The sequence below is a fragment of the Nyctereutes procyonoides genome, unplaced genomic scaffold (assembly GCF_905146905.1).
Source record: "Nyctereutes procyonoides isolate TBG_1078 unplaced genomic scaffold, NYPRO_anot_genome, whole genome shotgun sequence".
Taxonomy (NCBI): domain Eukaryota; kingdom Metazoa; phylum Chordata; class Mammalia; order Carnivora; family Canidae; genus Nyctereutes; species Nyctereutes procyonoides.
This window is the reverse complement of record NW_026575126.1, coordinates 69978125-70039072: the sequence shown is the minus strand read 5'-3', so window position 1 is coordinate 70039072 and position 60948 is coordinate 69978125. Positions and strand designations below refer to the sequence as shown.

General features: G+C 52.5%; 2 long non-coding RNA genes across 3 annotated transcripts; both read left to right on the top strand.

Moving 5' to 3' along the window:
* Positions 1 to 2746: 2746 nt before the first annotated feature.
* On the top strand, positions 2747 to 39072 carry LOC129520165 (uncharacterized). Of its 2 annotated transcripts, none has more exons than XR_008666497.1 (4): positions 2747 to 2959; positions 6346 to 6503; positions 11199 to 11258; positions 38772 to 39072. It is a non-coding gene; the product is annotated as an uncharacterized LOC129520165 (long non-coding RNA). The 2 variants fall into 2 exon arrangements; XR_008666496.1 differs by having other exon boundaries at positions 6343 to 6503.
* Positions 39073 to 42070: 2998 nt separating this feature from the next.
* LOC129520164 (uncharacterized) lies at positions 42071 to 47075 on the top strand. Its single transcript, XR_008666495.1, has 3 exons — positions 42071 to 44124; positions 44558 to 44681; positions 45815 to 47075. It is a non-coding gene; the product is annotated as an uncharacterized LOC129520164 (long non-coding RNA).
* The last annotated feature ends 13873 nt before the right edge of the window (positions 47076 to 60948 follow it).

Sequence of the window (60948 nt, the reverse complement as noted above, 5' to 3'; positions counted from 1 at the left end):
GGCAACAGCACCTGCTCACCCATCCGTCCTCCATTCTGTCCCTTGGCCTTCTGGGATTCACCTCTAGGTACCTGCTGCCCCCCAACACCTCCTCCGGGTCCCCGGAATGGGCCCGACTCTCCACATCCCCAACTCAGACTCTGACTGTCCTCTTTAGAAACACTGCCACCATCCACCCTGCCAGGAACTTGGAAATTATTCTGACTCATCCCTCCTTCTCACCCTCGGCTCCTGATCAGACATCCCAGGGTGGGGATGCCAGCTCCCAGGTGCACCCCCCATGAGGCTACTACTCACCATCTTGTGGCCACCACCCCAGTCTCCTGGTCTCAGCTGCCATGGCCCACAATCTGGACACCCGTAGTGGCCACAGCATTGGCCCCACCTTCCATCCGTTCTCTGCAGCACAGCAGCCAGAGCAACCGAAATGCCCATCAGGTCATATCTCTCCTTGCTGACAATGTGATAATGGCTTTCAATAAGATTTAAGATAAAATCTGAATTCTGGGGGCAGCCCGGGGGTGGGGGGTGGGGGGTGCACTCAGTGGTTTAGCGCCACCTTCAGTCCAGGGCCTGATCCTGGAGACCCAGGATTGAGTCCTGCATTGGGCTCCCTGCATGGAGCCTGCTTCTCCCTCTGCCTGTGTCTCTGCCTCCACCCCTGCCGTCTCTCATGAGTAAATAAATAAAATCTTTAAAAAAAATCTGAATTCTGTGCCATGGCCCCCAAGGCCTCCAAGAAAAATCTTGCACCCCTGTAGACTGGAGGCTCCATGAGGGGCGGACAGGGCCGTCTCTACTTGCTTCGAAATTCATAATGCCTGGCACAATCATGGGCACTCGGTAAGTATTTGTGGATCTAACCCATTTACTGACATGCTCACTCGTGCGTGCGCTCTGTCCACAGCTGTTCACCCAGGCCCTCCTCTGCCATGTCCCGCACTGGTTTGGGGAAACAGTGGTGGCAGGGGTGAATCACAGGCCTCTCCTTGGCCTGCTGGTGTGCCCAGGCTGGTAAGTGGGTGACACAGAGTACCAAGTCCAGGTGATGCTGCTCTATCCACCAGAATTGCCCTTTCTCACCAGGCTGCAGCCATCTGGCCCTCCGTGAGTCAGGCCAGTACGAGGTTAGGGTCAGGAATCAGAAAGAATCAAGAGCTCGCCAGGGTTTCCAGGACCTCTGCTAGAGCTTCCCCATACCCTTTTCATAGGACCCTGGAATAACCACCTTGCTGGGTGCCATCACCATGGCCATGATATTGGTGAAGAAGCCAAAGTTCATACAGGGCAGGTGACTTGTTTAAGGTCACATGGTAATAGCTGCAGGAGCCAGAAGGTATCAGGCATTTTCTGCATGCCATGCCTGGTTCTCAGCATTATTACATGTACTTTTTTTTAAAAAAGATTTTATTTATTTATTCATGAGAGACACACACACAGAGAGGCAGAGACACAGGCAAAGGGAGAAGCAGGCTCCAAGCAGGGAGCCTGACGTGGGACTCCATCCCGGGTCTCCAGGATCAGGCCCTGGGCTGAAGGTGGCGCTAAACTGCTGAGCCACCTGGACTTCCCAACTTTTTTTTTTTTTAAGATTTTATTTATTTATTCATGAGAAACACAGAGAAAGAGGCAGAGGGAGAAACAGGCTCCCTGTAGGAAGCCCAATGCGGAACTCGATCCCAGGACCCTGGGATCACAACCTGAGCCAAAGGCAGGCACTCAACCAATGAGCCACCCCGAGCCCCCTTATATGTATTTTAATATGGAATGCTCACATACTAACCCTGGGAGGTACATAGGGTTATTTCTGGGTGGGTGGCTGGAAGCCTGATTTCACACAAGGTTGAACATGGCATGTCATGCAGTCCTTTCTGATGAAAACTCCATTGATACGTCTGGTTTTCATTGCAAGCTTCCGGGAGCCACTGGTGACATCTGAGGGCCTTCTCTGAGGCCCGTTCTGTGACAGGAGATGACCTGGTGCCAGAGAGAAAGAACTGGACTGGGAGTCACCAAGCCTGAGTTCTAGGGAGGCCAAGACACAGGCTAGAGCCCTGGCAAACCAACTTCTTAGTCCCAGCCCTGGCCCCGGCCGGCGGGGTGGCCTTTGTCTCCATGGCCCTGTCCTTAACATGGAGACAGTAGCAATACTCACCCACCTGTGTTGTTGGATAATGATGACATACATGTTGTTGGGGGTTGGGGTAGGCCAATGAGCACAACTTCTTCCCCTTCCAAGCTCAGGACCCGATTGACACAGACACTCACAGGAGTTGGAGCCTCTCTGTAGGTGGCCCATTGAAAAGGAACATGCCCACAAGGGACTAGCTGGACCGGTCACTTCCTTCTCCAAACTCCACCAATCCGGCAAGTCCATTCTCCTCCCCAGGAGGGGGAGTACAGAAATGGGATGGGGAGCAGGAAGGGAATGTGGGCACCTCACTCCCAATGGAAACTTTAGGAGTGGGGGAGTAAGTGCTCCCCTGATATTTAGAGAGTGTCCAGCACTCAAGAAATAGTAGCTGTGATTATGATAATCCTATTTCCAGCTTTTCAGAGCTTCTTTGACCACCTGACTGAGTGGACGATATCATTCCTAAAACCCTTCCTACCTGAACATGCACTGGTCCAAGGTAGTGATCCAAATGGGAGGAGAGGGGTGTCCCAGTACTTGCTCTTTCTTCTTGCCCTCTGCTGAGGTCTGAATGTCTGTATGCCCCCTAAATTTGTGTGTTACATTGTAACCCCCTGTTTGTGGGCCTTTGGGAGGTGATTAGGTTATGAGTGTGGAGTGCTCATGAATGGGATGAGTGCGCTCATAAAAGAGGCCCCAGAGATCCTTCGCCGCTTCCGCCCCGTGAGGACACATCAGGAAGAGAGCTATGAATCAAGAAGAGAGCTCTCACAGGACACCAAATCTGTCGGAGCCTTGATCTTGGACTTCCCAGCTTCCAGAACTGTGAGAAATAAGTTTCTGGTCTTTCTTTCTTTCTTTTTTTTTTTTTTTTTTTTTTTTTTAGTTTCTGGTGTTTCTTTTTTTTTTCTTTTTCTTTTTTTTTGTTTTTTTTTTGTTTCTGGTGTTTCTAAGCCATTCGGTCTCTGGTATTTTTTGTAATAGTAGCCTGCGTGGCCTAAGACACCTTCCTTTCCAGAGCTGATAGGAGCAGCAAACTAAATCAGATCCGTGGGTGGTGAACACCTGTTAGACTGTCCTGCACTATTTCCTTGATTCTTCTAATGGACCCAATTCTCTGGCCATCACAAATGGGTCAAGGGGTGGTCGTGTGACACTGTTGAGGCCTATCACAGTCCTTCCCTGGGGCTTTAAAATCTAGGGTGAGGAGAACAAAACTTCTTTTGTGTTCTGGTGGTGGAGCTGGTAGGAGTGAGTCTGAAGCTGCCAGTGGGAGAGAGGGGTCTGCAGTGAGAGCAAACCAGGCTGGCCCATGGAGACAGGCAGGGATAAGCAGCAGATCCAGAGGCATGCTGGGTCCTGCCTCTAAAGGGTTGAAAGGCCAGTGCCTCCCCTGCCTGACCTACATTTAGGTCACTGGAGTTGATAAATTTTCCTTTATTTTTTTAATCCAAAAATTTTTTTAAAAAAGATTTCATGTATTTATTTGAAAGAGAGAGAGAGAGACAGAGAGTGCAAGGGAGAGCAAGCATGAGTGGGGGGGGGCAAAGGGAGAGGGAGAAGCAGACTCCTCACTGAGCAGGGATCCCCACACAGGGCTTGATCCCATGACGCTGGGATCATAACCTGAGCCATAGGCAGGTGCTTAACAGACTGAGCCACCCTGGCACCCCGATTTTCCATTTTTTTAAAAAGATTTTATTTACCTATTTATTTATGAGAGACACACAGAGAGAGAAGCAGAGACACAGGCGAGGGAGAAGCAGGTTCCATGCAAGGAGCCCGATGTGGGACACGATCCCGGGTCTCCAGGACCATGCTCTGGGCCAAAGACAGGTGCTAAGCTGCTGAGCCACCCAGGGATACCCACCCACCCCCCCCGCTTTTTTTTTTTAAGATTTTATTTATTGATTTTCCATTTTTGATTAAGCTTGTTCCATTCGGGTTCTGTCACTTGCATCCAAACATCCTACCTGCTCTCCCCTTGGGAAGTTCTGGAATTAAGTGTCATGAGAACAGAAACTTTGCATTGTTCTCTGGTGTCACTTCAGTGTCTGTAACGATGCTGAGCTTATGGTAGGTGCTCAAATAAACATTTGCTGAATGGATGGTTCCCTTTGCTATGGTGGCCCCATCAGGGCAGGGTCGTAGGTCCTGAGTGATGCCACCTGCCATGTTTAATCTCCTACCTCCTCTCCTCTCCCTGAGTTCTTTCCTCCTGTGGCCTGGCCCTGAGCTAGCATTCTGGCATGCAAAAATTAGTCCCAGCCCAAGCCTTGCCTTCCCAGAACTCGGATTCTGGGTGGGCCAGTGGGATGGAATTCATATGCCCACACGAGAAGTCAGATTATAAATGTACCCTTGAGGCACAGACCTAACATGTTGGGGCTTGGAGAGGGAGAGAATTTAAGGTGAGCTTCCAGACAAGTCTCCTCTGCTCTGTGGGCCAAAATCCCTGCCTCATGGACTTGGGCTTATAGTGAAAAGAGGCAAGATGAAGCTCGATCAGCTGGGAATACACTTCAGAGGAGTGAGGTCTCTGGAGGAGGCTTTGAGGGGAGGAGGTATCCAGTGGTGGAGATCCCGAGGCTGATCTGTATGTCCAGAAGTCCTGACACCCCATCCCTTCCTGGGGCTATCCCACATTCTAGGTCTTTCTGGAAGAGCAAGTTCTCCAATTCAGAAGGTTCAGGAAGCTGGAGATAAGGAAGATAAGCTACCTTCTGGCCCCTTGGTAGCTCCATGTGGATCTGGTCCCAGTTCTGTTTTGGCCATGCCCGCCCTGGCCACCCTCTTTGATTTGTTAGCTATGAGATTGTCAGAGGGTAAAATGAGGATCCCAGCATGTAAGTTTTCAGGAATTCATTACACACTTGACTATTTTTTTCTAACATCTACTAAATGTCCTTCATATTGGGCCCAAAGTTCTGGAGTGCTGTCTTCTTACAAAATATTCAGGGATGGGGCTGAGGAAGGGAATGTCCTGGGATTCCTGTTGCAGTTGGCACAGGCCTGCAGGCAGGTGGGGAAGACCCAGGCTGGATCTGTGCAGGGTGGGAGGTGGGGAGCGGTGGAATGGAAATGGGTGATGGGGGTGGATGATGAGGGTGGGCTAGGGAGGTTGGGGTTCACATGTCCCTGAAAACAGCCCTGGGCTAGAAGGCCGAGCTCCTGACTCTTTTACACAAGTTACTGCCTTTCTTGGAGGCATTTCTGTTCCATCATCCGTAAAATGGGCATGATTAGTGCTCTGCCAAGGATGGTGGCGAGGACAAAATGCATCACGGTGTGCGTGCTGGCATCTGGGATGGCGGTGGGCCCTAACGAGGGCTGGATCCGAGCAGCCGAATCTGTCTGACTCCCCCTGCGGAACCTGGAACAGAAGGCTGTTTTCCTGGCCAGGATTTCTCTGCCCACTTGGCCAGTGTTTCCTTCCCTGGTGTTTCTGGTGAAATTTTACAATTCACAACGATTTCTACTGCCTCCCTACTCGTGAAGCAGGACTTTGTTTGGTCCCTTCTGAGGACAGGGCCCTGATCCTGCCTCTCCTCCACATGGCCATGGGAGTGTGGGGGTCAGAGGCATAGGAGGTGCTCCCCACTGGAGTCTGACCAGCTGGCTCCCCATTGGCTATAACTTTGCCCTGGTTTACTCATCCAAAAAATGCGGAGAAGTCGGCCTCCCTGACATGAGAGTAAGATATGTGTAGATCAGGGCGATGGGAATGCCGGCGCAGAAAACAAATAGGAAGAACACTTGGAGGCTTTCTTGCTTTGCTCTGGCCCCTGAGCCCCATCAGCAGCAACTGCCACAGGCCCCCTAGGCAGCCCCACAACTAGAGAGGTTTGAGGGAAGGATCTAGAATTCCCATGCTTGGGAATCCCTGGGTGGCTCAGCGGTTTAGCACCGCCTTCAGCCCAGGGCCTGATCCTGGAGACCTGGGATTGAGTCCCATGTTGGGCTCCTTGCATGGAGCCTGCTTCTCCCTCTGCCTGTGTCTCTGCCTCTCTCTCTCTGTCTCTCATGAATAAATAAATAAAGTCTTTAAAAAAAAATAGAATTCCCATGCTTATCTCAGAGGAGGCCAGTAGATCTGAAGTGAATGCCATAGCCCTTCTAGAGCCCCAATCCAGAAAGCCTGTCACATCAAGAGCTGCTTGAATTCCTGCAGTGTGACTGGGTGACTGAGCCCTGACTTCCCTCCCCAGCAGGAAATGACTGACCTGCCTGGCCATGTCGAGTGACATATAATCCATGCCTGTAGCAGGGAACCCCTAAGGGGTGAACATGAGGTTTTAGCCTCTTCCTACACCTGACAGAGAGGAGAATGAACGGTGGACATCATCCCACAGAGCCGTGGCATGCCAAGGTTGGTGAGCTACGTGAGTGGTCTGTGGTTCTTCTGGCTTTCGGGCAGTGGGGGGGGGGATTTAATGACAATAATAAAATTGATCTGGAGTTTGCTTTGCTCTTTATTATCACTGCATGCTGGCAGTTGTGCATGATGTCAGTGGTAGAGCACTCCTCTGTATGGGGTAGGGCCAGTGCCCTCTCCCACCCCTTGCTGTGCTCTGGGGACAGGGCCCCGGGAGGCTGGCAGGTGGCGGTTCTTCAGCTCATGCTTGCTGTCCAGGGCTGGCCCCCCTTCCTGATTGGTTTGGCCCCACACAATGTGGAGATGGGAATGCACTTGGAGAGGTCAAGGGACACAAAGAGGTCAAAGTGACAGTTCTGAAGGCCAAGCATTTCTCTGCTTAGAACTCTTCAGGACTTCCCCTAGTGATGTATGAGGGGGGTGGAGGGTTGAGGCCCTGCAGGTCCTTGCAGACTGAGGCAAGGGCTTTGGATTTTAATACAATCACAGTGGGAAGCTCTTGGAAGGTTCTAGGCAGAGGAGGGCCATGATCTGATTTATGTTTGGGGAGAATGGAATAATTGAGGAGGCTGAATGCAGGAAGGGCTCCAATAGACTTCGGGACAGCATTCTTTTTTTTCCTATCTACAAGGCTTTCCGAACGTCTGCTGTGTGCCAGGCTCTAGGCCAGCCACAGGGGTGGGGGTGTCAGCGCGAGTAAAGCAGAGAGGCCCCAGGGTTCAGAGAGTACACAGCCTGGCAGGGGAGACAGACATTAGTTCAATCCTCATACCAACATCGACAATGCTGACCAGTGCTGGAAAGAGGTTCAAGAGTCCTGGGGCATCAGGGAAGATCAAGAGGGGTTTTAACAGAGATCTCAGGACGCTGTGAGCTAATCAACTAGGTGTGAGAAAAGCAAGGTGGGAAGGTTGTCCAGGGGCCGGAGGCCAGTGGGGACAAGGGAACTTGGGGAAGCTGAGATAGAGCCCATGTGGTTGGGAGTGAATGGACCAGGATGGCCATGTGCTGGCAGGGCCTTGGTGGAGCAGGTCCCTCCTGCCCCCCAGAAGTCACAGCAGACCAACTTTGGGAGCTCCTTCTTTATACTGGGAAGTTATCAAAGTACTTTAAACCAAAGGAAGGGGCCCTGATTGAAGTTGGTTTTCTTTTTCTGATCTTTTTTTTATACACATAATTGACATGTACCATACAACATAACGATTCAATATTTTTATATATTGTGAACTGATCGCCACAGTAAGTCTAGTTAATATTCAGCACCATATTTAATAACAATTTTTTTTAGATGAAAGTCTTTTTTTTTTTTTTAGATTTTATTTATTCATGAGAGACATACAGAGAGAGGTAGAGACATAGCAGAGGAAGAAGCAGGCTCCCTGTGGGAAGCCTGATTCAGGACTCGATCGCAGGACTCTGGAATCACAAACTGAGCTGAAGGCAGATGCTCAGCCACTGAGCCACTCAAACAACTCCCAATTTTTTTTCCTTGTAATGAAAACATGTAAAATCTACTCTCTCAGCATCTTTCAAATATACAATACAGTGTGGTTAACTGTGGTCCCCGTGCTGTACACTGCATCTCCAGGATTTATTTATTTTATGGCTGAGAGCTTATACGTTTAACTCCCCTGTCCCACTTCACCATCCCCCATATAGTCGTGTCTTACATCGTCATGTCAAGGAGAGCAAGGAAGCCAAAGCCAGGGTACCCAGCATGGGCCTGGCTGGGTCTAGCTAACCCACCAGAGTCACTGAAGCAGCAAATGGGGACTCAGACTGCTAGGCTCCAAATGGCACAACCGTGACGGCTGTGGGAAAGGTATGCCCCAGGGTGGTGTGTGGTTAGTCCAATAGGATCCATGGGCACGGCTCCCCATTGGGCACCAGGGTGCGGCCCAGCCCTCTGGCATGAAGGCGCCAAGAAATATGAGTTGTTTCTTCTGCAGGCACAGTGACCGCAGCCTTTGGTCTTGATAAGTAGATTATGTTGATTCATGGACTTGAGCCTCAAGTCACAAAACCACAGTCTGGCTCAGGATATTTCACTGGGGAGTAAAGAGATAGCTGGTCAGGACGTAGCCGTGAATCTTCCTAGTCTTAATCACGGGCAACTCTGTTGAGTTGGCGCTGGGTTTGCCTGGCCTGAGAGACGGTCGTTTTTCTGCTTGGCGTGTTGGGCGTGTGGAGGGCAGCTGGAAGCTGGGCTGGGTGGGGATGTGGAGAAGCTCCCAAGGAGCTCTGAGATATAATTGAGATATATTGAGAGGCGCCTGGGTGGCTCAGTGGTTGAGTGTCTGCCTTTGGCTCAGGGCACGATCCCGGGGTCCTGGGATCGAGTCCCGCATCAGGCTCCCCATAGGGAGCCTGCTTCTTTCTCGGCCTACATCTCTGCTTCTCTCTGTGTGTTTCTCATGAATAAATAAATAAAATCTTTAAAAAATAATTGAGATATAATTCACATACCATGCAACCCACCCATTTGAGCTGTACAATTTAACGTTTTTTAGTATATGGGGTTGTGTGACCATCACCAGAATTTTAGAACATTTTTAGCAGCCCCCCCAAAAAAACCCCAACGCATTAGCAGTCACGCCCCCTTCCCTCCTCTGCCCCAGCCTGTAGCAACCAGTAATCTACCTTCTGTCTGTAAATTTGCTTATTCTGGACATTTCATAAATGGGATCACAGCATATGTGGTTCTTTGTGGCTGGCTTCTTTTACTCAGCATCATGTTGTCAAGGTTCACCCGTGTTGTAGCGTGTATCCATACATCATTTCTTTGTACTGCTGGATAATAGCACGTCGTGTGGATAGGCCACATCTTATGCATTTATCACTGAACTGGCATTGGATTCTTGCCACTTTTTGGCGCAAATGATGCTGCTCTGAACATTTACGTGCACGTTCTCATGTGAACGGAGGCTTTCATTTCTCTTGGGTATCCACCTGGTTATGGAAGAGCTAGGTCACATGGTGACCCTATATTTCACTTTTTGGGGAGAGGCTGGATTGTTTTCCAAAGTAGCTGCACCGCTTTTCATTCCTACCAGAGGCAAGGGAGGGGTTCAGTCTCCACAGCCTTACCAGTACTCTTTAGTGTTGTTTCTTTATTACAGCCAGCCTAGTGGTTGTGAAGTGACATCTCACAGTGGTTCTGATTTGCATTCCCCTAATCATTACATCGAACATCTTTTCATGTGCTTATTGGTCATTTGTATTTTTTTAGAGAAACTTAGATTCCGATCCCTTGCCCATTTATTTAACTGGCTCATTTGTCTTTTTATTATTGAGCTGTGAGGGTCTTTCATATACTCCAGATAAAGTTCCTTATCAGGTATATGGTTTGCCATATGTCAGGTGAGCTGCTATGGTTCCTGGAGACCGTCCTCTGTTGGGTGGATCCCGCTTTTCTTGTCCTGACAGTGGAATTCCAATGAGTACATGTAGAAGGAGTGGCGGGCTTGAGAATCACCATTTGGCAGATGCCCGGGTAGAGACTGTTTCTGGTGAGAATGCTAAATGGACGTTAAAATTGGTGGGCAGGTTGTATATGAGAAATGGGACATTTCCAGTGTTAAAGTAACCTCCCCAGGGCATCCTTACTAAGGAGATAATAACAACTTTACACTGGAGGAACTTGGCACGCAGCATCTCAATCAAACAGTCAAAATTAGTATCAACCATATTGGGACGAGCTGACGTCATGTGCCACCTGCTCTGACGCACTGAGAATGATACAACCCGTCTTCTGTGGCATTTTTACCCAAAATGCATACCCTGGATTAAATGGTAGGAGACATCAGAAAATACCCAGGAGAGGGGCATTCTAGAAAACAAGGGGCCAGTACAGACACAAAGGTATGGAGGTTGCGAAAGACAAAGGTGAGGAACTGTTCCAGATGGAAGGAGACCAGACATTTGTGACTGCTGAAGGCAGGGTGACCCAAGGTTGAATCCCAGACCAGAAAATAAAGACATTAGGGCAACTATCTGAGAAATGCAAATAAGGTGTGTGGGCTAGGTAGTAGTATTTCTTGATTTTATCCTTGTACCGTGTCCTCCGTTGACATTTAGAGATTCTGGATAGAGTAGATGGGGATTCTTTGTGCCATTTTTGCAACTTCTTGGAAAGCCTGAAATTATTTCGAAATAAGAAGTTAACAAGAAGGGCAATAAAATCTTGCTTTCAAAACTCCTTTAGGTTCCTGTTGCCTAAGGGAAGAGGCCCAGTTTTCTAAGCTAGGCTGTCACCAACCTTGCTGGTTTTGCTCCAACCCACCTGGAGGGGATCTGTAGCTCTGGAGCATGCAGGGTGGGTCTGCCTGTTACCCTGAAGACAGTGGGGGTTAGGGGTGGTGGTCCTGGAAGGGTTTTGGCTGGGAAGGGCCATGGGTCAAGTCAATGGCATCTGGACGGGTGGATTCGACTGGACATGGAGAAGCCAGGGGAGGAGAGAATTTGCAAAAGTCCAAAAAAGAGAGAATGAAGACAGAGAGGCTGGATTCCAGAAACATTTGGGAGGTGATGTGGGTAGGGTAGGACTTGGTGATGGGAATATGGCAGTGGGGGAGAACAAACAGGGGAAGCAAGGGTGACTTTAAATCCCTTAGATAACTGGAAGCCCGAGGGTAGAGTCCATCTGGGTGGCTGTCCCGTGCTCATGGTGTTTCATATTCATTTCTACAGATGCTCTGTGCCTGGAAAGCTGACCACTGTGGATTGCAGCACTTGGACTCTAACTTCCAGGTATGTTCAGCCAATGAGAGAGCAGCGGGAGATTACAGGCCAGGCAGAGAGAGGTTGGGGTGTCTCCCCAGTGCCTGCTCTTCCAAGTGTGGCAGTGGCTGCATTCACACCAAAAGGCAGCCATTAGCCACCTCCCCATCTCCCTTGGGCCCCTCTGGTACCCTGCACCCAAGGGCTGCAGGCGATACCCCAAATCCTTCCATTGACTATGCTAGTTCAAGTTGGTTTCCCGTCACGGAGAGCCTAAAGCATATGACTAATGCAGCTGTTCAGCAGGATGGCAGGGTCCTGGTGCAGATGGAGCTGCGTACTGTATGTACTGTCCCCGGGGGCTTGTGTTTTGGAGCTGAAAGTCTCTCTGGGCTGGACGCCGAGATTCAGGAGTCATCTGATGCCGTGGGGACCTGAAAGCTGTTGGAATGGGTGAGCTCTGGAAAGGGACAAAACTTGGTACCAAGAGCCAGTCTTCCTCCAAGGTACACGTTTCCCATGAACACTGGCTTTTGTCGCACGAGATGCTGCAGCAGAGGTTCGCAGCCCTCACGGCACACTAGAATAATTATTATTTGTCTGAGAAAATACTAGTGCCCGGCGCCCCACTGCAGACTAGTTAAATCAGCCTCCTTGGAGGGGGCGTCCAGGCATCAGTATTTCATCAAACCTCCCAGGTGATTCTAACGTGTGGCCAATGTGTAGAGGAATCACCTGACCCTGCTGCTTTTGAAGGGGTGCTGGTTCCAGGCTGGTATTGCAGGGGGTGCTGGGCACAGAGAAGACGCAGAAGGCACATCCTTTCTGCTTGAGGATCCAGAGCAGGTGAGGAGCCTCCCCAGCCTGAAACAGTAATCAGAGAACAATGCAAGGCAGCCTATAATTAACTACTACTCTCCGTGCTCCGGAAGCTCCAAGCACGGGGACACCGAGAGGACTGGAGAACCTCCTAGGAGTCCCAAACGGTGCCCAGTGCCCAGGGCTTACCACACCTTGATTCTGCTGAGCTTGCGGGTGGTCACACTCTTCCTAACTGCAGAGTGCTGGACAGATGTGAGCGCACAGGGCACTGTCGGTGGTCATAGCACTTGACGGCAAAGGTCCTTCATAGGAGTGACCCAGGGATCCACAGCCCTGCCTCCGGCCCACTTTCAGTAGGAAGTGATCACATCCACTGCCACGTCGGTGTAGGAGGCAGATCCAGCCAATTCCGCCTCTTGTCTCTGCTGCAGCGTCAGGGGTCCTGTGGCTTCCAGCGCCTCCAGACTCTAGATGCTGCCCTGGCTCCTGCCCCTACTTACCTTCCTCCCGTCCTTCCTCCCGGGGCTGAGGTTGATTAAACGTGGCCCTTGAAGGGAGATCCCCTTCCAGAGCTCCCAGTCTGCTAGGGAAGGGAGACCCAGCAACCAGTGATTACAGCGCAGCCTGAGCTGTCCATCCTAGAGACATACTGATAAGGATTCTGGTCCAGCTGCCCCCCCCCCCCCCCCGCATGGAGCCCCCTCCAGGCCATATTTTCCATGTCTTTGGTGAAGCCCTATCTGGCTCCCCCACGTGGAGGGAGCTGCCCTTCATCTGTCCTTGCCCATCTGTGTCGTGCTTCCCTCTGCTCAGTATCTCCCCACCTGCTCTGTTGTGGTGAACCTGGACTTGCCCCCCCCCCCGCCCCCGCCGCCTACCCTGGACTCTGTGAGGTCTGCATCTGTACTCCATTCAATTCTGGGTCCTTGGAAGGCAAGAGGTGCCTGGCACTGGGTCTGGTGTGAGGGCAAGTCTGTCCCAAGGGTTGAAAATTCATCGTTTTAAGAACTGGCACCAAATTCTCCTCCGAAGCGCATCCTCCTTGTTTAAGAGAATTGATCAGCCTCTCCAGGGGAGGAAATGGGATTCCGGGGGCTGGACTGTTCTGCTCTGACAGTAGGCAGGATTCGAGGGGCACGAAGGAAAAGAGAGTAGACCAGGGCGGAAAAAGCAGAGAGACATCCAGGGAGAAGGATTTTAATAAGGCTCCTGTAATTACAAAGCAGATCTTTCTGCCTCTCCAACTGTCAGTAAGACTTCTACTCACACGAATGCCTGGTGTGAGTGGGTTTGGGGAATGGAAACGAAGGAAAAAGGCCTCCATGTCCAGGTGGCCAGAGGACTGAGGCATTTTGAGCAAGGAGCTGAGACCATCCAAACTGATGCTCAGCGGAGGTGGCACCCATGGGATGGCGGTCTTGCCCCTGCCACAGATTCTGCAGACATCCTGAGGAAGGAGTTCATGTGCTTCCCATGCACAGGCTGGGGTGGGCTGTGGATCATTCTGGTGCAGCTTTGTGAGTCTCTGGTGACCGCCACCTGGAGGGGCAGAGACTCCCAGTACTTCGACTCCCATGCAGCCCGTGGTGGCCTGGCTGGTGCGGTAGAGAGGCCTGATGGCCTCTGAGTGGCTCCTCGGGAACTTCCCTGCCTGCCCATGTCAGGGGAGGAGGAATATGTCCCAAAGGGATGCACTTGACTTGTACTCAGTGCTGCTCAGGAAACTGCTCTTGCTGCCACGTGCATTGACGTCTGCACGACAAGCGTCTCCGGCAAACAAATGGAGAGGCTTAAATCTCCAAGATACAAATCAATGTGGGATAAAGGGTCCTTGAAGCCAGTCGGTAACTCCAGATTTATTTCCTGGGAAGTATTTTTCCACTGAATTCACTAAGAAACCCACGGTAGATGGAGCAGCAGATACTGACCAGCCTCATACATTCCCCTTGCATGGGTGCAAGCTGAATAGGTGATTGCTGGCCTGGGGTGGGGGGATGGCAGGGATGTTCAGGGAGCGCTGGGCATGCCTACCAAGTCCCAAGGCCATCCTGTAACTGCTTTTCCCTCTCCCGACTTTCACAGAACCCAGAGACTTCTGGCTTCTCCCACCTACTTACTCAGTCACTCAGCAAATGTGAGCATTTATCTCTTGGATGTCCCGAGTGGACCAGATATGACCCTTGCCCTCGGGGGGGGGGGCATCGTCACCCAGTAGGGACGCAGACAGGTGTGGCAATGGGCAGTTACCATCTGGTGTGGCCCCTGGGGGGCTCTGGGAGCACCAAAGAAGCACCTAACCCAGAAGGGTGGGGCTGGAAGCTTCCAGAAAAAGATAACAAGAAGCTGAGTCTTAAAGGATGACAAGGAGTTAACAGAAGTGGTTGGGGGGTGTGGATAGGCAGAGGCAGGAGCAGGGCAAAGGCCCAGAGGGGAGAGCCAGGCCTCATAGCCATGGAACAGGCCTTAAGATCCAAAGCAGCCTCTGCTCAGACTGTCTGAGAAAGACTGAATGTACCAGAGCCAGGAGTAGGGACCCAAATCCCACAGCAGAACTGCTGATCCCCCCTGGAGTCTGCCCCCCACCCCGGGTCATGTCCCTGCCCCTTGCTAGCCAGAGTGAATTCTGTACAGCACCTGCCTCCTGGGCCACTCCTGGCCCGTCCCAAGTCTGCTGATGTGTCACTGATGGAGCTCAGGTCACATGATTAATTCGTTGCTGCGAGGGCGGCTGATGGGGGCCAGCTGGCTTTTGTGGGAGAAGAGGGAAGATGCAGAGTCATAAGGGGGGGATCTCCCTGGATGGGGGAGGAGGGTCCAGAGGCGCTGGGCAGGGAAAGGAATGGTGTGCGGGTGCTCTTCGAAGCAGGGGTGGGGGGCTGTGCTTGGTGAGGGGCTCCTCTGCCCTGTGCTAACAGAGCACTCTGGCAAGAGCACCCCAAGGCTGGCCACGGGCCTCACTACTTCCTCTTATTTATCCTTTTGCTCATTCATTCAGCCCATGACAGTTCTCGTGTTCTGGGGGGCCCTATGCCGTGTGTTAGGGCCCCTGGGCTGAGTCATTTCCGGTGGTGCATGTGTCCCACCCCCTAGCCCAGGAGCTCACTGTCTGGTGGAGGAGACCAAGGTGGTAGGCCTGAGCCTCTGATGCCGGGCAGAGTGACGCCCGTGTCAGATGCGATCCGGGTAGCGGCCACCTTTATTGTGCGGTGACTTTGTGGAGGGTGGAATTTGCAGTGGGCACAGAGCACCCATAGTCTTGGATGTGTTCGACTGATGGGCTTCGGGAGCATGAAACTCCAGGCTGGGGCCTGGAAGGGGGAGCACAGTATGTACGGGGACCAGTCTGGAAGCTTAATAGGTCCTGGTGGACAGGAAACAGGTGGCTTGCTACATGTCAGCCACTCTCAGTAAGGAGGAGTTGAGACTTTATGGCCAAAGCAAAGAGCATGCAGTGATGAAATGGGATAGGGCCTCAGGTTGAGGCTGAAGAGCCGCTTGGCCATCTGGGCAACGGGATGGGGGCACATCGCAGAATCTGGGTGGGCCATGGGTGGGATTCAGGGGAGGTGGATTTTGGCAGGATTCCCTTACTGCATTAGGGGCTGGATGGTGAGGCTGGGCCCACACCCACCCCAGGCCTCTACCACCAGCCCTGGGAACCAAGTGGGCTCTGTAGCAATACTTGTGACCCAAGGTGGGGAATGTGGGGTCTGGGTCCTGGCACTGTGTCTTCCAGGTGTTTGAAGTTCCACTTCAAAGAGTGACATGGGATGAGGCAAGAGAGAGCCTTCTGTAAACTGTGAAGGGCTGTGTTCAACTATGAAGGGTTCCTGGGCTCCAGGCCTGGGCCTGTGTGGTGTGACTGGGCCCAGTGGCCCTCCCAGGTCATAGGGTCCCCCCAAACCATGAGAGAGATGATTCAGGAGGGAGACAGGGTCAGCCAAGGCTGATACTGTATTTTATAAACTACCACTGTCAGCCAACCACGGTGCTTTCCACGGGAGCAGGAGAAGCCTGGTTCAGGCTGGATGTCCTCATTAACAGATGTGAAGGAGTCAGTGCTGGGGAGGTGCTGGGGAGAACACCCAGGTCAGGAGGCCTTTAGGTCAAGGGGCCACATTTTCCTCTTTTGGGGACAGTTCTGAGAGAGAAGGAGCCTGGGTGCTGACTCAGTTACAGTGACCTCAAGAGGTCCATCCTGGAAAGCCCTGGCTGCCCCTTAGATGAGCATAGCGGTTCCCCTTCACGTTTCCCTCCTGTCTGGAGGGGGTGGGGGGTCACCTTGTTTTGTGATCCTTCTCCCTCCAGGGACTAACCCAAGAGGATGGAGGAAAGGCATCCAGAACAGTGCTGCTCTGGATGCCAGGGTGGCTTCCAGGTACCTTTGTAAAGGGAGCACCTGTCTGCTCAAGGCACAAAGCCACCTGGCACCGTGTGTCCCTCCTTCAAGAGTCTGAAGATTTGCTCTGTGGCTTTGCACGTGGGGTGGCAGGCAAACCAGGGAAGGAGGAGCCTAGGACAAAAGGCCCTGAGGGAAGCCAGGTCTCCCCAAGGCTTAGGAACCCTAGCTTTGCTCCAGAGCAGGTGACCCCAGGCCCACATCACTGCGCTGGCCACATGAGAGGTTCCAGACACCAGAGGCCACAGGCTGTGTGTCCCAGAGGACTAGGAGAAGCCCTGCACAAAGCTCTGAGAGTGTTTACCACCTTGTGTGAGAACTTCTAAGCTCTTCTCTAAACACACTTTATCTCCATCCCAGCCTAGGGGGCCCCTGTGGCCCTGTCCCTGCCTCTAGGAACACTTCCCTCCTTGGGGCAGGGCAATGAGTCCTGAGGTTGTCTTGCTGTCTCTCCAGGGGGTGTTCCACCTCCATCAGCCTTTCTTTTTCTTTCTCTTTCTCTTTGTTGTCATGGTGACAGCTGTTGACCTGCCTTGGTGGCCCAGGCAGCGTGTGTACCAGAAATCACAAATTCCACGGAGGAAGTGTGCAGGGTCACGAGGGAAGGGAGGGTGTGCGGGCACTCTATCCAGGGCCACCGCGAGCGTTCGGGAGAACCCTCCACCACCCACCCTGCACACCCTCTGCTCCTGTGTGGGGAAGCAGGTGCACAGGGCCTGGGGGACCTGCCTCTTGTTTTTTCTTTCTGCAAGGGGTGCCATGATTTGTTTCCTCTTACCCCTTCCAAGCTTTGGGGTTCTCATCTAGAAGATGGCAGCTTCTCTCTGGAGAAGGACCCACGTCGTAGAACTTAATTATTCCTGCTCACGCTTTGTTCGTTGTCTCCTGAGCCTGGAATAAAATATTTGCCATGGCTTTTTATTGAAATAGCTACAACTGGGCAGCCCTGGTGGCTCAGTGGTTTAGCGCTGCCTTCAGCGCAGGGTGTGATCCTGGAGACCTGGGATCGAGTCCCATGTCGGGCTCCCTGCATGGAGCCTGCTTCTCCCTCTGCCTGTGCCTCTCTCTGCCTGTGTCTCTGCCTCTCTCTCTCTCTCTCTCTGTTTCTCGAATAAATAAATAAAATCTTAAAAAAAAAAGAAATAGCTACAACTATGGACTTCCACCTAACTGCCCCTCCATGAGACGTGTGTATCTTCCTCCATGGTAGGGTGACCTGGTGACGAACAGGCATGACATCTGCAGCGGAACCCCTGGGCATCAGCAGCTCTGTGACTTCGGAGATACTACTTCAGCACTGGGGCCTGTTTCTCCTCTGTCTGGCAGGGCTGATGTCACTCACCTGGCGGGGGGAGGAGAGCGGGGTGATGAGAGGAACCCTGTGCCCGGAGTCTCTGGCTCACATCCGGGTGAGTCTTCCTGGCTTGTGATGGAAGGACGTCGGTCCTCACATCTTCCTTCTCCAGGAGCCGTCATGGCAGGATGTGGCCCCCAGCCCTGCTGCACCTGCGGGAGCCCTGGGGCCCCTTCCCCAGGGAGGTGGAGGCAGGCTTCTCTCAGCCCCTCAAGAGAGCAGCAGCCATTCCTGCGAGTCAGAGGAGTTGAGAGAAACCGTGGAACCGAAATAGCTCTTTTCCATAAACAAAGCTGCTTTTCGTTGGGGGAAATGTAAACAGGCAGATGCACGAGGAGCTGGTGCCATCCGGCAGCGCAGCGGGGGAGGCGACGGCGGGAGGCCGGCCTGGGCCTGGTCTCGGGGCCCTCACCGAGCGAGCGGGACGCCAGAGCCCACGCAGCACGGGGCCTGGCCGCCCTCCTCGGGCTCCTGCGGCACCGGCCGCCCTGTGGGCCCATTCCCACGGGCTGGGGCGTCCCCCGGGCCGGTGCAGCGCCTAGCGTGGGGGTGGGGGAGGGGCGGGGGCGCAGGGCCCAGGGCCTGGCCTGCCCTGGCGTGGCGCAGGCAGGAGGGCACGTGGCCGTCCTGCACGGCCCGTCCCAGCCCTGCTGCGGAACCTGTCCCCCTTCCCTGCTCCTCATCCTGGGCTCCCAGTGCGTTCAGCTCGCTTCGTATCTGGCCATCCCGGCGTGTGAATCGGTGAATCAGCCTCAGATGCCAGCAGTGTGCGTTACCCTGGGAGGGACATGTCAATGCAAGAGGGCTTCCTGGTGAGGCGTCGTGGGGCAGGGAGAGGGAGAGGAGAGCAAGGGTGGGGTGAGAGTGTGTCCCAGCTGGTCTGCCTCCACTCCGGGCACCGGGGCTGCTGCCTCGGGGGTGTGGAGCCCCCACAGAGACCCCTTGGCTGGGCTCCAGCAAGTCCTGACGGCTTCGGGGGAATGGGTCCCTTTCTGGGTTTGCAGCTGTGACTTTACCGAGACCACAGACCTGCTTTGGGCGAGGCGCCGGTGGTCCAGCCTCAGAACTACTGAGCTGCCCCAGGAAGATGCTCTGTCAAAGAACCACAGAGAGTTCTAGAGCCAGATGGAACCTTGACCATCATGCTGAAAACACCATGCAGTACCTCCCCTGCACCTGTCCTGGGCTGTGTGTGAGACATGGGATTATATCCCGTCTACAGGTGGGAAGATGTGGCCTGGGGCAGTGAGGGACCCGGCTCCAAGAGGTAGAGCTAGAAGCCCACCCCGATGGCTGGCTGGCCTCAGGGTTGGTTCTCCATTATGCCATGTGCCTGTCTCTTCTCCGGAGAAACTGAGGCCACTGCTTCCTTTTTTGCAAGAATGGAAACAGAAGCCCCAGGATGGTAAATAACTTCCCCAAGATGATGGAGCAAGAGGAGGGGTGGAGCTGGGACTGCCGACGTGCCTGCCAAGCCCAAGGCCAGGCTTCTGCTATTCACGGCTGCTTGCTTCGTTCTGGGGCAAGGGCAGTCTGAGACCTGGGAGGCCAGGCAGTCACCTGGGAGGAAGCGGGGCTGGGGTGCTGGGGAGGCAGTGGTTGGGTGGCTTCCGCCTGCCCGGGGAGCAGAGCATGGCTGCCACTGGCCCTGCCCTATGGGCACAGTGTGTCCCTTCATCTGTAAATGGGATGATGATGGTACCTGCCTGCCTGCCATGGTGGACAGGTGTGAGCACCGAGTGAGACTCAGGCCCCAGTCAGAGGAAACTGTCTCCCTGCCCAGCCTTTGTATGTCTGAGGCTGGTGACAAAGGGCACTTGGAAAACAGCCTCTGGCAGAGGGGATGTGACAGCCTTGCGGACAGGTCCCTGCCCCAGGAAGGGCATTGAATGCCCGGTTGAGCCCTGGCAGCTGCACTTACTATAAAGTAGTTGGGGGGGACTGGGATAGAGGCTTGGGGCCTGCAGGAAGGGGATGGGACTTGCCTGCAGCCTCGGCAGGTGGTGGGGGTGGGGAACCTGCAGGGGCACCCAGGAGGGAGGTATGGCCTGGAGCTGGGGAGCGCGTGGGCAGAACCGTGGAGGGACAGGTATGGGCCCTGTCGAGGAGTCTGTGGGTGCTGGCCAACCCTCTAGGGGACCCGAATGAAGGCCCTGAGAGACCATGGGGCAGGGTGGGGGCGGGGAGGGGGAAGAGGAGGTGGGCCAGGAGGTGGGGTCAGTGGGGAGAAGCCTCTCTGGGCAGGTAGGAGCTTTAATCCAGGAGGCGGAGCCAAGAACCACATAAAACCATTTTCTTGATTCATCTCCAACTGACTCCAGAAGGTTCGATGAGAGCAGAGGATGAGTCCCTGCTGGTGGAGGGATGTGGGACCCGCTGGGGGTCTGTAGGGGCCGACTCCCACCAAGACCCCAAAGTCTCCTGTGAACCGCCCCCACCCCTGTGGCCTGTCCCTGTTCTCCCCGCATGGAACCCAATCCTGCGATGGCATCTGCTTGCAAATATCCTTGGGCTCACGCTTCCAGTGGCTCATTCTGGCCATCGTCCCCATCTGGCCACAGTCCAGCTTCTCGGTCACGCTCGGTACCTCCTGCCTTCCTGTACCCTCCCCTGGAACTCTCTACTCACTTCTTGCAGCCAGATGGAACCTAGAAAAAGAGCGCAAAGCTGCGTGGTGCGCTTAGGACTCCCACAGTCAAAGACCTTCTGTGGCTCCCCAGTGTCCACTCAAGGGAATCCATGTTCCTGGGGCTCCACGGCCTCAGGCCCCAGCCTTGACCAGGTCTGCGTGTTCCCCACGTGGCCTATGGCCTGTTGTCCCAAACCTAGGCTCCTACTCTTAGACCCCACACTCCTCCCTGAGCACTCGCCAGATCCCCAGCCGGGACCCTCCTTCCCAGGACTCTTTGCAGATGTGTGTTGGGGGTCATGGTCATGGGGGGGAGGGGAAGGTCAGGGGGAGGGGAGGGTTGGTTCTCAGCCTGGACATAGCTCGGCCTGGCCCTAGTTGGCTTTGGGAGTCCCTGATCACGCATCCTTTTGGCTTTGCCAACTCGGGACTGTGACTCAGGCTTGCTCCATACAGCTGGCGGCAGGGACCTCAGTACTGTTTCCAGCCACAGCAGTCCCCATACGGGTGGCCACCGCCTCCCTGCTGTGGCTGGCCCTAGGCTACCTTCAACTCTCCACTTAGCCTCTAACAGGATGGTTGTGGTTCCAACGAAATCTTGGATGGGGGCTGAGCTGGATCAAGGATTCCCAGTACAAGTCCTGACTACTCTCTGCTGAAGAGAGGCTGGCGGGTCCCTGAAGCCTCCCCCACGGTCCTTTGGAGAAGCCACCATGACGGGAGGGTGGCCGTCCAGGGGTGTTGAGCTGTACCTCTGAGGACCCACCCGCTTACCAACCCCCAGGGTAGTGGGAACATGGTCGGGGCCATGATTCACCATTGCTGCTTCCATGAGGTCATCTGTGGCCTCCTTCCCGCACGGGGCCGGGCTCGGTGGGGGCCAGCCCAGTGGGATGGGGCAGCTGATCCTCCCCTCTCCCTCTCCCTGGCATGCAGGAGGGGAAGGCAGGAAGGCGGGCAATCTATCTCTGCTACCATCTAATTACCCCGAGAGGTAATTGCTCTGGGTTTTCTCTGACACCTTGAGATTTCTCTCCAGGGCCTTCCACGGTGGAGCCAAAATAACCCTAAGGAGGCTGCAGGCCCCAAGACAGTGCCTATTGCTAAACCCCAACAACTCCTCGTCAGCCCCGCCGCGACGTGCCTGAGCTTTGAGACAGCGTGAGTTTATGACAGGTCCCATTATGTCTCTTGCACAAGCACCGAGTGTTGAAATACCCAACGGATGATGACAGTGTTGAAATAACCTGTCGTCTCAGCACTTTCTCCGTCATTAGCCAGATGTTCCAGCCCTCAGAAGCGTTTGCAGCCTTTGCAGGGAGGGAAGGGGCCGGGATGGAGGCTGCTGGGGCCTGGGTGGGAGGACGGGGCTGGGGGCCTGGAGTCCCTGGGAGAGCAGGGCAGGGGCTGGTTCAGCCTTGGAGGAATGTGGGACCGGGCAGAGGGGCAGACATGGGGGGCCTCCTGCAGGAGGAGGAGAGGCTGGCCTCCACTGTCCCAGAGCCACAGAGCCGGGCTTATGGGTGCTACTTTTCTCTGAGTGCAGCTCAGAGAGGGCGAAGTGCTGTCCCGAGCGAGACACCCCCGCTCCCCGCCAGGAAAAGAGGAAGCCGCGTCTTGAATCCAGCTAGTGCCCCCATCATGCCCTCTCCCGCCCCCAGCCCTACAGTGGCCTTTGGGAAGCTGCACTTTAGGCAGAGGGGGAGCTAACAGCGGGGCAAGCTGGCCAGGCCTGGCACCCACTGATTGATGATCACCTGCTGGAGAGGTTTCCAGAATCAGGCTCCCTGCCTGGGTTTGGATCCCAGCTCCGTTCCTGCCACCTCTCTGAGCTTTGGGGATCTTCGTCCAGTAGATCCACCCATGTTTGTTTTATATGTATCTGCATGTTGCACACCTGGAGGAACGCACTTTCTGCTTTTTTCTGTCAAATAATGTAAGATCCCTTGATAAGCATAAGGCCTTGTCACTGGGGGTGTCCAAGCCTGGGGAGGGACAGCCACCAACCATGGAGGGGACTGCAGCATTAGTGGGTGGTGGACGAAAGGCTGAACAACAACATCTGTTGTTGATTTTCGGAATTAAGTGGAGGAGTTTGCAGCTAATAACTGAGCCCCAAAGGGGCTATGGCTGCCAAGAGGGTACAAATCGGAGGTGACAGTTTCTATCCTCAGTGCCTTCCTGTTTCTCCCGCTTTTGAAGCCTATTGTGTATCCCCATGCACTCTCTCCCTTTCAGGAAAGGACTGGCTATCAGTCATTGACACCTTAGTGAGAACAGCTTCCTGGGAGCCTGGCCTCTCCTGGACACACTGGGCAGAAAAGTGTTGCCATCTTTAGACTGTGTGGCCCCAGCCCAGGTTGGGCTGTCATCCTGTCCCTATTCCTCAAGAGCACCAGGGCAGCCTTCTGCCAACACCTCCCCTCATCCTCCTGGCTCAGAGGGAGGAGGTGGGCCCCCAATCAGGGACCAAGCCTGGGGCAGGGGTACAGTCGGTCCTGGGTATCACTTGCTGTGTGATGTTGAGCGAATGCCTTCACCCCTCTGAGCTCCAGTTTTCCCATCAACATTAGGGATGCTGAGAACATGTGGCTTCCAAGGTTAGTGTGGGATGTGATATATTAAGGCATGTGGGTGCCTCTGTAGGAGGGGACTTCATGACCAGGATGGCTCTGGCTGGAGGGACAGTAGGGCTCAAACAGGAGGCTGAATGTGGAAGGGCGACATGGCTCTGCTGCCCAGCAAGGGGCTGCTTATCCCCAACCTCGGCTCAACACAAGGGCCTGTTTCAGTGGGTTGGCATCTCGTCTCCACTGTTGTTATCTCCCTGGGTCCAGGCCACCATCATCTCTCTCCTGGACAGAGGCAGCCTCCTGACAAGTCATTCTCCACCTGGCAGCCAGAGTGATCTTTTTGCTTTCCAGAGGTCTTCTAAAATCCTACGCCAGGGGCATCTTGGTGGCTCATTAGGTTAAGCGACTGCCTTTGGCTCAGGTGGTGATCCCAGGGTCCCAGAATCAAGCCCTGCTTTGGGCTCCTGGCTCTTCAGGGAGCCTGCTTCTCCCTCTTCCTCTGCCCCTCCTTTTGCTCGTGTTCTCCCCCTCTCTCAAATAAAATTAAAATAAAATAAAATAAAATAAAAATCTTAAACCAGATTGAAGATCATCCTCCCACCTGACCAACCCTGCCCAAACCCTTCCTGAAATCTTTTCATTGAGTCAAAAATGAAATCCTGACTCCTCGTTGTGATCTTTCTCCAATGCTCCCTCCTTCACTCGGGCTGCTTTGGGTCTCTGGCACCGGCTGTTCTCTTTGTAGCAAGTGCTCCTCCACCCCATCATCTCTTCTGCTGGCGCCATCCTTCCCATTCTCCCAGATTAAATGTCACCTCCCCCGGTATGCCTTCTTGAACTACTACATCCAAAGGAGCTCCCACTCCTCCATTTACTCTCTATCGTATCCACGGATTTCCTTTAGAGTCCTTATCATGTGTAATAATCTGTTTGTCTTACCCACTGTTTGTCTCCCCTACAAGAACATAAGGATCTCGTCTCTCTTGCCTATCACTGCATCCTTGCTGTGTCTTGCACACAGTAGGTACTCAATAATAGCTGTTGAATGCACAAAGGTGTCAATTGATGAACTAACGCATTTATGTGAGCAGACGATGATTTATTGAAGGCCTGCTATGGGCCAAGTGATTACAGCAGTGTCCCCTCCCCCTCGGGGCTGTCAATGGCATCCTGGAGACTCGGAAAGACTATTCCCGCCTGGGCTCCTCCTCTGGAGATGCTGATCCAGCTGGCCTGAGGAGGGGGCTGAGGATCCTCGAAGCAAATCAGATGTGTTTCCAAGTTTAAGAACCACGGATATAATCCTGTAACAAACAAACAAAACAAAACAAAACACACCAAAAAAACAACAAAACGGTTTATTTTAAGCTAATTTCAGACTTCCGGAAAATTTGCAAAAACGGTTGCAGAATTCCTCTGTATCTCTCGCCCAGCTTCCCCTATAAAGTCAGCATCTTCTATAACTGCAGTACGATGCCCCGAAGAGGGAAATTAACGTTGCCACAATCCTAAGGAAGTGAACTGCGGGTCATGCCCAGTGTCACCTGATCGTCCTAATACCCCATTGCGGGTCCAGGACCCTAGCCAGGACCCCACGTTGACTTCAGCCAGTCATTTCTCCTCCGCGCGTTGGCAGTTCCTTTATAAGTTGTCTTCACCTTTATAACCTGGACACTTCGGGAGAGTCCCGATCGGGTGTTATGCTGAAGCTCCTCCATCTGGGTTCATCCCGAATTTTCTCGTGATCGGGATGACGTTATGCATCTTAGCGCCGAAGGCACAGGCACAGCGGCGTGTCCTCGGTGCGTAGTGGCTCGACGCCTTGGTACGTTAGCCTGGATCGCTTGGTTGTGGTGTGCGGGCTGCGTGTGTCTCCCTGTAAAATTACCGTCCTCCTCCTCCTCTCATTAGCAAATAAATATCCGAGGAGTGGTCCTTCGAGACGAGGCATCTTTTGTTTCTCTTCGGACCGTTGTCCTTTCCTCTCAGCATCCACTGGCGGATCCACGGGCAGCAGCGATCACAGGTTGTTTGGCCAAGGGCTCCTTCTGCAGGTTCCACTGGCACTCCAGTGCATGGAAGGGCTGTCCCTTGTCCCCATGCCTTTATTTTTCTCAGTGTGGATGAATCCCTCTTTTTCTCCCCATGGAATCTTGCCACCTTGGGGACTAGGCGTCCCCACTGAGGTTTAGGAGCAAGGAACCGTGGTCAGGCGTCTCTAAATTACTCACCTGAGTTCTCACGGCCAGTAAGTGGCTGAGGTGGGAGGGAAAGTTACCCCAGATTCAAGCCCCGTCTATCTTTTTGCCTGGATCACCGCCCTGGCCTCAGAACTGCCTCTGCTTCCACCCTTGGCCTTGTAATTCACATTTGTCCCTGCCCTCTGACTCCAGAGCACCAGAATACTGCAAATCCTTCGCCGTCGCTAGGCTCTTCGCGTCCTCTAGATTGAGCTCAAACCTCAAACTCCTCAGTTTCAAACTCCTCAGGATTGAAAAGGCCCTTTTAGATGTCACCACAGACACTTCCCCCAGCCTTGTCTCCCCCCATCCTTCCTTTTAGGCGACAGCAGTGTTTTGCCTCAGGACCTTTGCACATGTAGTTTTCCTGCCTGAGACACTGTGCTCCCCTTCTGGCTCACCCCAGCTCTTCCTCTGGGGCACAGAATCAGGCATGCATCACCCTAGAGATGCCTTCTGAGCCCTCATGCCTGTCTGGGGCCTGCTTGGGTGGGAGGGTACCCCTCGGGCTTCCCTTGGTAGTGGTGCTTGTCACCTGTCTTGTCTCCTTGGTTACTGCTCTGGGTCTCCTCTCTGGCTGGACTGTGAGCCCCTTGAGGGCAGGGATCGGGTCTCTGGATCCCCAATTTTGGTTAATATTTATGGAATCGATGAAAGATGAACTCTAAAGCCCATGCTCTTTCTGCAGCCCTGTGTATCTACTGTGTACAAGGCATGTGCCAGATTGACAGGAAGTTGGAGGGAGAGGAAGGATGTCTGTAAAACTGACCTGGAGGAGGGCCCCTGGAGGACTCCACATTGATGGAATGTCTACTGCCAGCTGAGTTATCTGTGCTGCTCTCAGCAGTACCATTCTGTAGAAAAGGAGATGCAGGCTCAGAGAGGTGAAGCTACTTGTCTGAGGTCACACAGCTGGTTGGTACCAGAACCAAGATTTGAATGCAGACCTGCAGGATGCCAGAACATATGTGAAGCCACTACCCGACGCAGCCTCCTTACACCTACTGTGTCCAGAGCCAGAGCTTCCTTTGGGTCCCAGATCCAGTGGTTTTGTGTGGCTTTTCCATATGTCAGTATTAGCCCTCCAGACCCTGCCTCCTTGGGTGTTTCTGTTACAGTTAAAAGAGCAATAAAACACTACATAATTGGAAGACAAAGGCGACTGCCTGGCCAGCCCGCCCTAAGGAGCGGAGTGCCGGTAACTTGGGTGTGATCCTACCTGTGATTCATGCAGAGAAATTACAGCCTTCCGTGTACAGGTGTGTACAAGCCGCCGGGTGGGGTGCAAGCAAACATGGCATTTAGTGGGGCAGTAAAACCCAGACCTGTGGTGGGGGAAACACAGGTAGACGGCCTCCTGCTCTGCCTCCTGCTCTGCCTCTGTCTCCTTCCCCCAGGGAGACACTGTTGATGCACAGCCCTTTAAAGTTTGCAGAGCGCTCTCACTGGCATGTTCCTCTGGACAGAGCCTCACCCATGCTGGGGCCTGATGGTGAGGGGCTGTGCCCTCTGGCTCAGGGGCCCAGTGTGCCAGGGCTAAGGAGAGGGTCATGGGATGATGTGCCATCAGGATCAAGGGTCCCAGTCCTGGACAGGTTGTGGCTCAAGGTGTGTCTGAAGGAGTGTCCCACCCTCTCGATGAATCCAGGAAGGCTTCCTGAAGGAGGTGGGGTGTGGAGAGCCATCTAGGAATCCCTTCTTCCCATCTACCCCTTGTCTGTGACTGGAAGGAGGCTATTTTGAAAGGGAGGAGAGGAGCATCCACCAGGTCCCCACTGAGCCTTAGAGCCTTGGCCACTAGGCTCAGAAACTGGCTCCTGTGGGCTTGTTTGAGGCTTGTTTGAGCCTCTCTCCCCAAATTGGAGAATCCTCCTTAGCAGAAAGCAGCCTGCACAGAAGCCAGGAGCCAGTGCTAAGCCAATCCCAGGGAGCTTGGACATTGGGCATGTGGGGTTGTGAGGGGTTGTGTGTGCTTGGGCACAGAAGAGGTCCCTCCTTGAACTAGAGCCTCCCCCAGGGCTCCGGCCACAGGTCCCCTTGCCCTGCACAGGTGTTTGTTGATGTCCAGCTCTGGTCACAGGGCTGTGGGCTTTCTTGTCCACAAGTGCCTCCTTGCCTGGAACCCTTTGTTGGCTCCCCGCTGCCTGCAACCCCTTCTCCCCAAATGGAGGGGGGCAGAGTCCTGTGGATCTAGGACTTGGTATCTCGGGATAAACAGACCACCAGACAAATACCTGATAAACACCAACGTGTACTTACCTGGCAAGTTTTTTATTCCTAGAAATGCAAGTCGCATTTCCACCCATGTGCCAACACCCCAAGGCCCTGCTCCCTAGAGAAGCACTTAGTTTCTTGTGTATCCTTCCAGTATTTCTTTACGTAAATATATAAAGTGGTACATATATGCATACCTATGTGCTGTTTGAGTCCTTGAACCTTACCTAATAATGTATATAGGAGCCTTCTGCGTGCAGAAAGCTGCCCCTTGGCCTCCGTCCTCCTCCTCCACCTCTGCCTCGTGTGACAGCTGCGTAGGGTACCGTGTGGCTCTACCATGCTTTAATTCCCTACTCCTTTCACATAGACCCTTGGTCGTTGCCAGATTTTTGCTATTACACACAGCTGTGACGAATGCACATGTATGTACATCGTTTCTCACGTGTTTAACATGTCTGTAAATTCCCAGCAGTGGGATGGTCGGGTCACAGGGGTCAATGCATCTGTAACTGTGATAAGAATGCCTAAATCATCTTTCATCGGCGTTGTATCATTTTGCATTCCCACCAGCGACGTAGGAGAGTGCCTGTTTCCCAACACAACAGCCTTACCAAGAGGCTGTGTCGTCAGACTTTTGGATTTTTGCCTATCTGATTGGTAAGAAACGGGATCCTTGTTCCAGTTTTACTTCGGATTTCTCTTCATAGGAATGAAGTGGGCTCTCTTTGCATAGGTTTAAGGGCTGCTTGTATTTCTTCTCCGATTATTAGTAATGTAATTTATTGTATTTTCTGGCTTTTCAGTGTCAAGTCATTGTTGGAAGAGTTTCTGCATGCCGTGGTTCTAAAGGGAGTCACTCATATTTTCCTCTGTCTTAGGGTTTCAGTTTCTCTTTTTCTTTTTTGAGATTTTATTTATTTATTTGGAGGGGAGAGAGATTGAGAGACAGAGAGAGAGAATTAGCAGGGGGAGGGGGAGAGGGAGAGGGAGAAGCAGACTCCCCACTGAGCAGGGAGCCCCACACAGGCCTCTATCCCAGGACCTGAGATCATGACCTGAATTGAACCTAAACTGAAGTCAGACACTTAACCCACTTAACCCAAGCCCCCCTTAGGGTTTCAGTTTTTACATCTAAATCTTGGATCCCTTTGGAGTTTGTCCTGGTGGTTTTCTGGTGAAGCATAGATACAGCTCAGTTGGTCTCCTGGTTGTGCCAACACCATTTATTGAAACTCACACCTCTGCCTCCCAGATATAAGAGGCCAACTTCATCCTACATTACTAGTTCCAAGGATGGGGGATGTATTTCTAGGCTTTCTTTCTGTCCCATTGACTTATCTATTCATAAATGTGGTAATTTGAAAATGTGTTTTTCTATTAAAACCAAGGCTATACTATGGAGCAAAATGCAAAATTTGCATGTCTTTTCAAGATAAAACTTGAAAGTTTCAAAGTGATTCTGAGCTTGCCCCCAACCCTCTTCTCTCTGCAACTGACCCACTTTCTGCTGCACACAACTGACCCAGCTCAGAGAGTCAGCCATTCTCTGCCATTAGGAGAACTGCAGTCTGAGTGCCGTAATAGCTATAAGCTGAGTTGTCACCTCTTCCAGGGAGTCTTCCTGGCCATCTCCTTGCCCCTAGGCAGAGTTAGCAACTTGCTCAGCTGCACCTGAGCGCCCATTAGAGCTCTAATCACCTGTTTACTCGTCTCAGCCTCGAGTCCTTCTGGTTGTGAATCAGTCAACATGTTTCTTACTCATTTATAGGGCAATAACCTGCTGCAGCCCAAGTGCCACGTGCAGTGTTTCATTCTTGCAAAGTGTCAATCAGTCCATGGGCATTTTCTGGTTCTTTCTAGGGGCTCAGTGCTGGATCTCTCTCCTCCTCCCATCGTCCCCACCCCTCAGCCTTGCTGCCCCCTTCCCACAGGCTCCCTGCAGACCCTCAGCTGTGCTTCTTCATCTTTAGGAGTGGGCTCTGCAGAGTGGCTGAGGGCTCAGACCCCCACTTGTCTCGGACCCTTGTCCGGGAGAGCTGAAAGGCCACCATCATTCCTTCCTGGACACCTTGTTCCAGCTCACCAGACCTGCCAGCGTTTCCATGGGCCTGGCTGGCACATCCCTGCCCCCAATGCCAGATCCTGGCAGTTTCATGTGCACCAAGTCTCAAAGTGCTGAGCCACAGGGATCCAGGTGTGTGTGGGGCTCTCATCTTTTTGGAGAAGCCCCTTCCTTCATCTTCCAGAGGAGGAGGTTGAGATAAGGTGGGGAGTACGGGGACTAGAACCGGGGCCTCCTGCTTTTCAGGCCAGGCAACCTATGGAGAGGTTTTGGCAGGGCCCCTGGTGGGACATCCTCGGGTAACCCTGGTTCACCAGTCAGTGCCCTGGGTCCTGGCAGAGTGTGACGGAGGGCTCAGAGCAGGGCTAGGGCTAGACCCACAGTAGGACCAGAGACCAGCTGGAGCTGGTTCTCAGCAGGTGCCGTAAGGCTGGGGCCAGAAAAAGGTGGCAAAGTGGGGACAGACCCATCCTCCACTGTCTCCTTGTGTGGCCCAGCGTCCTCATCTGAAAGATGGGACAGTAACCTGGGCCTGGGCTTCTTCCTGCCTCAAAGGCTGATGTGTTGAGTAGACTGTGGACATGAGGGTGCTCCGGGAACCACAAAGCTGGCTCTGGTATGTGGTGGGCCTGAATCGCTAAAGGACCACAGTCTGCAGGTCCCTGAGGGGTCCCCAAGAGTCCCTAGAAGAATGGCTCAGTGAGGAGGCTGGGGGCAGGAGTTGCTGATTCCATTTCACTCTCCAGGCAGAGCTGTAAGCAGATGGACTGAGCTTGGAGGTGGTGAGTTTCCCGTCACTGCTAGGATTAAAGCAAGAGCCAGAGTTTCTCCTGGCTGGGAGGCTATGAAAAGATGCAAGCATTTGATGCCATTCTGTCCTTTCCAGCCCAGCAAGTCTCTGGCAGCTGCTTTGAATACTTATTTCTTTTCTAACGCAACACTGTGCGTCAACTATACTTTAATAGAAAAATAATAAATTTTACAAAATGATAAAAAGAAAATAAATCACAAAAGAGAAGAAACTGTGAGCACACACAAAAGAACAGACTCAAGCTCTTAAAAAAAAAAGAAGAGAAGAAGACTTCTTTCCTTTACCCCAGGCTTCAGGGATGCCCCACCTCCAGGCACACAGGGCTCCTCTGTTCCTGTCGTGCAGAGCTGGGGTGGGGGCACCAGAGCCAGGACCAGCAACAGTCTGCTTTTTCTGACACCTGACACCTGAGAATCATGAGCTCACAGCCAGTCTGAGGGTCCTCCTGGCTCTAGGTGGCCAGTGATGGCAAGGACTCCACGTAGTTATCTGGGGCAGGGTGACTTCAGCTCTTTCCCAGCTAGGCCCCCATCATCTCTCGCAGGTGAAACCCCTGTCCTGTGTCTCTCCTGCTGGGTGGCAGTCTGTGGAGTCCGGACAGATGCTGGGCTGTGATGCAGGTACCATTGTAATTTCACTGCGACCCTGTGGCTCAGAGGAGGACTGGGGAGTTGGTTGTAGGGTTCCCCCCTACACCATCGAAGGGGAGGCTGGCCCCACCGACCTTGACTTTTGGGGGACGGTAACCCAAGAACATTCTTGCTCCCCACACTCAGCTCTCTCCCCCTTTGGTTTCCCAGACCTGTCTCTTTCCATCCAGCAGCCCAGCCCTCCCCAGAGGGTAGGGAGCTGTCATCCCATCCCTTCCGGTCTGCAGGTGTTGGCATGGCGGAGTCTGCCTGCATCCCCTGCCCCACCCCAGCAGGGACGGGGGGGGCTTCCAGTGCCCATTCTGTTCCCTCCCTCACAAGAGCTATGGATGGCACCCAGAAGGGAAACACATCTTGTGTCTCAAGGAGCGTCTCAGTTTCTCAGAGTTTAGCTCTGCAGGAGGAAAGGCTGTGTCCCTCCGCAACACGACTCTGACTGTGACCCTTGCAGAAGAGTCACTGCTCCATCCAGAAGGGAATGCAAGTATATGCCTTGCCTCTCAGCCCTGCTGCTCCTTGCATTGTGCTACCTGCTTGTCAAGATCCTTAGCCTGGGGGTGGGGGGGTGGGGGGGTCGGGGGTGACCTGCCCCAGGACCCAGGTCTGTGACAGTGGCAGTGAATGAAACAGCCGTCACCAGCCCAGCCTCTGGAGCCCTTCCACAGCTGAGTTGGCCTGTGGTACTGAGGCCTTACCAAGCTTTGTGACCTTTGGCAAGTTACTCAGCCTCTCTGAGTCCCAGTCCATCGGCCACCTTCCTCACCGGGCTGCTGGAAAATGAGACGAGGTAGTGGGTCAGCTCCACAGCAACAGCTCAGTAAGCTGGGCTCTGTCGCCAGCTACCCCCCACCAGATTCCCAGTTCCCTTTCTGGCCCCCAGGACACAGCCCCCTTCCCCCCATGGCCCCCACCCCCACCCCATTAGAGCCAGATCATAAAACCTCCAGGGGAGGGAGGCTAGTGACATCTTTAGTGGCGACATTTGGGTGAAAAATTCATGACCATCAGTTACTCAAGGAAGAGGGGGAAAATGAGCCATTTCCACGGCTCAGGAACGTGGCTCTCCCCGGCTGTGAGTCCACAAATCTATTTTATGTGACGAGATCTATAGTCTAATAGAAGGAGCTTATCACAGACTTAAGAAAAAGTGCACAATAATGCACCACTCTTTCCCCACCTCTCGGCCTGCGAGGCGCCCTTCCTCACAGAGGGCAGTGGCCCTCCAGGAGCCATGGAGAGGTCACCAGCCAGCGGGGTCCCGTGGGGGTGATGGCTTGGGGGCCTAGGGTGGGACCCGGGGAGTCCTGCCTTTGTTCTGCTCCTCTGCACTTCTGCTCCCCTGTCCTCATCACCATGGTGGAAGGGGCCCTAGGAAACCTGCCACCCTGTTGTCAAAGAGTCTCAGCCAGCCCTGGGAGTCCTGCAGTGCCGATGAGCCAGTTTGTCTGTCCGTCTGTCTGCACAAAAGAGGAATGAAAGTTTCTCTTCTACTGCCTCTCATCCTGGGGAGGGGCAGCCAGGCTGAGGTAGGAATAAGAGGCAGGCAGGTGGAGTCTCAAACCCTCTCCCAGACCCAAGAGCCTTGTTCCCAGGTCCTGGTGGACCTGGGGTAGCTTTGAGAGGCAGGCAGGGGCTTGGTGCCCACTGGTGTGGCAGCTCCTCTGTAGGGAGGCTTGGTGGGGTGCTCCAGAAACCAAACCTCGGTCTACAGGAGGGCCTGGAGCTGCCTGAGCAGGTGATGGAGTTCCTGCCATTGAACGGGGCTAGTGACTCTGGGGCCTGGCCAGGCGGCATGCATCTGTGGCTGCAAGGTGCAATCTCACGACAGACCTCAGCCCTGGAGGCACATGGCAACCCCTCCTCCAGGACCCACGGTGTCATCCCCACTGGCCACATCCACCAACCTCTAAGACCCACCTCCCCTGGATGAGAGCGAGCCACACTGGAGATCCTGATGGAGACTCAGACCAACGGTGTGACTTTCTTTGTCTTTCCTCAAGGCACAGCTGGCCCTGTGCAGCCACTGGCTTCCCCACAGCTACCCTGGCTTGAGCCCCATACCGTGCAATCTTCACTGAAAAGATTAGCTCCCTTAGCTCCCCATGAAGGCTGGCTGCCACCTGGCCTGCCCCTTGATTGGCCCTCTCACTCCAAGACACACCAAACTCCAGCTCCCACACTCCTCCCATGGTTTATCTAACTCTCACCTGCCCCTGGGCCTTTGCACATGCTGTTCTTGTTGGCAAAATGCATTTTGTCTGCATCCTCTCCTTCTGGCTAACTCTCCAGGTATCAGCTCAGAGGCTACTTCCTCTAGGAAGCCTGCCCTTATCCCCAGATTGAGTCAGGGTCCTTCCATGTGCCCCAAAGCTCTCCTCCTGTTCTCATAGGGACACATATGGGTCCAGGCTAGAACTCCCAGTATCCTTTCTGGTTTCCATGTCACATTCCATGACGGCAGCAGCATTGTCTCTCCAGGCCACACTGTGTCCCTGGTACCCAGCACAGGGCTTGGCCCACAGGTGTTGTTGAATGACTGAGTGACATATTGTCAGTTGTGTGATCAGGGGATGTGGCTCCTTAGCCTAGTCCTTCCCAGGTGAAGTAGGGACAGTGGGATCTCAGCATTCTAGACACTGATTTGGCAGAGGCTATAACCAGGAACATCATCCCCACAGTGACCTGAAGCAGTAGAGGGAAGAAGGCTCCCATCAGGTGGAGAATGAGAAGATTTTTCTGTCTGGGGGACCCGAGGAGCCAGAGTATCCACGGAGGGAAGAGAGCGAAGCATTGGAGCCCAGGAAGCAGAGTTTTGGGATTGTTACTATAACCTCCAGTTTTTGTTTCTGGTATTTTTTTTTACGTCTCCAGGCTGGAGTGATCTCTAAACTCAGGTTTCTCAGATGCAGGGAGAATCAAGCCTCAGTGGAAACCATAGCCAGCGGAGCGGGAATTTCCAGGGAGGTCCCAGGAAGAGGGGCAGCCGGCAAGATGCTTTTTAGCCACAGCCGCCCTGAGTGTATCCACTTCACATCCCGGGGTTCCGCATGGGACTTCACTGGTGAAGCCAGTTTGGGTGTTGGAGCATGATGGAAAGCCAGTGATCTGGTTCAGAGCAGGCGGTTACTGGCTTGCCCCTCAGGCCACTCTGCCAGACCCTTGCTCGGGGTGTGCGCCGGACCAGTCAGCATGTGCCAAGTGCGCAGCGACAGAGCCACCCCTGGGCCTGGGGTGGGGGGGGAGTCAGCCACAGCACCTGCACCCAGCCGAGGCACCTGTGGCCCAGCCATGCCCACCCCAGGGCCTCTGCCATCAGACCCCACAAAGGGGGCGGCTGGGCCAGAGGGACACGGAGAGTGTCTGAGTGTGTGCACTCAGCAGGCTTTGGCTCCAGTTCTCATTGAGTAAATATTGCTCAGCGAAAGAGGAAAGCAGCCTGGCTGGCTGGCTGGCTACTCTTAAAAGGGAGTTTTATTAATGCTCGGCGTGGGCACCAGTTCTGACTTCTGGGTGGGGTTAAGGAGGGTGTCAGCCTTTAGTGACCACGGGCAGAGCATGATCAGGGTATCAGGTTTGGTGTGTCTGGATGCACACGGTAGAAGTGTTTGAAAGGGATCCCCTTCCTCAAGTAGGTTAAGCATCTCTGTCTCAGTCCTGAGTCTAGCTTTAGCAAGGACTTTTACATTTTTTCTAGAGTGTTCGAAGGCCGGCTTCAGCAGAGCCCTTGTCCAAATAAGGCTGGCTGCATGCTGGTGCTGCCTGAATCCGTGAGGGTCCTGCCTCTCGACCTCACTGATGGTCTGTTTTGCCATCTCCAGGGGTGGTGTGAACGGATTCTCGGTGGCTTGGGTTCGCTGTTGCAGCTCCCTATGTTGAGCCTCAGAAGCCATCCCCTCCTGCTACCGATGGTCCTCACGAGGCCAAGAGGTGACTCTGTTAGAATATTGGCTCCTTCAGGGATGCTCTGGGACTAGATACGCTTGAGGCACATGTCAAGTAGGGGGCTGGCTGGTGGGGAACTTAGCTCAACCCCCCAGAATCAGCAGGGTTTTCTGTGTTTGTGTAAGGGAAAGAAGAAATCCAGCAAGTGGAAGAACAGAGGTTTTGGGGGCACCAGAGGGGTCAGGTGTGCTGCTGGAAGTGCCAGCTTGCTTCCTGCACTGGCCATCCTGTGGCCTGGCCCCCCACCTCTGAAGGTAAATGACTGACAGTTGGCTCTAAAAAGACAGGACTAGAGCCAGAGGCAGAGAAAGAAGGCAACAAAGGAAGGAAGGAGGAAGCAGTAGGGTTTGCTGCTTGCCATGGTGTAAATTCTCCCGCCCAGGCCGAGATGCGCACGATCCCTCTAGAGTGCTGTGAGCCGCTCCCAGCACACCTTGTGCCCTGTACCCCAGCCCATCCTTGTATTGATGAAGCCCAAAGAAGAGCCCGAAGGTACGCAGGGTCAGGGGCAGAGCAGGGCCAGAACCCAGAGCTCCATGAGGCCATCTTCGAGGCACTTTCCAGAATGTTCATGGTGCCCAGTGACTTGGCCTGAGACCCTGAGAGAGAGAGAGGATGGATGTCAGAGGGCTTCTGGGGTCCTAGCGTGCCCCTAGGTGATCAGGGGCATTAGTCCTGGGGACCGGAGGCAGAGCTTCCTTGGCTACGCAAGCTAAGCAATGACAGATGATATGTGGAGGGTGACAAGGCTTAGGGCCCAGCACAGGACATCTCTGGCTGTGAGTCACTCGCTTCCAGTTGCTTTCTACAGCGTGACTGTGCCCGGTCCCTTGAGTGAGTGTATATGTGTGTGTGCGTGTGTGTGTGTTTTAAATTCATGGTCCTCTGGCTCCTCCCCTTTTCCTTACATATATTTTCTCTCACTAAGTGTATTGACAGACCTTGATTTGGGTCTACTCTCTGCTCTGGTTTGCTGTGTGACCGTGTTGGTCACCTGGCCCACGCGCCGCCCGGTTTTATCATCTCCCCATTGTTAGTTCGGCCCATGGAAGAAACACCACAGACCAGGCCCTCAAACAACAGACAGGCGTTTTCTCACGGTTCCGGAGGCTGGGAAGTCCGTGAGAGGCGCTGCCGGGCGTGCAGGTGGCCACCTTCTGCTTGTGTCTTCACAGACTTTCTTTCTTCAGAGACTTTCTCTGCTCTGGTCTCTCTTCCTCTTCTTTTAAGGATGCTGATCGCGATGTGGGGGTCCCCACTCTCATGACCTCAGCTGTACCTACTCACTTCTCGGGCCCCACTTCCTAACACCCTTGTCTTAGGGATGAGGGCTTCAGCGTATGAGTGCTGGAGGGACACATTCAGTCCATGGCACACCCTAACTGCCCTTCTAAAAGCTTCTTTGTAAGCTGAGTTTGGCAGGTGGTGCAGGTCCCCCAAGGAACAGCATCGTGGTGGTGGTGGTGTGGTCCCTGACCGCTGGCTGAGTCCATGTGTCTGAGCCACAGACCAAGCGAGGTGCTAAGCTAAACACATCCTGCCATGGAGGGGCCATTGAAGCCTCCACTTAAGGAGTAGTCCTGGAAGGCTTCCTGCAGGAGGTGGGCTCTCTTTCCTGGCAGGATGATCGGCCCCTGCAAAGGCTAGCCTCAGAGGGACAGAGGTAGAGTTGAGTCCGAAAGTCTGAGAGTGGCCTAGTCACCATACTTTGGGGGTAAGTCTCAGGCAGGGCAAGAGGGGCTCATCACAGTGAGGGTCTGGGGCCCCTGGAATGTGGCAACGCTGGCTGTCGTTGCTCTTCTGTGTGACCTCGGGCTCTCTTAGCCCCAGCTGCCTTGTTGTCTGTAAACCACCCAAAATTGTTGGGAGAATATAGTAAAGAAGCCCCCTTGCACGGTGCCCGGACAAGAGTAGAGTCCATACGGGCTGTCAGCGCCCATCTGTTCCTCACATGAATCGAATTAACAAGCATTTATTGAGCATTTACTCCGTCTCCCCCGCCTGTGCCGGGCCACTGATGGGATGCGGTGTCTGTGTCCCAGGATCCTACTGCTTGGTGATAGGAGTGAGGCAGACGCATAGGACAGAAGCAGAGGCCAGGAGAAGTCTGGTGCGTGCAGGCAGCCCAGGGCCTCCTTCTGTCTCTCTGGATTCTGGAGGGGGAGGAGGGTGGGCACTGGGCCAGTTTTGCCAAGGAGGGGAACATGGTCTTCCTGTCCCGTGGCTGTCATTAGACGCTCTGAGCTGTAGCCTGCGCGGTGATGAGGATGCCCAGGGACGCAAGCACTTGGCAGCTGGGGGGCCAGAGGCAAAAGTGAGGTGATCCTAGGGAGACATGAAGGGGAAACTGAGGCACCATTGCTTGGTGAGCCCAGAGTCAGTGCCAGGAATCATTCACTCTGACGTCATCTACTCTGTGGACCAGGACCAATTCCATTTTATAGATCAAGAAACTGAGGCTCAGAGAGAGGAAGCCCCAACCCAGACTCTCAGGCTCTTCCTCACCAAGCTTCCTGTTTATGCACCGAGTCCCCGGAGCAGGGGCGTCTTGTGGGGTCTGCACCAGGGGAGGCCAAAGTTGCTGCCCAGGGGCGAAGAGGGGCCAGGGGTGGGGTGGTGGAGGGGGCCCAGTGGCTGTGCCCTGAGCCCCACCCTGAGCCTGGGCTGGAGGGAGCGTGGGCCGGTCGGGGGCACGGGGCGCGCAGGCGAGCAACTGGGCGCTGGGGCTCCGCGGCCCGGCCCGTCCGTCCCGATCCCCGTTAGCGCGGCGCCACCTAGCGGCCCTCTGGGGAAACGGCGGCGCGACCTGTCCCTGCCCGCGGGAGCTGGGCCCCCCAGGTCCTTGGGCCTCTGCATCCCTGGGGGAGAGGGGAAGGAAGGAATCGCCCTCAACTGGCCCAGAGGAGCAGGCGGTGACACCTGACACCTAAGGGGCGGAAGGGGTGGAGGCAGATGCTGGCGGGAAGCAGGCTTTGACCTTGATCCAGTCCTAGTTTTGTCCCCTCCCAAGGTCCCACCTCCAGGCCCAAGGATGAGGCAGAAGTCCAGGGGGCAGGCAGGAAGAAACACCGGAGGGGTCCGTGGTCCAAGGGCCTAGGATTGAGCCGGACCCCATTACTACTGGAACCTTGGTGGGAGGCAAGGCCATGCACACCGGCTTTATGATGCTGGGGGCATCAGCGTGATGGTGGTGTCTGTGCATTGTGTGTGTGTGACTGCAGATGTGAATGTGTGTCTGTACGAGAGTGTGTGTAAGTGCGCTCTGCGTGTGTTCTGGGTGTGCATGCAACACTGGGCAGAGCTTCCCTTTCGGCCATGCACTTTGGTACAACCTGCCCTCCATGCCCTGCCACTCTTCCTGAGCAGCTGGAGCCCTCCCGTGACCCCAGAGGGACCTGCAGGAGGCTCCCAGGTTTGGCCCCTTCTGTCCCCACCCAGCCCCCGCCCACAGCCCACTGGCAGCAGATGCTCCCTCGGGTTGTGGCCCTGCAGGAAATTGCTCCTTAAGGCTGGACGTGGAGGCCACCCAGCTTTACAGCCTCAGTCTGAGAGCCCTGTGTGAGGATCTTCAGGTGGAAAAGATGAGGACACCCAGCAGCCATTAAGTGTGTGCCTTTTTTTTTTTAAGTGTGTGCTTTAAAATGCCAGGTGCAGGGCAGCCCGGGTGGCTCAGCGGTTTAGCACCGCCTTCAGCCTGATCCTGGAGACCTGGGATCGAGTCCCATGTTGGGCTCCCTGCATGGAGCCCGCTTCTCCCTCTGCCTGTGTCTCTGCCTCTCTCTCTCTGTCTCTCTGTCTCTTCGTAAATGAATAAATAAAATGTTTAAAAAAAATAAAATTCCAGGTGCGGGAGGACGAGGGTGTTTCTTCTGCTGTCTCGGGCCTCGAAAAATCCAGAACCTGATGCTCCAGACCCCAAATGAGGAGGACTGGAGACCTGAGCCCTGGGAGCATTCCACTCTGGGACTCTCTGCTTGCTGGAGTGGAAGGAACTTGTCGGCACGTGAAATGGTGATGGTGGAGGAAATTGGAGGATGGTGACCACAAATGTGACCAGCACAGTTTGTCCTTCCGTACGTAATGCCCTTCCCAGGAGTGATCAGGCCACAGATGTCCACGGGGAGGGGGAAGGGGTTCCCACTGGCTGAGGGCCATTAGTTCAGCCCCCAGAGTGGGTATCTCCTTACAGAGACAGGGACTGAACCTTAAGGAGGTTATAAAACCTCCTTGTCCAAGATCCTCTGCTTCTAAGTGACAGAGGGAAGATTCGAGCTGGCTTGACTGACACCAGGGCTGTGTAGATGTTACCTAAAAGCAGGAGTGCCAACCAATGCTGATGGCCTGGTGGGGCACCATGGAGCCTGGTCGGGCACGATGGGGCCTGATGGAACACCATGGGGCTTGGTCTGGCATGGTGGGGCCTGAGTGTGCCTCAGAGTGGCCACAGCTGGTGCCTGCTGGCCCAGGAATCTGGCCTCTGCTCCCTGGCTGTGGCGTCATGCATGGACTATTGTTCTGTGCTTGGGCCTTCAGCTCTGGGTTTGGCAGGAGTCTGGGAGTGGGGTCTTGCCTTCATGAGTACTGTCTCCTGCCTGCTGTGATGTGTCAGCTTTCAGGGAGAGATTTTCTTGGAGCTTATCTGGGGACAGGCATCTCTGTCCTTCACTCTGATAACAACTCCCAGTTTCCTCCAGGGAGGCAAGAGGCCCTCCTGGAAACCAGCAAACACTTTTTTTTCACCCATGCCACTTCCCAGCAATTCTCTCTCTGATTTCCTCCTCTTTCTGCATCCCAAGTGCTGGAACTGGCTCCTAACTGTCTTCCCCTAAGACCAAGCCTCTAAGGCTAGCTCCTCCCCCTGGGCCCTAGGGAGACCCACAGTATGGGCCTAACAGAGATCACATAGATTCCTGAACAAGGGGACGCCTGGGTGGCTCAGCGGTTGAGCATCTTCCTTTGGCTCAGGGCGTGATCCCAGAGTTCCAGGACCGAGTCCCACACTGGGCTCCCTGTGTGGTGCCTGCTTTCCCCTTTGCCTGTGTCTCTGCCTCTCTCTCTGTCTCTCATGAATGAATAAATAAAATCTTAAAAAAAAAAAAAAAAAAGAATCCTGAACTGGTTGGTGGGGAGGGCTTTGCCTCTACTTTCTTATCTGATAGGAGGGCCTCAGCTCCAGAAAGCTCTGACCACCAGTACGTTTGTGGTGGGGACGTGGCCTGTGGGACTACAGCTCCTCTCCTGGGCCCCTTGCTCTTCCTGGTGCCCCTGGGCTCTGGCCAGCCTCTCAGACCTCCTTGTTCTTTCTTAGCTTCCTTTCCTGTAAAATGGGTTTAGCAAGAGGATCAAGGGCCAGCTGCTGGGGTTCCTTCACCTGTTCTGCTTTGGCTCTCCCTCAGATTCTGTTGGACCCCCTTCTTGCTGCTCCCAGGCCTTTGCTAAGTGATTTCCCTGCTGGGGCCTCTCACTAATCAGATTTGAAAAACTGAGACTGGTAATATTCGTGTCAAAAGATGGGTAGGGAAACAGGCTTAGGGAAGCAGTTGATCTACCTGAAGTCCCACGGAAGTTGGTGGGTGAATTGAGCCAGAACCCAAAACCCTGGGCCATATTCCCTTGCTGAAGATAACTGGGTGAGGGGTCCTAGGAAATATTTCTCATCCTTGTCCCAATCAACCCCTCCAAATGGTTTCAGTTTTCTCAAGTATGAGCATATGTATTCTTAAAGACAACAACAGAAGTTTGTTTCTTGCACACAAGCAGTGTAGGGTTTATCTGGCAGCTCTACAGCGTCATAGGAACAGTATCCTTTCATCCAGCTGCGCTGCCGTGCTCAACGGTGACTTTCATCTTTGAGTCTAAAAAGGTTGCTGTGGTTCCTGCCATCATTTCTACACCCCAGCCAGTGATAAGGAGGAAAGAAGAAGGAGAAAGCTTAAGCCTTTCTTTCCCCCTCTTTTTTCAATTTAAAAACTTGTGTTAAAATGCAAATTACATAAAATTTACCATCTTAACATTGGAAATGTACAGGTCAGTGCTATTAGATACATTCCCATTATTGTGCCACCAGATGATGAAGACATTTTCTAGAAAAAACTGAGGTTCAGAGAGGGAGTTTTGCTCAAAGTCACACAATGTGTAAATGTGTCTTTTGACTCTAAGGACTACCTTGGGGGCCTCTGCTGGACCTCGGTGCCACTTTCATTAGAAAGGTGGTCATGTGGTAGACAGGGGTCCCAAGGTGCCCTTCACACCCAGGGGAATGAAGAAGCCCATCTGTGGCCTCCACCCATGGGTTGCTGGGCCCGGGATTTCCACCCAGAGCTCACAGGGCTCCCACGAGCACCCTGCCAGCCCCATCCTCTGCTCCCCAGAAGCTTTAAGATTCTGGGAAAAATAGGAATGTCTTAGGGATGAAGTACTTTTTTTTTTTTTAAGATTTTAGTTTTTTATTCATTAGAGAGAGAGGCAGAGACACAGGCAGAGGGAGAAGCAGGCTCCATGCAGGGAGCCCGACGTGGGACTCAATCCCAGGACCCCGGGATCACGCCCTGAGCCAAAGGCAGACGCTCAACCTCCTGAGCCACCCAGGCGTCCCAGGATGAGGTACTCTCATTGGATTTTCCCCCAGGATTGGTTTGCAGAACTTACTACTGAATGATTTACTCAGTTGGCCCAGGCCAGAGCGTTGTTGTGGCATCCCAAGTGTGCATGTGCATGTTTGTGTGCATGCACGTAGTTCTGCGTGGGCATGTGTGTGCACATGTGTGCATGCTGCATGTGCGCGCATGTGTGTGTGTGTGCGCTTGAGTGCTTGTCTGTACCTGGTGTGAGTGCAGATGCACGTGTTTCTGTGTGGACACCGCCTCTCAGAGCAGGGACCCTGGGGCCCGCAGCCGTGAGTGGGGAGGGCGGCTGCCAGCTGGGCCCAGCGAGGAGTTGTGTCTGGGGTGGTGTGTTGTAACTGGCAGCCTGGCATATGAGTCACCGGCCAAATTAACTCAAGCTTCCTTTGGGGAAAAATGTAATCAGTTATTGCGCTCCGTTCCATTTTAGCAAATTAACTCGTCCAGTTTTTATTTCTTTTTATTTTTTTTTTTAATGTGGCGGGAGGTTGGGGGGAACCGGGGGTGGTGGAGGCCGGGGCCGGAGCTGAGCAGCTGCTCTGACAAGCCGCTGAGCTGCTGAGCACAGATTTGGAGACAAGCTGTGTCCAGGCTGAAGCAGGGGGGCCGGGGCCACTGCTCCTGGAGGCTGATGTGTCCTCCGGCCCTGTGGGGGCACATATTTGAGGAAGAGATTCGCTCCCCCTGAGCGTGTTTCCTGGACATTTTGTGCTGTGCCCACCAGCTGGAAGAGCATTAACAACCCCACTGGGAGTAAGTGGGGTAGGATTCCTGGGGTCTGAGCAGGCCTCCTGGAACAGATTGTCCCGGGGCCAGAAGACAGCAGTCTGGAAGTTTCTGCGAGGCCTTCCCGTGTGAGAATGACCACACTGCAGTCACGGGCACGGTGGGGTGCAGTTCCAGGACAGTCATGTTTGTACTCATGCCTCCTTCTGGGGTAGGTATTGCAAACCCCCAACACAGATGAGGGGTTTCTCTCTACCCTCTGAGAAGTGACACAGTGACATCAGACCCTGCTCCCTTCACCTCTTAGCTGGGTCATGTGCTCCTTTCCTCTCAAATATTGGGGGATTACTAAAGGTATTTGATCTTAAAGAGCCCGAGAATGCCCTGCTGCAGATGCTGGGGCCCATGGCATGGCCTAGGCACACATCCTGTCTCTCCTGGGAGGCCCGTGCCTCTGTCAACATCAGGTCCCATCATTGCCCAGGCCTTACCAGCTCAGGTTCTGCTGTCTCTGAGAGGCTTCCAGACTGTTCCCAGCCCATGTACTCTTCCCCACCCTCCTCCCACCTCCCATTGCTCAGAACCATGATACGCTGACCTTAGGTGCCAGATTTGTGCCCACTGTGGGCATGGAAAAGTGTCCCAATGTGCAGGGGATGGAGGGTCCAGTACACAGTCTGAGCAGAGGGCACAGGGGAAGTCTGGGCCCAGCCAGGCCCCTGGGCACAGGGAGGAGGCTGTGGGCAACAACTGGGGCAGGCAGGGTCCGGATGAGCTGTGGGATCCCGAGGTAGCAGCCCCTCTGCCCAGAGCCTGGGTGACAGAGAGGCTCAGAAAGGGGAGGCACCCCCCACAGGTGGCCAGCCCCTGCATGGTGGTGCCCCGGAAGGCAGGGCCTACTTTCTGGCAATGAGGAAGGGGCCCTTGTGCAGGCAGGTGGTCTAGGCCAGGAGGGAGAAAGCAGCATGGCACTGCCATTGGTAGCAGAGAGAGCCAGGGACTCACAGGAGACACCCCGGGGGCACTTGCAGGTTCTGGGAGACATCTGGAGGAAGGAGGTGCTACATCAGCAGAGTTGGGAGCTGAGGAAGTGGACTTACTGCAGGGAACCAGCTGAGGAGGCCCTGGAACCTCCGGTGTAAGAATTCCGAGGGTGACTGTTGCTTAAGCAGTTTGCATGCAGATTTCAGTGGGTCCTCCCAGGCCTTGCAGTGTAGGTATGGCTTTTATGCCCTCTGGAAAGCTGAACAAACTAAGGCTTGCAGGGCTCTGGTGAGCGGCAGAGCAGGGTGACAGCAAGGCCACCCCAAGGCTCTGCACAGGCCACCTGTGGTGGCTCACAGCCATCCGTTGTCACTTTGTGGCTTCATGGGTAAAGCCACCTCCCTAATGCAGCTGCAAGCCCTGGGGTGGGCATGAGTCTCAGAATTTTGGAACCCGTTTGTCCCCTGACATAGGCCAGGCAGCTGCAAAGTAGCCCATAGAGACCTGGATCTTCTCTGATGGGGGTGCTGGAGGCTAACCGCTGGGGTGTGGTGAGGGATGGCTAGTGTGGGCTCTCACAGCCCCAGGAGATGGACTCACTGTCCCTAGGCTGCTCACGGGCACTGCTGTTTGGATGGCTTGGAGCCTTGGCTGGTGGGGTGCTGGACTCCCTCTGTGCTCATCAGATGCCCGACTTCCTGAGTGGGGAAAGGGAAGGCTCGGGGATCCCTCCCACAAACCCTGGCTCCGGCCTCCATTCAAGCAGTGTTGGGTTTGTCTGGAAAGTCTGGCCACTGCTGTCACCATAGATTGACGGCGGGGCAGGAACTGAAGTACCCATCATGTGTCCACTCTGGCTTTCAGGTGAGTGTTTGTAATCAAGCCCTTTGTGGGTGGCGTCAGATGGTCAGAGCAGTGCAGAAGGACCTTGGGAGCAGCTTGTCCGGTGGCTCCTGGGGGTGTCTTGGACATGGGGGGGCACTCCTCAGTGGTCACAGTGCTGGCAGCCGGGACTGCCACTTGGTGGGCAGGGATGCCTGGGCCTCTACTGTGCTGTGAAGAATGGTTACTGCCTCCCACGCAAACTGCAAATGTCGCACCAGACATTCCTATGGGTGAAAAACTTGTTGAAGATGATCTGAGCCTAGAGCCGGACTCTGTTTGACGTATTAATACACAGTATGTGTTTTGGTGTTTTGTTTTGTTTTGTTTTTGCATAGTTTTAGCAAAAACAGAATCTCCAAGGCATGCAGCCACAGTGAAAATTGAGGAGAGATTGTCTTTTGTTCTGTCTCAGGATTTTACCGAGAGTGTTCACTGCTCCAGACACGTCCCCAGACGCAGGGCTGCTCATGGTATTTGAGTGTCCAGTACAGCGTCACGACGCCAGCCTGTATTTATTTGGAAATGTCACATTCATGGTGAGTGGATGAGCAGGTCGCCCAACCTCCAATTCTACTGCTTCACTTCTACCTCTAGTGTATACATGCTGAAGCATTTAATACAGAATATTGGGGCACCCGGGTGGCCTTGTTGGTTAAGCGTCTGCCTTTGGCTCAGCTCATGATCTCAGGGTGCTGGGTTCGGGTCCCGCATTGGGCTCTCTGCTCTGTGGGGGGCCTGCTTCTCCCTCTCCCCCTGCTTGTGCTCTCTCTCTCTGTCAAATAATTAAATAAATAATTAAATAAAATTAATAAATAATTAAATAAAATCTTAAAAAAATACAAAATGTTGTTTGATTATATACCACTCTTATTTCTCCTTTATATTACAAATGAAGGCATTATTACGTTGATTTTTAAAATTATATACTCGAATAGGTCATATTATCAGTTAACTATTTCTGGAGAGAGAGGGAGGTGCCACCGGGCATCTGTTTTAGGACGGAAATGCTGAGTCTTCTATTTCATAGATGGGGGAAATGGAGTCCAGGAAGACCCCGTGACCCGCTGGATGTTGCACTAGGAACAAGCCAGAAAGAATTGGAATACAGGTCTCCCAAATCCGGGTCCGGGGCTCTTTCTGCTTCCTCAACAGCCTGTGGCCGCCCTCCTCGGCCTGTTTTCTCATTGTAAGCTCTGCTCCCTATTACACAGGGGGAATGAAAGATTTAATTATTTTATTTTATTATTTTATTTATTTAAAATTTTTATGTATTTATTCATGAGAGACACAGAGACAGAGACAGAGAGAGAGATAGAGAGAGGCAGAGACACAGGCAGAGGGAGAAGCAGGCTCCCTGTGGGGAGGATCGAGTCCCAGGACCCCCGGGATCACGCCCTGAGCCGAAGGCAGACGCTCAACCACTGAACCACCCAGGCGTCCCAAAAGATTTTTTTTTTTTTTAAAGTCGATTTTTGTTTGTAATGTCATGGAAACTTCCTGAAAAGCCAGTGAGGCCCCGGGCGGTGTGGACCAGCAGTGTGCAGGTGTCCGGAGCCTGTCCCCGCTGTACCCTCCGGTCACACTCCCCCTGGGCTGGGCTGAAGCCAGGGGCAGGACCAGATGACCTCCTGTGACCTCGTCTGGCCAACACTATTTTCTCCCTTTCTAGATTGTTTTTCCAATCTCCAAGTGAATCTGAGTGAGACTCTCTATTTTTTGACGACTACCTTTCAACTCAAGTTATGGTTTTATAAATAATATATATGGCAAGTCGGTGCTGGGGAAAGGACGTTCATTCGGCTCTGAAATATTTATGGCCCGGAGTGTCTGCTTACTTTTCTTTGGAGTCATCTTTTCAGCGCGGCGTGCCAGAAAGCGCGACAGCCGGGCCATCTTCGGAGGCGGCGGCCGCGTGGCCCTTCCAGCCTATCCATCCTGGGCCGCCGGGGAGGTGGCAGCTCTGCCCAGACCTCCTCAATTATCCCCGGGAAGGCTCTGCGCGGGTGACAGGAATCAGCGCCACTGCCTTCCAAGCAGACGGTGCTTTCCGGCGCGGCCTGAATTGTAACAGACGCTGCATCAGCCTTACTGGGACGTGCTCTTGAATCCTCGGGCCTCTCCCAGGCCGCCTGCATCTTAGCCCCCATTTTGCGGGCGGGGAAACTGAGGCTCGGCAAGGTTAAGGAATTTCTCAAGGTCAAGGCCGTAATCAAGCAGGAGCCTGGATTTTCACCCAGCCTGGCTGACTTCATGTCTCAATTTTTTCCTCCTTATCCCGAGCTGCTGCCCAGCCGGCCCCACCGCCCCGCTGAAGCTGGGGGCCAGCAAGTGGATTGCGGATCACTTTCCACGGCTGCGCACGCCCGTCTGCGACGGTTGGAAATGCTAGGGGCTTGGATCTGGGAAGAGCAATCTGCTCTGAACAGCCGGGCTTGAATCCCAATCCTACGGCAATGGATGCGTTCCTGCATGTGCTGAAGTGGGGCAGATGGTGCTGGAAAGACCCAGGCGTCGTCTTGTCTGAATCCCCATGTTACAGGTGGGAGACTAAGAGCCTGGCAGGGGTAGGGATTTGCCCAAGGCCATAGAGATACTTGGAGCCCATTGGTCACAGTGGTGGCTCTTGGAGGCTAGTCATCTGGCCAACCTCGCCTCCCTCCCATTACCCTTCTTCTTCCAGGGGAAAATCAACACTTGGAGAAGGAAAAGTTTGATCAGCCTCAACACACTGGATGAATATAGAGCTGTGTACTTCCTTGGTCTGGCTGAAAATCCACGAGTGACTTAAATAATTTTGAGACTGCTTGAGGAAAAACTAAAATTCCAGGGCATTTCTAAACTGGTTGGACCATGGAGTGGGCTGTAGTTAATAAATTTCAGATACTTAATCAGTGATCGGACTGAGTAGTGAGGCCTGGAATATCTCATACCACTTCTCCACCTGGAAGGACAATTTCCTTTTCTTTTTTTTTAAATAAATTTATTTTTATTGGTGTTCAATTTACCAACATACAGAATAACACCCAGTGCTCATCCCGTCAAGTGCCCCCCTCAGTGCCTGTCACCCATTCACCCCCACCCCCCACCCTCCTCCCCTTCCACCACCCCTAGTTCATTTCCCAGAGTTAGGAGTCTTTATGTTCTGTGTCCCTCTCTGATATTTCCCACACATTTCTTCTCCCTTCCCTTATATTCCCTTTCACTATTATTTATATTCCCCAAATGAATGAGACCATATAATGTTTGTCCTTCTCCGATTGACTTACTTCACTCAGCATAATACCCTCCAGTTCCATCCACGTCGAAGCAAATGGTGGGTATTCGTCGTTTCTAATGGCAGAGGAATATTCCATTGTATACATAAACCACATCTTCTTTTTTTTTTTTTTATTTATGATAGTCACTGAGAGAGAGAGAGAGAGGCAGAGACACAGGCAGAGGAAGAAGCAGGCTCCATGCACCGGGAGCCTGATGTGGGACTCGATCCCGGGTCTCCAGGATCGCGCCCTGGGCCAAAGGCAGGCGCCAAATCGCTGCGCCACCCAGGGATTCCCAAACCACATCTTCTTTATCCATTCATCTTTCGATGGACACCGAGGCTCCTTCCACAGTTTGGCTATTGTGGCTGCTAGAAACATCGGGGTGCAGGTGTCCCGGCATTTCATTGCATCTGAATCTTTGGGGTAAATCCCCAACAGTGCAATTGCTGGGTCGTAGCGGAAGGACAATTTCCTATAGGAAAAACGTGCTTATATTCCCAATAGTTGGTGACTCTAGGCACCCCGAAGGGTGGGGCTGGTGCTCTGTCGTAACTGGGATAGGCAACAATAATCGTGAAATCAATCAAGGACAACATTCCTTTTCTTTTTTAAAGCTTTTATTTATTTATTCATGAGAGACACACAGAGAGAGGCAGAGGCACAGGCAGAGGGAGAAGCAGGATCCCTGGGGGGAGCCCGACATGGGACTCGATCCCGGGCCCCTGAGATCACGACCTGAGCCAAAGGCAGATGCTCAACCACTGAGCCACCCAGGTGCCCCAGGAACATTTCTGAAAAAGTCCAGCTCAACCTGAGCCAGAGGGAACTGTCTGACTGTTCTGCTCCCCTGCCCCTGCCATAGGAACCTCCCTGTGGTAGATAGTCTTCAAAGATGGCCCCAGCCATACCTCCTGGGGTTCATGCCTTCCTACTACACTCTCCCCTTGAATATGGGCTGGCCCTATATGCACCAGTAGAATGTACTGGACATGACTGAATGACTTCCAAGGCCATGTTCAAGATCCTCCTCTGAGATGAGCCCTCCACACCAGCTAAGAAGCTACCACAAAGAGCATGTGCAGTATGATGGAAAGCCAGGGCCTATGGGAGAAAAGTCTCTCTGCCCTTCCCTCTGGACAGCCCTCCCTCACCTGGAGTCCCTCTTAGACCTCACCTCTGCCATGGTTTCTGACCATCTCCCAAAACGTGTGGCCAGGAGGCCCCAGAGTGTCCTTGGGGGACCCACATTGGGAAGGAGTAGGGCTATGGTATGCAAATAGCTAACTGGTAGGCATAAGATGAGCACAAAAATTGAGCATGTCTAGACACTGGGATCGAAATTTGACATTGCCATCACAGCTAAACTTTGATTCACGTACTTGTCTCTTCAAATAGGAAATAGACAGTATACAATTGAGAATTGTCAACATGGGAGGTGTGTCACATTTGATCTGAGTGGCATTCTGGTCATGTGCAGAAGCACCACATATTGTCCATGATGGACATCTAGTTTGTGAAGCAGAGTATGAGCCTGTACTATGCTTTTGTGCATTCTGTTTGGGAGGAGCCAACCCTGGGGGAATACATGCCACTGGTAAGTGCAGTGGGGGCTGGTTTTCAAGCCCCATGCTCACCCCTTGACACCTGAGCTGGATATATCTGTGCAGTGCACAGAGTGTACAGTTGTCCATAGTAAGCAGGAGAGGAGGCTTGCCCCTGGAGTGAAGACTTGAGCAGCCTGACCAGTTCTTCTTTGAAGCAAGACCTTTGGAGGCTCAGGACTTATCTCACAAGAGAAACTTTGACTTCCTTTCTCTCAAGGAAAAGAGCTGAAAGATCTGAGGATTTTGCATATCTTTTTGTTTAAGACAAACTGATGACATTAGACTCTGGGATCAATGACTTGATTTTCACTTAAATGCATAAGACCTCAAGTAGCAAATTCCCTTGGCCCAGAGGTTGTTTTGTTTTTTTTTTTTAACATCTGAGGAAGAGTCAGAAAACTCAGTGGACCCCAAGTACTAACATTTCCAGAGGCCAGGAGCCAGCTGGCTTTGCCTGGCTGGGAGGTAGCCCTCCCCAGCTAGTTGCCTCTGGGAGGTGTCTGGGAAATGCCGGGCAGGTCTGGGATGGATCATTCCAGTTCAGCTCCAGAGTCTGGCTTTGGAGGTATGATTGTGCCAGAATTAACTAAGTCCTGGCACACAACTCAGGCTAGCCCACCTCCTAAAGAGATACCCTAACAGCCAGGGTGTAAGTCTTGGGCTGGAGAGAGCACTTCCTGGAGGGACCCTGTCAGGCTTGGGGCTACAGGGGGAACCTCCCTGTGGCTCCTTTAAGGCTTTTGATCCCTTTCGTGAGGGCTACATTTGTTTTTTATTTAAATCAATTAGCATAAAAACACACAGTCACCAGGATCATTTATTAAACATCTATTTATGATAGCTTCGGGTTTTGGGCTCTTCTACAGTGCCGGCGTAAGGAAGGCAGAAGAACACCCCTTCCACGCACCCTCATCCCCTCCCAAGTTTCTACTTTCCAAATCCCTGGATCTGGTGAATATGCTACCTAACATGGCAAGGGAGAATTGAGGTTGCGGATGAAATTATGGTCACTGATCAGCTGATGTTAAGACAAGAATTATCTGGGTTGTCTGGGTAGACCCAATGTCATCAGAGGGTGAAGTTAGAGATTTGCAGAGGATTTTGCTGGCTTTGGAAATGGAGAAGGGCCATGGGCCAAGGGATGCAGAAAGTTGAAAGTCATAGGAGGAGGAAGAGGCCAGGGGATGAGATTCTCCCCTGGAGCCTCTGGAGGGGGAAGCAGCCGTGCTGACACTTTGAATTTAGTGCAGTGAGACCCATGTCAGATCTGACTCCAGAACTTAAGATAATCAATATGCACTGTTTTAAGTCACTCCATTTGTAGTAACTTGTTACAGCAGCCTAGAAAACTAATCCAGGGGCGCCTGGGTGGCTCAGTTGGTTAAGCATCTGCCTTTGGCTCAGGTCATGACCCCAGGGTCCTGGGATGGAGCCCAGCATCTGGTTCCCTGCTCAGTGGGGAGTCTGCTTCTCTCTCTCCCTCTGCCCTGCCCCCTGCTCGTGCTTTCTCTCTCTCTCTCTCTCTTTCTCTCTCTCTCTCTCTCTCTCGTGCTCTATCTCAGATAAATAAATAAAATCTTTAAAAAACACAAAACAAAACAAAAAAAAACTAATCCAATGGGGCTCAGAGAGACTGTAACTTGCTGGAGAAGGTGCAGTGTTAAGGGCTTTCCCGGATCAGCCGGATTCCAGAGCCTTCGCTCTTCTCTGCTCCACACTGCCTCCTGCTGGCACCCCAGGTGGCCTTAGTGTGGCGGCAGGAGAGGGGACAGCTCTCAGGCATTGGGCACCTGAGGAAGGGGCAGAGAGACGCAAAGGAGGGAGGTAACTGTGACCCTGTTGGCCATAGTTGGCCCTCCCCTCCTGGCCATGGCTCTGAACAAAACTCTTCCCCAGGTCTCCGGGCAGCTTACACCTGGCACCAAGCAAGGCAGGTTCACTTGCAGTATCTGAGCCCTGTGCACCCCTACCAGCGGGGTGGGGTGGGGTGCCTGCCTCCCGGGGATGGGGTAGGGATGGGCTGTCTCTTGGACATCTTCGCCTCTTGGGATTAGATAAGATGCAGGTTTGAATCCCCACTGCACCACTTGGGCAATGTGCTTAGTTTCTTTGAACTTCGTCTTCCTTATGAGGAAAAAGAAGGTGATCATGCCCATTTGATTTCGGGATCCTGGAGTGAGCGAGATCCTACTGCTGGATCCATGCCAGTTTTCTTTCTCTGGAAGGTTTTTTTTTCTTTTACTTTTTTTTTTTTTAAAGATTTTATGTATTTATTTCAGACACAGAGAAAGAGAGAGAGAGCATGTACAAACAAGGGTGAGGAAGCAGAGGGAGAAGCAGACTCCCAGCTGAGCAGGGAGCCCAACACAGGACTCAATCCCAGGACCTGAGGATCATGACCTGAGCCGAAGGCAGACACTTAACAGAATGAACCACCCAGGTGCCCTTTCTCTGGATGCTGGCCAAAGCAGCTATGAACTGAGCATTCAAAATGGGCTTGACACAGGTGACCTCAGAGACGTAAAGGACACTGAAGGAGTCCTTGGCCTCCAGTGACCTCCAGCTGGGTGTACCTGAGGTTATTTACAGCTTGAGTGGACTGATTCTTTATTCTGAGGAGCAGAGGACCAGGAGCATGAGCTGGGTAAGGAGCTTGGTTCATGGGCAGTGGGGAGGATGGGCACCCCAGGGGTGAATGAGGGGTGGGCAGAGTGAAGGGAGCAGGACCTGGACTCCCAAAAGTCAGGGCGGTTCTGGAAGGTCAGGTCCCCAGAAAGCAGACTCCAGATGAGGGCTGGTGTGCAGAAAGGTTAATGGGGATGCTCCTGGGATCAGTACCTGGCGGGGGAAAGGACAGCAGAGGGAGAGCTGGCCCTGCAGCCAGACCTCAGCCAGGCTCAGGGCTGGGGCTGGGCGTTCACAGACCCACACTCAGCACCCATGGGCACAGGCTGTCTCTGGAAGGGGTCTGGTCCACACCGTGGGGGAGCTCTTTTCAGAGAGGTACTGCAATCACCTTCCCAGAAGTTAGGGGATAATCCCTCAGACTTTAAGAGGACTTCAGTGGCTGAGGAAGAGAAGCAGGGGCTGCGGTGAGTGTGGGTAGGTGGGGGCAGAGGGGAACTCTGGACCTGGCAGCTCTGCTGTCTGCCTGCTGTGTGGCCTTGAGAAATCCTCCTCCCACTCTGATCTTCAGCTTCTTTGCTCGTACAGCAGGGGCTCAGGTGGTGGGGAGCATCAGAGGAGACGTGGCCACATGCAGACAAGGTCAGCAGGAAGCTCCAGAGCACCCACGGGGCCAACTGTATGTGCTCAGACCAGACTTCCCCTGGGCTCTGTTGCGGAGACTTGCACCTCTGGGGAATGGAGAGCCACCTCCTTCCTTGGAGATGTTGAGGGGGTACTGGCGTGGGGCCCAGGGTGGGGGACACTGGGCCCCATCATCACCCTGCCATGAAGCCCGTGGGGGACTCTTGGTGGAGGGCAAGTGGGTGAATATATAGCTAGAGAGCTTCGTCAAAGCCAAGCCCAGGAAACCAAGCCCCAGGTCCCCCCAAAGCCCGCACAGCCAATTCAGGACTGGTAAAAACAGCAATTATGAGCTATGCTATTAAAGGCTGCAGGATTTTAATTAACAATGGAATTACCGGGCCAGGGAAGGGGTAATGATGGATTGCTGGAAGGCAGTTGGGGCTGGCTGCAGTTACAGCCTCTCTCAGCCCCTACTAGGCCCTGGGAAATGGTGGGGCCGCCCCTCACCCCACCTCGCCCCCCAGGCTTTCTGGTCACTAATGAGGAGACTTCGCAGAGAGCTCAAGGCCGGGCCAGCCAGAGTGGGTGACCGTGTGCTCCTAGGGGACACCGTCCACTCCAGGGCTTCAGGGCCTGGGTGTGGGGAGATGACAGGCTCAGGGGTGTTTGCAGGCAGGGCCAGGATGGGGAGCCCAGCAGAGCCCAGCAGCTACAAGACCTATGAAGAAGGAGGCTGTTCTCCCTACTTGGGTCTGCGACTAGCCCCCAGCATCTCCCGGGCCTCTTTTACAGCTGGTACCCGGGTCCCCCTCACATGCACATTAATGAAGACCTGGAGATTCTCATCAAGTTCAAGTTTCGAAACCAGTGAACTTGAGGCCTTTGGTTTTTAAACTTTTTTTTTTTTTAAACAAAGACTTAATTTTTTCATGAGAGACACACACACACACAGAGAGGCAGAGACACAGGCAGAGGGAGGAGCAGGCTCCCTGTGGGAAGCCGGACGTGGGACTTGATCTCAGGACTCCAGGATCATGGCCTGGGCCAAAGGCAGGTGCCAAACTACCGAGCCACCCAGGGATCCCTAAACCTTTTGGTTTGTTCATTTCCTGCCTCAGTAGAACCTTGTTTCAAAGGAAGTTAGATGAACCCAACGGAGGGGTCTGTTAAGGCCGGGGTTGGGGGGGTCTGAACCTTACCCCCTTTCCCAAACAGCCCCTAGCGCTGGTTCAGGCAAATGCAATTTCCTCTGTCTCTAGCACCTTTCCCTTCTCTAGCCAGCCTCCCGACAGTTCAGATGATGGCCTGAGGCCTTCAGGACTGGACTGGGCAAGGGAGGAGCTGAATTCCTGAAGATTTCGACCCAGGAAGGACAGACAGAAGAGGGTTTTGTGGCTGATTCTTGGAGTAAAGGAGGAGGGACTCTGGAGTCCTGCTCTGTGGGGGACTCATACTATGTGATGTTGGGCAAGTTACAACACTTGATGTGCCCCTGTCTCCTCGGCTGTGAAATGGATGTGAGGCAGGACTCTGAGATTCTCTTCAAAATCAGTGTCAACACCCTCCACCCGATGTCACCATATGGAATGTTCTGGAACTCCTGTGAGGAGCAAAAGTCCACATGAGCCAAACCCTTAGAAGTGGGCTTGCTGGTAGTAACTGGTCAAGAGATGTTCCCTGTGACTGCCCAGGAGGTTGGATATCCTCCTAGCACTGACCAGCTCAGGGTCATTTGATAGAGCATACAGGGCTCTTGGCCAGAGGCTGCAGGGGTGGGCCAGGAGAGGAGCCCGCAGCTGGAGGTAGCCACTGGCATTTCAGTGTTGCCTCTGACACCTCCCCACAGTATGACCTCCAGCAAGACACTTGTTCCTCTGAACCTACTTTTAGAAGGACGAAATGGGATGACATGTGCCAAATCCCATGGGCCATCATCCCCAGTCTGCATCATTCCTGACTTCTCAGCAGCTTTTGCTACAACTGACCTCTCTCCCCTAGAAGCACATTCTCCGCTTGTCCTCTGGGACCCTGCACCCTCCTCCCCTCTGCCAGCTGCTCCTCAGCAACTCGTGTGTGGGCAGCACAGACAGGCTTTCCTTTAGGGCCTTGGTGTTGTCTGGGTGGACAGACTGTTCTTGCAGTTCCTCCTGGGTAAGTGGGGTGAGTAGATCATTCTCTTGGTTTCTGTGGCCAAGTCTTTACCTTTGGACAATCTTCTGAGGTCTGGATCTGATACTTGATTATCTCTTTAGTTCAGCTCTGACATTCCTGCTGTCAAGCGGCCCTTCTGCGTTAAACTCATAATCTATGTTCAATCAGAATTTATTAAATCACCAACAAGAGAAGTGGGGTGGGGTGAGACATTTCCTGGGACATTTACTGGTGACACAAACTTCCATTCTGTGGGAGTAACTGGAAGTGGTGTGTGGAACCAGGCTGTCATTGCACTTGTGGGTTCAGGTTGCAAGAAGCAGCAACACCTTCACTGTTTGCTGAGTACTTCTACACGATCCCATGTGGTTCTTTGGACTCATATTATTTCTAGAAAGAAATCTAAGATAGAAATCTTATAGAAGATGATCCTGAAGCACAGAGACATTGACCATTTTGGTCAAGCACATCCACTCCCAGAAATGTAAAGAACCAGGCAAATAATATTGAGTCGATTTTATGGCAGAGAATAAAAGAAGATTATATACAGTTAAGCTTCTTTATTTGTGGATGCCATATTTGTGAATTCATCTCACTAACGTTTATTTGTTATCCCAATGTCCATGCTCATGGTGCTTTGACCGTCATCTATGGATAGTCACATACTGGTGGAAATTTTCATTTGCCCAGTGCACATGTTGTCTGTGACGCTTGAGCAAGGCTGTGCCTTGCCTTCCTGTTTCATCTCTCATATGGAGATCCCCAGAGGCTGGACATGGCAGGGGCCATTCAGTGTAATGCAAGCTCCGGCCCCGGGACCAATTGTATGGGTTTGAATTCCAAGTCTGGCACCTGCAAATGGGGCAGCCCCAGGCAAGCCACTTAACACTTCTGACTGCATTTTATATTTTTTTTTAAGATTTATTTATTTATTTTAGAGAGAGAGCTCAGGAAGGAGGGGTAGAGGGAGAAGGAGAGAGTCTCAAGCAGACTCTGCTGAGCACAGAGCCTGACATGGGGCTCGATCTCCTGACCCTGAGACTACGACCTGAGCCAAAATCAAGAGTCCATCACCCAACCAACTGTGCCACCTGGGTGCCCCCTTTTCATATTTTTTAAAAGTAAAAAAATAGGGATGACTGGGTGGCTCAGTCCATTAAGCGTCTACCTTCGGCTCAGATCATGGGATTGAGCCTTGAGTAGGGCTCTCTGCTCAGCAAGGAGCCTATTTCTCCCTCTTCTTCTGACACCGCCCCCCCTTGAGCTCTCTTTCATAAATAAATGAATAAATAAATAAATAAATATTTAAAAATAGAACCTTCCAAATTGATCGCCAATCACTAAAACAGAAATGGATTAAACTCTCTAGTTAAAAGATAAAGACTGTCAAAGAACATTAAAATAGAATCAACCTATGCTATTTATAAAGGATACACACAAAAAAACAGGACACGGAAAGATTGAAAACCAAAGGATAGAAAGATATATTCTAGGGGGAAAAAAAAGAAAAGAAAAGAAAAGAAAATGGGACAACTATGTTAATGTCAGAAAAAAAAAAGCAAAAACAGACTTTGAGTGCCTGAGTGGCTTAGTCAGTTAAGCATCTGCCTTCAGCTCAGGTCATGATCTCTGGGTCCTGGGATTGAACCCCACATTGGGCTTTCTGTTCAGCGGGGAGTCTGCTTCTCTTTCTCTCTCTCTGTCTCCTTCTGTGCCTCCCCACCTCTTGTACTTTCACTCTCTCTCCCTAAAATAAATAAATTTTTAAAATCTTTAAAAAAACAAACAAACCAGAATTTAATTCAGGACAAAAGCATTACCAGAGATTAAAGAGGATCGATGAGAAATAAAAAAGAATCAGTTCAACAAGAAGATAGACAATTTGCATCTTTTATACATTAATCATATAGCCTAAAATATTTAAAGCAAGAATGGACAGATGTAAAAGGAAATACCAAAATCCAATATTATAATGGAACAGTTGAACTTACTGCTTACAATTACTCATAAATGAAATGGATCAAAATAAGAAAGTACTTAAAAGATTTAATAGTAAATATCACTAACTTGACCAAGCAGATATACAGAGAACATTGTATCCAACAACAGGAGAATATTTTTTTTCAAGGGCGCACAAACATTTATGAAAAATGATCACGTTCGTTCATAAAGCTCACCTCAACAACTTTCAAAGAATGTGTATCATAAGGCTATATTTTAGGACCACAGTGAAATTAATTTAGAAATCAATGATAAATAGATAACTGGAAAAGACAGTATACATTTGGAAATTTAAACAGAAAAACTTCTCAATCCACAAGTCAATAAAAAAAATCCATATTCACCAAGTAGAATACCATTGAGAATAAAAACAAATTAAATACAGCTACGCACATCAATGTAAATGAACCATCCAAAACAATGTAGCAAGAGAAGAAAGTCATAGAAAAATGTATGCAGTATGCGTCCATTTATCTTAAGGTCAGAGACAAGCAAATGAAACAATATATCACTTAGGGATACAAATGTGGGTGGTTTGAAGGAAAAGCAAGGGAATAATTAACCTGATATTTGGAGCAATATATTTCACAATAAACATCGGTTATTTTACAAAGAGCCTCAGACAGGGAACCTCTCCTTCATCTGGCCAGAAGGGTGGCCCGGCTCCTGGGCATAAAGAGCTTCTTTCTGAAAAGATGCATCAGGACAGGCACAAAACTTGGCTTAGTTCATTAGTGGGGGGGGGGGGGGGGAAACGGTCCTGTTGAATTTGATCTTTTTTTTTCTCCAGATGGTATTCATTTCAGGAGACAGCCTGAGCATCATCACTGTCTCTCGTTTGCTGAAACAAATTCCTCACAAATAAAGGCGTGTTTCCATCTTGAGCTGCTGTTCTATCAGCTGCTACGGTGCCATCTCTGCTCTTGCCTTGTGCCCTCTTTCACTCTCCTCTCCTTCCCCTTGGTCTTCTTCTTCTCGTCCTTTTCTTAGTATTTCAGCACCGGGGGAGATGCTCACCCCAGGCAAGAGTCCTGGGTGGAGGTGTGGCCTCTGCTTGCTTACACACGTCCCTTGACAGGTAACTCACTCCTCCAAGTGAACTTATCTGAACCCAAGTCTAACTGCCTTTGGCTTCCACCCATTGCGGACAGCTTAGCAACTGGGGGTCCCCAGCCACAGACAGTCTACCTCTCTTCCCTGGATATGCTGCTTGCCACTGGCAGCCCTGTCTTCCCTCCTCCCTGCCAAGTCTTCTGGGAAAATGTATTTAGTTTCTCCGTTCATCCCCTACATCACTGCTGACCTGTCTGAAAAGCAAGCCTGCTCCCTCCTATGCACATACCAGTGTGGGACGTCATGAGGGCCGGGGAGTGCTGCTTACGGGCCTCTGTTGGAGTTTGGGTGGGTGCGGACGTGAGGTGAGAGGGACCAGCGGGTGGGCAGGGAGACGAGCTTGGGCAGTGGACCAAGTACGGAGCCTGGCCTCCCCGGGCTGCAGCAGCAGCTGCTCTGAGGACCCCTGAGGCTCACTTCATCGACCTCCGTCACTACTCGTGCAGTGAAGACATCGGCCCTCCCACTCAGGCTCTCTCTCGTGCCACCAGCCTGACAGCCTGTGTGCCTGGTGGGTCACCTATGCCACACCTGGCCAGTGCTTCCTGTCTGCACTACTCAGCCATCTACCCACCCCCCGACACCATCACAACCTGAGCCTTATCAGCAACTAGAACTTGAACACTAAAATTAAAAATATATATATATATGTATATAATTGTAATCAGATTAATGAAAGCACATGGGTTAAAGAAAAATGTCATACAGAGAGGCTTAGAAGAGGAAAAGCCGTGGAGCCCTGTCCTTCCCCGCTGCCCAGGCACCCCTCCTCAGGTACCCTGCACCTGTAGCTCTTTGTCCTCATTTCTGCCTGGAGATTACCTTCCCATCTCTAAGAACAAGTTCATGCCACCTATATCCATCAGCATTTTGAGTTGTAGGCAATAGAAACCAATTCTGGGTCATTTAAGTCGAAAGAGCACTACTTTGAAGCATATTGGGAGGCCCATAAAATCAATAGGAGGCTGGAGATCTGGTGGGTGGGGGGCCCCCAGTTCATGCCTTGGCATTGGCCTGGTGAAGACCCCTGCAGGAGCCCGGATGCTGCAGCCTGTGCGTTGAGCATCCCCGATGCAGGACACTGCTCTGTGCTCCCTGCCACTTCTAGAAGCCGAGGGTGGGTCCCCATCACCCCCAGCAGGCTCCAGCCTCACCTCACCGGAATAGAATCTGTGTGGCATCTGCTTCTCCATGCTGTGGCTTTTGGATCACAGTCCAGCCAAGTGCACCTGATTGGCTGAGCCAAGCTGCGGCCGAACCTGACCCTGGCCATGAGGGAGGATGGGAAAGAGGATCTGGCATTTCCCCCTTTCTATGGGTGGCAGGATGATTCCCCAAACACGGAAGAGGAACCCAGATGCTGAGCGGCAAGGATGGCACATCTCCCGTGCTGGGATTTCTTGCTTTATCAATTGTAGATATCTGACGACTTCTTGCTCCAAGACCTGAGATCTTACTTACCCCCCCTTCACCCCATCTCTCCTCCCAGTTATTATTATTATTTATCTTCAGAACTTTGCTTCCTCAATTACTGAGAACCTACTGCACACGATGAGGCTGTGGTCCCCTCTGTCCTTTGTGCCAGCTCTCTTTCTCCCTCTTCCCTCCCCACAGCCACCATGTGTCCATTTCCACCTTCGTGGTTGAAAAATTTGCATTCTTTAACCTGAATTAAGTCTTCTCTGCTTTGTCTATAGGCTGATTATGAAAGCTGCAAATTAATAAAATGCCTCCACTGTCATGGTTATGCAAACCTCTCTGCTGCTTGAGACATTGTCATTCTAGAACTTTCCTTCACTGTCCCCTTGGGCTGGAGCCACTATTGCCCTATAATTCATTTCTTCCTCTTTCTTGATTTACTTACTTTTTTCTCTCTTGGTGGGAGGAGCAGGGGGAGGCAGAGTGGGTAAGTGATTAGCTGAGACTTCGCATGTCTAATAAAAAAATGAGTTGGTCCTCTGGTTTGATTGCTAATTTGACTGGATCTGAAATTTGAGGTTAAAAATCATTTCCCCTCAGAAGGTGGAAGGTGTTGCTCCATTATCTTCTGGAAGATGGTGCTGTGGATGAGAGTCCGTGGCTGGTTGGTTCATAGTTTCTCTACAGGTGTCCCGTTTCTGCCTCTACCCAGCAGAAATGTTAGGGACATCTGTTTATCAGAGGATGCCTCCTGAGGTGTTACTGTGATGTGTCTTCATGACTTTGCTTTAGAATCAGTCATTCACCATGCTGGATGCTCAGCCATGTGCAATCTGAAGCCTCGTGGCCTTTCTGCTCTGGAAACTTCTCTACTGTGTGTCTTTGATAATGTATTCACTCCGTATCCTGTGTTCTTCTGGAATTCCCAATATTGACTTTCCTTAATTGACCCCTGTCATCTAATCTTTCCTTTTCTCTTCTTTTTCCCTACTTTCTCCTACAACTTTAATCAGTAACTTTTATTATATTTTTAAAATTCTGGCAAACACATTTTAAATTTCCTACAGTTCTTTTTTGTTTTCCTATTGAATCCCCCTGGGGCTATTAATTGGAGTTTTTACTGATTGGAGAAGATAATCCTCTAACCCCTGAATTATGTCAGCTTCCTTGGAGAGCTTTTATTTCAGGGTAAATTTTATATAACATGTAAAGTTAAAAGCCAGAAATGGTCAGTTGTTCAAACCCTGGAAAGCCCCAAGTTTCTGGATTTTCCTCGATTCCCTTTTATTTGTGTCCATAAACTGATTCAGTCTTTCCTGAGCTCATCTCTTTCTTGCAATGTCTTTACCAATGCCAGGCCTTAGTAGCACACACACATCATGCTGCCTCTTTCCAGTCTTTTTCCCTAAACCTACAGAGTCAGGGAGCGCATGGCATGCTCTCTGATAACAGGGGTTACTGCAGAACCAACCACGGCAGTGTTGCCCAAAGTTTTGGCATGGTTTCACGGAGCTCCTTAGCCTCCCAGGCTGAGAAGTCTATTTTCTTGTCTTCTGCTACCCAGTTCCTAAGCTGATGTCACATGTTTTTGATTTTTATCCTTGCTGTACCCACTCCGTGTCTTTCCTGTGCTAGCTAGGGTGATGCTTGCCACCGTAACAAGTAAACCCCTGCAATGACTTCTTTCTTCTTCTTCTTCTTCTTTAAGATTTTATTTATTTGTTTGAGTGAGGGAGAGCAAGAGCACATGCAAGGCATGAGAGCAAGCACTAGTGGTGAGGGAGGGGGCAGGGGGAAGCAGCAGGGGAGGGAGAAGCAGACTCCCCACTGAGCAGGGAGCCAAGGGTGGGGCTCGATCCCAGGGCCCTGGGATCATTACCTGAGCCGAAGGCAGACACTTAACCCACTGAGCCACCCAGGCGCCCCTGCAAGGGCTTATTTCTGAGACTTACTTCATTCTGGCTTATTTCATTCATGTACAGTCAGTGGGAGTTCCTCCAGCT